The 60948-nt window shown below is 46.6% G+C and overlaps 3 protein-coding genes across 5 annotated transcripts; 2 read left to right on the top strand and 1 right to left on the bottom strand.

Moving 5' to 3' along the window:
- Window positions 1-4638: 4638 nt before the first annotated feature.
- Window positions 4639-13816, bottom strand: SFTPC (surfactant protein C). 2 transcript variants are annotated; one of them, XM_083629728.1, is made up of 5 exons: window positions 13303-13816; window positions 11318-11458; window positions 9945-10082; window positions 7963-8073; window positions 4639-6486 (listed from the first exon to the last, which is right to left on the bottom strand). In XM_083629728.1, exons 1-5 carry the CDS (start codon window positions 13354-13356, stop codon window positions 6361-6363), a joined length of 570 nt encoding a protein of 189 aa, XP_083485854.1. In that variant the 5' UTR covers window positions 13357-13816; the 3' UTR covers window positions 4639-6360. The 2 variants fall into 2 exon arrangements, with proteins under 2 accessions (XP_083485854.1, XP_083485853.1); XM_083629727.1 differs by having other exon boundaries at window positions 13261-13640.
- A 6108-nt stretch (window positions 13817-19924) lies between these two features.
- LGI3 (leucine rich repeat LGI family member 3) lies at window positions 19925-49914 on the top strand. The gene is made up of 9 exons (XM_083629490.1): window positions 19925-20455; window positions 30266-30337; window positions 33536-33607; window positions 34838-34909; window positions 37359-37430; window positions 38900-39069; window positions 39942-40106; window positions 45483-46737; window positions 46980-49914. Exons 1-8 carry the CDS (start codon window positions 20259-20261, stop codon window positions 46298-46300), a joined length of 1638 nt encoding a protein of 545 aa, XP_083485616.1. The 5' UTR covers window positions 19925-20258; the 3' UTR covers window positions 46301-46737; window positions 46980-49914.
- Window positions 49915-52420: 2506 nt separating this feature from the next.
- REEP4 (receptor accessory protein 4) lies at window positions 52421-60731 on the top strand. 2 transcript variants are annotated; one of them, XM_083629649.1, is made up of 8 exons: window positions 52421-52751; window positions 55547-55619; window positions 57004-57080; window positions 57219-57339; window positions 57607-57720; window positions 58877-59009; window positions 59585-59757; window positions 59923-60731. In XM_083629649.1, the coding sequence occupies exons 1-8, from the start codon at window positions 52720-52722 to the stop codon at window positions 59980-59982; spliced, it is 783 nt and encodes a 260-aa protein (XP_083485775.1). In that variant the 5' UTR covers window positions 52421-52719; the 3' UTR covers window positions 59983-60731. The 2 variants fall into 2 exon arrangements, with proteins under 2 accessions (XP_083485775.1, XP_083485774.1); XM_083629648.1 differs by lacking the exon at window positions 52421-52751 and having other exon boundaries at window positions 54439-55619.
- Window positions 60732-60948: the final 217 nt, after the last annotated feature.

Raw genomic sequence — 60948 nt, forward strand, 5'->3', positions numbered from 1 at the left:
GTAGAACCACTGCATAACAGTGCCCCCCAGCTCCCAGCCCCTCTAGATGGTCCAGAAGGAGGTCATGGTTGATGGATTGATGACCTTTGGTTCCCTTCCAATTCTGCAGTTCTTTCATTCTATTTGCAGAGCCCTGCCTTCTGGTGACGATGCACTCCTTTTAAAATGTTTTTATTTACACTTATCAAATTTATATATTTCATTAATTTTACAATCATCTTAACATTTCAAAGTTTGACTTCCTTCCCCGTCCTTCTGTGGTGCCTTAAATTTATTTTTTAATGTCTTGATTTCAGCAAGGCATTTGACAAGGTGCCCCATGATATTCTTGTAAAGAAGCTGGTAAAATGCGGTCTTGACTATGCTACCACTCAGTGGATTTGTAACTGGCTGACTGACCGAACCCAAAGGGTGCTCATCAATGGTTCCTCTTCATCCTGGAGAAGAGTGACTAGTGGGGTGCCACAGGGTTCGGTCTTGGGCCCGGTCTTATTCAACATCTTTATCAACGACTTGGATGATGGACTCAAGGGCATCCTGATCAAATTTGCAGATGACACCAAACTGGGAGGGGTGGCTAACACCCCAGAGGACAGGATCACACTTCAAAACGACCTTGACAGATTAGAGAACTGGGCCAAAACAAACAAGATGAATTTTAACAGGGAGAAATGTAAAGTATTGCACTTGGGAAAAAAAATGAGAGGCACAAATACAAGATGGGTGACACCTGGCTTGAGAGCAGTACATGTGAAAAGGATCTAGGAGTCTTGGTTGACCACAAACTTGACATGAGCCAACAGTGTGACGCGGCAGCTAAAAAAGCCAATGCAATTCTGGGCTGCATCAATAGGAGTATAGCATCTAGATCAAGGGAAGTAATAGTGCCACTGTATTCTGCTCTGGTCAGACCTCACCTGGAGTACTGTGTCCAGTTCTGGGCACCACAGTTCAAGAAGGACACTGACAAACTGGAACGTGTCCAGAGGAGGGCAACCAAAATGGTCAAAGGCCTGGAAACGATGCCTTATGAGGAACGGCTAAGGGAGCTGGGCATGTGCCCTCAATCTTTCCCAACATAAGGGTCTTTTCCAGGGAGTCTTCTCTTCTCAGGAGGTGGCCAAAGTATTGGAGTCTCAGCTTCAGGATCTGTCCTTCCAATGAGCACTCAGGGCTGATTTCCTTAAGAATGGATGCATTTGATCTTCTTGCAGTCCATGGGACTCTCCAGAGTCTCCTCCAGCACCAGAATTCAAAAGCATCAATTCTTTGGCGATCAGCCTTCTTTATGGTCCAGCTCTCACTTCCATACATCACTACTGGGAAAACCATAGCTTTAACTATACGGACCTTTGTTGGCAAGGTGATGTCTCTGCTTTTTAGAATGCTGTCTAGGTTTGTCATTGCTTTTCTCCCAAGAAGCAGGCGTCTTTTAATTTCGTGACTGCTGTCACCATCTTAAACCATAACATGCTGTAAATTTTATATCTGTATTCCACAATCGTTCCCATGCTTCCCTGTCTATATTATGACCGATATCTATTGCCTAGTGTGAATGACGATGCACTCCTAAGGCTTTTCCCCAACATCTTTGGATAACCCCACCCCCCATCAACCTCCCTCAGAAACAGGAGCTTTCACTTATTCATAGCAGAGAGTGCCTTCTCTGAGCCACCACTTTCAAAGGAAGCCTTGTGCTCAGCCGCCCGTCCCCAAACTGCTGTGGAAATGTATTATTCAGTCGCTCTGTCTGTTTGTCTGTGCAGAGGACTCCTCGCAAGCTTGTTCTGAAATATTCCTTCTTCAGACACCGTGTTTCAGCTTCCTGCAGTCATGGCGCTAGCACTGACAAAAGGAGCCATATTGTTTCATGCAGCCCAAACTCTCGAACAGTGAGATGCTTCGGGCTATACAGAGTGTGCTGGTCCTTTGGAATGAAGCTCACTGTGGGGATACAGTGGTACCTCGGGTTACATACGCTTCAGGTTACAGGGAAGATGGGTGGGGGTGGGGTGGCCAGACTATATTTTGCAAAAGAAAATGAACGAATTCCTATGCCCCACAAATAATCCAGAGATGCATTTTAAATAAAAGGACACATTCTACTCGTGTAAGAACACGCTCATTCCCGGACCGTCCGTGGGCCTGATTGAGAAGGCGATTGAGCCACATGTGGCCCACATGTGGCCTTAGGTTGCCTACCCATGCTCTTACGCATATTGATAGTGTCCTCAGCTTATCAGATACTTGCCAGACTGTATTTAAAGAGTGGTGTAAGCCCCTACAGTCCAAAGACAATTGGAAAGCTTTCCCCATTTCCTTCCTCCTTGCAGAGAAATATTTGAGGTCAATTTGGGAGAGACAAAATGGCTTCAGGATTGCTCTCCTGTACCGTTTCAGACACAATACTTATGCATGTGTGTTGCCTTGTACATTTATGAACATTTATTTATATATATTGTAAGGATATCAGGGGGTTACTCGAGAGCAATCAGGCAATTGCCTCCCTGGTCGGCTGTAAAAGCCTCGTTATTGGTGCCAAAAACCCTTCACCATGCAGAGCGCCACTATTCCGTGGCTCGCTCATTCACTGGCAGAATCTGTGAGTGGGCGGTCCTTAAACCTTCCCCAGCAGAGTAGTTTCTTGATGCCCAATCTGCGCCTCCCCTCTTGGCGCGGAAGCCTACTGCGCAGGGAGGGCGTGGGCAACGGAGTACCTCTCTCCTCCCCCTTTGCCCAGGCAAGGTAACCTGGCACCGCCTTGCCTCCTCCGAGCCCTGAAGCTCCTCTCCACTGGAGGTGTGGTTACTCTCCTCCGCTGAGGAGGTGCTGCTTCCCACGATCTTTGGGGGCTCTCTGTAATCCATCCGGCTTTTCCCCTCTCACCCCTGAGCCGATGGCAGTTCCCTGACATATACATATATAAGACCTTAGAATTCCTATAACAGTGGGATAGTCCTCTATTCCATCACCACTTTGTATGAGGTTAACTGTGGGTGAGCTGAAGCAAGAATAAGCATTCCGTGTCATCAATAATGCCTTTGCCCTACCTTTCTCCTTTGTCCGCAGCGCTAAGTGAACCTTCCCTGTGTATTGGCAGAGCTCTGCTGTTATGACAGCAGCAGAGATGCACTGCTAAACCATTTAGTATGTGTTCATAGGAAAGATCTCACGCGATCTTCCAAACGGCAGCTGTTCTGTTTTAGGCCAGAATTGTAGGTGGAACCTGGATGCTTTGAAAGACTGTTCCCTCTTATCTGAGCAGTTTCCTAAATCGTGGAGAGGAGAAGCCAATCTAGCGGCTGTGGGCCACAGGCTGTCCATGTTAGCAAGGGACTCTTGCGCTAAGATTGTTAATCTATGGAACTCGCTCCCACAGGAAGCAGCGATAGCCACAAACTTGGGTGGCTAGGAGCCACCAATAGCCCTTTCCTCCATGAATTTGTCCAGTCAAATTGATGGCTATCACTGCCCCCTGTCATAGTGTGATAATAATTTTAAGGTCTTAGATATGCAATAAATGTTCATAAATGTACCAAGCAAACACATACATAAAAATATCAACCACATGTCTGAAAACCCCACAGAAAACAAGTCCTTAACAAATTGACCTCAATTACAGTGGTACCTCTGGTTACGTATTTAATTCGTTCCGGAGGTCCGTTCTTAACCTGAAGCACCACTTTAGCTAATGGGGCCTCCCGCTGCCGCCAGCCACCGGAGCACGATTTCTATTCTTATCCTGAAGCAAAGTTCTTAACCTGAAGCACTAATTCTGGGTTAGCGGAGTCTGTAACCTGAAGCATATGTAACCTGAAGCATATGTAACCTGAGGTACCACTGCATTTCTCTGCAAGGTCAAAGTGGGAAACCTCCCCATTGTCTTTTTCCTTCACAAATCCTGTCTTAAGGGCACATTTAAGATATGAATAGGGTGTGAGCTTGTGACCTGGCCCAGGAACTAAGAATTTATCATTACAAAAGACTGTAATCTTTTATCAATCCAGTCAAGTGACCATTAAACAGGTAACCTGTCAGACATGATAAACAAGTCACTCAGATTTCTGTTGTAGACCACCTTTTCTGTGATGTAGGTATGATGTACCAGGGGGGTGGTCTTAGGTTACACCCCTTCTGTGATGTATGGATGATATACGGAGGGGTGGTCTTGAGCTCCAAGGCAGGGAATTTAAAATGTCTATATAAGACCTTGCACACCATTGTTCTGGGTTCCTCCTCCCTCCTGCGTGTGATGAGCGAGGACCCTGTTGCAACAGATCAATAAAGATCAGGCTTACTAGCTGCTTTGCTTCTCAATATTCTCTGGTTGGCCTCTGTTATTTTCTCCTACCAATAGGGAACCTACATAAGGACTCTGTATGGGCTCTTGGATACCCCATAAGGGGAAAAGGGCAGGTTTTTTGTCTACAACACTAGTAGCCACCAATAGCCCTTTCCTCCATGAATTTGTCCAGTCAAATTAGTGGCTATCACTTCCCCCTGCCATAGTTCAACTATATGCTGCATAAAGAAATACTTATTTTTATATGTACTGGATCTTCCAGCAAACTCACAGCAAACTCAAGGCCAGAACTTTTCTGGTATTATTAAGACATCCCCACTCCCAACCAGCTCAGATTTTGCCTTCCTGCACTTTATTGATGATTATAGATTTGACAAGCAGCGTTAAGAAAAAGGGAACATAACCAGCAGACGACCAGTACAAAGTATACAGTAAAAAGATGTGCATGGTTGATATCAGCAGCTAGAGATGTTCAAGCAGAATTATTCTTATAACAATAGATTTAAAAAAAAAAAACGGTTTAGTACATAAAATCTGTTTCCTTGTCTTGAATTCCCATCTGCTTAGGGCCAGGATACATGATGATAACATGGTTGGGCTAAGTGCCTTCCCTCAAATTGCAGCTGGTGGATTAAATGTCTGGATGTCCCGTCCCCCCCATCTGAAAGCAAACTCTCTCTTTCTGTACATGTTGGACTAACATCCTGCACATACTAAACTGGCATGGAGAGAGTTATTACCTGAAAGATTGCCTTGCCCACTGGACCTCTTTGATTGGCAGTACTGGCACTGCTACAAGTGCCACATAATACCTGTTCCATATTTGTATGAACTCAGTCTTTTAGTACTTTGGAACTCCCTGCCTATTGATACCAGGCGCACATATTCACTGTACTCTTTTCAGTACCTGCTAAAAATATTTAAGTTTTAGGCCAGCCTAACCCAGATATTTAGAGGGTTGATATGAGTTTTAATCTGCTTTTTAGCCTGTTGTTATTTTAACTTTTCGTGGGGTTGCCATATTTCCAAAAGTGAAAATCTGGACACAAAAGTTGTTGAGTTTTTTTTCTCCTTGGCAATGTTGTTGAGATGGCTTGTTTTGTTTTGGGGGTTTTTGCCCAAAGTTCTTGCCCAAAAGGACGTTTTCCAGCAATTTTTAAGGAAAATAGGCAAAAATGACACTGCTGATATGGTTGCCATACGTCCGGATTTTCGCAGACTTTTTTTTTGCCCAATTTCCACCCGGACACTGCTTCTGACTGTGGTATTCCATGTATGTCTGCGAAAGTCCGGATGTATGGCAACCCTACTTTTGTAGGTCTTAAATTATTGTTGTTAATGTGTCTAATTGGTAATTTTTTGGTTTTATCTTTTTTTGTAAACTGCTTTGAGGTTGTTGCTTTTTTTTTACGATCAAGCTGAGTACAAATTTTGTGAAATAAAATAATTATGAAATACCATGCCAGAAGTATGTGCAGTTAGGAGAACATGCACTCCAGCTTCTGTCTGTAGCCTGAGCCCAGATGGGTCCAGCTAGCTCAGCATGTTCTCTACCACCTGATTCCTCGACTCCAAGATTTCAGGCATGAGCCTTTCACCTTGAGATACCAAGGCTTGAACTTGGGACTTTCTGCATGCAAAGCATGGGCTGTGCCTTTGAGCAATGGCTCCCCTTCCCATGAAAGGGCTTAGTCTAGCAATGCTTCAATCCATGTGTTTGCTGCATGTGGCTCTCTATTCTGATGAAGTCGTGGCAATTGACTGGAGAATGGACTTTATCCCCTGAGGCCAAGACATTAGCAAAGGGGTGTTGTTTGCAGATCTATCTATCTATCTATCTGTTGTGATTCCTGCATTGCAGAGGGTTGGACTCCATGAAATTTGGGGTCCCTTCCAATTCTACAATTCTATGATGTCTACAAAAAGGCTGAGGGTTCCCACAGGGCCATTTCAGGGATCTCTCTTGCACAGCATCCCTGTTGCAGGAAGTTTGACTTTCGTTGCTGGTGTGCATGTTCTGTTGGGTCTTTGGTCTTCTCTCACCCATCTCTCCTCCTCTAAGCCCAGTAGATGGGGACGCTGCTACAAAGGATGTTGATGGTGGTACCCAGGATAGAACGGTCAGCCAGTGGCACGTCTGTTCCCTCCTCATTCTCTTTGAGGGATGACGCCGGAGGCCTGGGCTGCAAAAACAGATCTCTTTGTTAATGGTACGACCCTGAGGAACCCCATCCAATTCTATAATTGTATGTTTACAATACAGTGATCCATGTGACGGTCACCTCCAGGCTTGACTACTGTAATTTGCTCTACGCAGGGCTGCCCTTGAAGCTGTCCCAGAAACTCCAACGGGTGCAGAATGCTGCAGTGAGGCTCCTCACGGGGTCTCTGCCATGGGAGCATATTCACCCAGTGCTTTTCCAGCTGCACTGGCTCCTGGTGGAGTACAGGGTCAGATTGAAGGTGCTGGTTTTGACCTTTAAAGCCCTTCACGGCCTTGGACCCTTGTACCTACGGGACTGCCTCTCCCGGTATGTCCCATGGAGGACCTTAAGGTCCATAAATAGCAACACCCTAGAGGTCCCGGGCCCCAAGGAAGTTAGATTGGCTTCAACCAGAGCCAGGGCCTTTTCAACTCTGGCTCCAGCCTGGTGGAACGCTTTGTCTCATGAGACCAGGGCCCTGCAGGATCTGATTTCTTTCCGCAGGGCCTGTAAGACAGAGTTGTTCCGCCTGGCCTTTGGCTTGGAGCCAATTTGATTCCCTCCCTCTCTTTCTTTTTTCCTTTCCTTCTCCTCCTGCGATGAGGCTACTTTTTAATATTTTAATGTTGTATTTTAATGTTGTTTTTAAGTTGTAATCATTCAACTTGTTTTTTATTATTGCTTGTAAGCCGCCCTGAGCCCAGCCTTGGCTGGGGAGGGCGGGGTATAAATAAAAATTATTATTATTATTATTATTATTATTATTATTATGTTTCTCTGAAATATAAAATTGCCCTGCAAACTTTGACACAGCCTGACTGCTTCGCACAGTCCCTCCAAATCCCTCTGGGAAAGGTTCTGCATAGTTTTCTAAGCAGCTTTAAAGCTGTCCCGACAATCAGCAGGTGGGTGTGGATGGATTCCCTTCAGCTCTTGGGATTTGTTCACACATCCACTTGTCCTGTGTGCCTAGAAAGCACGGGTCCAAGTGGTTTTCCCCTTGCCCCACTCCTTTCCGAGGGAAAGCCTGCGATAGAGCAGAACAAATGGCAACCTATGGAAAAACGGAATTGCCATTTGCTCTGATTGAGCACTAAAGAGCAGTTTCCCCGAATGGAGAAATGGGACGTGAGAAATCTCTGGTCTGTTTTCATTCTGCCTTCATGTCCTGCCTGCAAACCAGTGGCAGCCAGCCTTAAGGACAAGGATCCCCGTCTAGCCACTCTCAAAAGACAACTGCTACCCCAAACAGCCCAAACAGCAAATCACAATGTTCTTGGATTACTGCAGGCCGGGGTGTTATGTGTCCCGGGACTGGGTTTGTGGTTGTTTTGGAAGATGGTGGGACATTCAGCCAGCTGCACTGTGTGAAGTGGTATAGTCCAGAAGCAATCTTCCCACATGATTTGCTCTTTTCATGCCTTGGAAACTCTGAGTTAGGGCAATTATTCTAACCTGGATGTTCTGGAACACCTTGACAGCGGCATCCAGGCTCTGGATGTTTTCCTTCTTCATTCTGGTGATGTAGCAGGACTGTCCCGGCCAAGATCTGTAGCCAATCAGGAGCTGTTCAAAGGCAAAGGCTGTCAATTTATTGCAGGGGGTATTTTATTATGGGTATACGGTATATATTTTGGATCTCAACAAGGTATATGTGCAATGGCAACACCACCTTTTCAGGGCTCTACCTCATATCCCAGACCCTGTCACTGCCTCCACACACGCCCCAAAGATTCTCTCCCTGTGTCTTCCTCTGTTGCATCTCCTGTTCACACACACTAGGTAAGCAAAGACTAGGGTTGACTCAAATGCCAAGGCTTTTGGTTTTCAGAGCAGAATGGGCCCTTTTGACAACACATTTTATTCTTCCCCCATCCACCAAATAAATAAGAACATATAAAAACATCAGAAGAGGCTGCTGGATCAGGCCAATGACCCATCTAGTCCAGCACCCTGTTCTCATGGCGGCCGACCAGATGTCCCTAATGGGAAAACCAGAAGCAGGATCTGAGCACAAGAACACTATTCAGAAGGATGCAGAGCATAGTCACCAAGACTAGTAGCCACCTCTCCTCCATGCATTTGTCTAATCCTCTTTTAAAAGTTCATCCAAGTTGGTGGCCCTCATTGCCTCTTGTGGCAGTGAGTTCCACAGTTTAACTATGTGCTGCGTGAAGCAGTGCTTTCTTTTCTCTGTCCTGATGCTTCAAATGCTGAGCTTCTGTCGATGCCCAGGAGTTTTAGCGTTAGGAGAGAGGGAGGGGAAATTTTCTCCATCTGCTTTTTCCATGCCAGGCAAAATTTTATAAATGTCTATCCTGTCCATAAGAAGCATGTGTGGCTTTGATACGATACTTCAGACTTTTTGAAGGGAGAGGGAGGGCTTTTCTCTTGGGATTAACCTGCCCTGTCCTGCTCTCAATTCTCTTCTGGTCCTAATCCACCTTTCCACTACTGGGCTCAGCTACACTTCCCCTTGTGCCATGCCTAGACAGCATGAATCTGAGCAGATTTCTGCTTGATTTGCACGTTCTAGGCATGTATCCCTAACCCTTGCCCTGCTCCTTTCCAAAGGAAAACCTGCGATCGATCAGAAGAAATGGCAATCCAGAGAAAATCTGAATTGCCATTTGCGCTGAAGAGCAGTTTTCCACAGGGGAAGCAGCGACACAAGAGGAAGCGTGGATAAGCCCCAAGGGCACGTCCAAACCAGAAGAAAATGTCCAGCCCATCCCAATGTTGTCCCAGACCTTTCCCACTTTAAACGCAGGGTTTTTCTTTCTGATTTGGACTTTTCAAGGATGAAAATCCCCGCAGTTAAGCAGGGGGAAGTTCGGGACATAAACTTTCATAGTCTCAAGTTAGCTTTTAAAAGATAAAGGGTAAAGGGACCCCTGACCATTAGGTCCAGTCGTGGCCGACTCTGGGGTTGCGGCGCTCATCTCGCTTTATTGGCCGAGGGAGCCAGCATACAGCTTCCGGGTCATGTGGCCAGCATGACTAAGCCACTTCTGGCAAACCAGAGCAGCGCACGGAAACACCGTTTACCTTCCCGCAGGAGTGGTACCTATTTATCTACTTGCACTTTGACGTGCTTTCAGACTGCTAGGTTAGGGACTGAGCAACGGGAGCTCACTCTGTCACAGGGATTCGAACCGCCGACCTTCTGATCGGCAAGCCCTAGGCTCTGTGGTTTAACCCACAGCGCCACCCGCGTCCCATCAAGTTAGCTTTTAAGGTGACACAATATTTGCTGTCCTTTGTGCTTAAAGAAACCAACAGATCTAGCCAGCCCCACCAGAACTCGCCACTGACTTGCTCCCTTGTCAGGATGGATGTTATGAGTTCTAAAAGGAGCCTGCTAGGTGGACAAGCAGGCCTTGGGCAAAGCTGCATGACTCCTTTGGAAACTAGGAACCAGTTTCAGCAAATCTTACGTTGCTGTAGTCATACACCACGGTGGCCGAAGAGTTGACCCTGCTGACGTGGAAGGTAGCCAGTCTCTCCTTCCTGCTCATGGAAAGATGCTGTGGGGAGCCCTCCCCATCCAGGCCTTGGATGGTCATTTGCAGGACCTAGACATTGAAAAGGAGACCATGTTGAGTGATGAAGAGCAAAGGGAACGAGACGTATGAACTGGAGCATTTAACTTGGGTGCATTCAGCTTTACATGCTTTGCAAATATAAATGAATATAATATAAATATAATATAACATAAATATAAATGAATAAATAAAGGAGGTGGAAAGGGGATGGGAGTCCAGGAAAAAAGACATGGGCAATTCCACCTGGTTTTGGCTTTATGCACTTTCCCTAGAACTGCTTCTTAGCACTTAGTCGGAGCAAACAGGAATTCCGTCTTTTCCCGGATTAACGTTTGGTCCAGTTTAGAGCTAAAGTGTGGGTTTTCCCTGGGAAAGGAGTGGAGCAAGGGGAGGACTGCTTGGACCCCTACCTAGAAAGTGTGGGTCAAGTGGGAAACCACTCAGACCCAAGCTTTCCAGGCACAATGCAAGTGGAAGAAGAGAAGAAGAGTTTGGATTTGATATCCCGCTTTATCACTACCCGAAGGAGTCTCAAAGTGGCTAACATTCTTCTTTCCCTTCCTCCTCCACAACAAACACTCTGTGAGGTGAGTGGGGCTGAGAGACTTCAGAGAAGTGTGACTAGCCCAAAGTCACCCAGAAGCTGCATGTGGAGGAGCGGGGACGCGAACCCGGTTCACCAGATTACGAGTCCACTGCTCTTAACCACGAGTCCACCGCTCTTAAGTGTGTACGGGCCTTGAGAGTCCCCAGTACTATGAAAACAAACAACTACCATCATTTTGGGAAGAAGACAGAGGAGTGGGAACCTTTTACCCTCCAGGTATGGTGGGACTGCTCACCCAGCAGGACTGGGAACAAGTAGCCAAGTATGGTGGAAGTGGGAGTCCAGCAAGATCTGGAGTGCTAAAGGTTAGCCTGCTGTTTAGCAGAGTTCCCCCCACCCCTTGGAATTTGCTTCTGCTTAGGGAAACTGCAGTACTCAACAAGGTTCAGTGCACAGGTGTTTAAGCCACTTGTCTTCAGTCTTCGCAGGTGAAGGACCCACCTTTAGCCCCAACAGGCATTTGAGGAATTACTAGCTGTGGCACTTCTTGAGGTGACCCACAGCAGACCTCATTCACTTGAGGTTTTTAAGCAGAAGTTGGGTGGCCATCTGTCTTGGATGCTGTAGCTGTGATTCCTGCATTGCAGGGGGTTGGACTAGATGACCCGTGAGGTCCCATCCAACTCTACAATTCTGTGATTCATCATGCTGTACTTACTGTCTCTGTGTGCTTCTCCGTGATACGCAGCCCCATCAGCCCAAAAGCCAGGACAACCAAAACGATCACCACTACCACCACCACCACGATCAAGAGCTTCTTGCAAGGTAGTCCAGGGAGCCGGGGGGAGGCCGTGTAACCCTGCAGAACCAGAAAAGATGCTCATGAGAACATTGTGGTGCATTTTGACCCAGACAGAATGATTGGACAGAGGCACATACAAGTTCTCATGGAAGGAGCAAACGTAAGCACATAAAAAGAACCAACTGGATCAGGCCAATGGTACATCTAATCCAGCAAACTCTTCTCACAGTGGACAATCAGATGCGCGTGGGAAAGCAGCAAGCAGGATTCCAGCAGAAGACCAACACTCTCCCTTCCTGTGGTTTCGAGTCACTGGTATTCAGAAGCACTGCTGCCTCTGACTGTGAAGGCAGAGCACAGCCATCATGGCAAGTAGCCATGGATAGCCTTTTCCTCTTCCATGAATTTGTCTCATCCTCTTTCAAAGCCATCCATGTTGTTTTCTGTGGTGATCACAAAGGGTCACACAGGACATTTCACCGTCTATTGATCCCTGTGCCACCACTTTATTTCTCGCTGCCACCACCCAGGCCCTACTGAGTCCAGTCAGGGTTAAATTGGAACATAAACTTCTGTTTATTTATTGCAGTTTAACAAGCGTGTGGTTTCATAAACGGTATCGGTCAATTACAAACATGGGGTGTCTATCCAGACCTATAACTTCCGCTACCTGCTCTCCCTCACTAAACCACCTCTCAGATATTTACTTGTCTTCCTAGCCCCTAACTTTTCCTGACTCCGCTTATTTCTCTACACTAACTCAACCTACCCCCAGACTCTATCCCAATTCACTCCCACTCCAACCAACTACCCAACGAACTCCTCCCTTTGCCCTTCCCAGAGCTGGTTTTATAGTCCCTCTGACTCCACCCCCTGGGTTCTGATTGAGTAACCTGTTTAACTAGTTCACCTCCAGCACTCTCATATGTTACATCACAGTCACCATCACTGCTTCCTGTGGGAGTGAGTTCCATAGTTTAATTCTGCACTGCCTCTGAACTGCACCACTTTAGACTACAGGTAGGGGCTCATATGACGGAGTATTACTCCATACAGCAAAAATCCCTGTGCATAAAAAACCCAGCCTGTTAGAGAAAAGGATAGACTTTGACCCTTGCAGGCTAGCTTTCTATGTGCAGGAGTTCCTGTATAGAGGAAGGTTCCTTCATGTGACACCCTGCACCATGCAGCTTAAAGTGGGGCATGCAATAAAAAAAGGTCAAATTATCTTCCAAATTTTAATTATTAATTTTACAGCTTCCCATAGTTTTTATATTTTTATTGGATTATGATTTGATATATTAATTGGATGTTTTATTGGAAAATTAATAAAAATGATCTAACATGAAAGTGGGGCACGCAGACACGGGTTTACCACCTTAGTAAGAACTGAGGCACTGAGGAAATAGGAACCAAAATGTATATACTGTATAGTTAGAGGGAAGCACAGAAGGACAAAGCCATTTGATGCAACCACAGCTTCTATTCCTCCATCCATCCATTCATAATCCACTGTGTGGGTTGTTTTAGTGTTAGGCCTGCCATCTCGTGGGGCAGATTTTGGGCACCATGAATGGCAGCAGAGTGGGAGACAGGCAGCCCAGTCTGGCCCACTGAATCATATAACTGTAGAGATGAAAAGGACCCCAAGTGCCTTTGAGTCCAACCCCCGGCAGAGCAGAATCTATAGGGCAGAGTCCAGTGGGACGTTCTCCATCACAAGCCCCTTGGAGTGGAGAGCAGGGAGGAGAACATCCCAGAGGACCACCTTGCCCCAGTTCCAAATGCTATGGCCATCCCTGGGCATCCCTCTCTCTCCAGTTCAGCCCTCCTTGCCCAGGCAGGACTCCACACCATACCTGCAGGAGCAGGAACTCAGTCCCAAGTGGAGAACGACTCACCGGGGGTGCCTCTATCATCAGGACATCCTTGCTACTTTTGCTGTTATTCTCCATCTCGAGTCTTCTGGCTAGCTTTCAGCTGTCCCCACTGATCCTGGTTGTTTCTAGGCACGAGAGAGGAGGGCTCCGTTTATATAGGGTTCCTGGCACCAAAGCTCTGAAGGTGATTTGCTGTGTGTCCTCTACCTGTTCCCACCAAGTTATTTCAAAAGAAATAAAGTACAGCTAAGTGGCCCTTGGCATCACTTGTCAGTCAAGAGACCCTCTCTGGAGATTTGTCCACAGGCACAGAGGCCTCTTAGCAGCCTCTTGTCCTTCAGAAAGCCAGCTTGTTCTGACGCCAGGAGCGTCAAAGTGTGGCTCATTAAGGACCCTCTTTGCCTCTCCAACAGTTGGGTCAGAAGGTTATTGGGACTTTCAAAGCAAGAAGGCGGCCACTTTCTTCATTCTTTGATGGTGCGACTGAATTTGGGAATATTGTGTACCATTCTGACCACCTCACCTCAAAGAGGGTATTGTAGAGCTGGGGAAGGTTCAGAAAAGGGCAACCAAAATGATTGAGTGGGGGCAGAGACTCCCAGTGGAGGACTTGGGGCTTTCAAATTTCAGTGGTGCCCTGTGCTAGGACGTAATTTCTCCATCCATCCCCTGCCCTCGCCTTCTGTTCTAAGTCATTCTTGTGGTGCTCCCTGTGGTGTCCTCTGCAACTACCCTAGGCAAAAAGATTGCAGCATTTGCAACTTTTCAGTCTTCACAGAATCATAGAGTTGGAAGGGATTGGACTCTATTCAGGACAGATGTAAGAAAGTCACCCATGCAGCATGTGCAGTAGTTCAGCTGTGGAACTTGCCCCACAGGAGGCAGTGATGTCCACCAACCAATATTGCTTTAGAAGAGGATTAAGCAAATCCATGCAGACATGGCTACTAGCCAGGATATAATAATAATAATAATAATAATAATAATAATAATAATAATAATTACAAAAAATTTATACCTGGCCCATCTGGCTGGGTTTCCCCAACCACTCTGGGCAGCTCCCAACAAAATATTTAAAACACGATAAAACATCAAACATTAAAAAACGTCTCTATACAGGGCTACCTTTAGATGTCTTCTAAAAGTCAGATAGTTGTTTATTTCCTTGACATCTGATGGGAGAGTGATCTACAGGGCGGGCGCCACCATCAAGAAGGCCTTCTACCTGGTTCCCTGTAACTTCACTTCTTGCATTGAGGGAACCGCCAGAAGGCCCTTGGAGCTGGACCTCAGTGTCCGGGCTGAATGATGGGGGTGGAGACGCTCCTCCAGGTATACAGGGCCAAGGGAGTTTAGGGCTTTAAAGGTCAGCACCAACACTGAATTCTGCTCAGAAACGTACTGGGAGCCAGTGTTATATGGTCTCTGCAGTTGGAGTCAACGATGCTTCTGAATGCCAGTTGCTGGAAACCACAGGAGGGAAAAGGACTATGGTCCTTGGTTTGATCCAGCAGGATCCTCTTATGTTCTTAATGCCTTAATGTATTGGAAGAAGCGGGGCTGCATGTGTTTTTGACTGTCTCTTCTTTGAGTGAAATGTGCTCAGCTCCTTCCACCTGTCTTCATAGGAATGCTTTGCCCATGCTTAGCTGTGCTGTCTCAGAGTGAGGATGGTGACATCTCCAGATAGCTACCGTATAATCCAGAATGCGGCAGCTAGACTGGTGACTGGGAGTGGCTCCCGAGACCACATAACACCGGTCTTGAAAGACCTACATTGGCTCCCAGTACGTTTCTGAGCACAATTCAAAGTGTTGGTGCAGACCTTTAAAGCCCTAAATGGCCTCGGTCCAGTATACCTGAAGGAGCGTCTCCACCCCCATCGTTCTGCCTAGACACTGAGGTCCAGCGCCGAGGGCCTTCTGGCGGTTCCTTCACTGCGAGAAGCAAAGTTACAGAGAACCAGGCAGAGAGCCTTCTCGGTAGTGGCACCCGCCCTGTGGAACGCCCTCCCACCAGATGTCAAAGAGAAGAACGGTTACCAGACTTTTAGAAGACATCTGAAGGCAGCCCTGCTTAGGGAAGCTTTTAATGTTTAACAGACTACTGTATTTTAATATTTTGTTGGAAGCCGCCCAGAGTGGCTGGGGAAACCCAGCCAGATGGGCAGGGTATAAATAATAAATTATTATTATTATTATTACTACTCCTGTTTGCAGGATGAGCACCTCTCCTTTCATCTGCTGGGTAGGAAGATCATAGTAGGCCTTCCCCTTCCCACATACTCAACAAAGCCCCCCTCCTCTGTTACATATATACCACACCAATGTTTTTGCTACTTGCAGGTCTCTCTGGCCAAAGGGCCTGTACATGCAGAGGCGATGACTGTGAAACTATTGTCTGGTCCGGACAGACTGGTGAGCTCCCTGCCCCATCCAACTTGAGGCCTGACGCGTGCTGAGCCTCTCTGCCAAAGAGGATGCTCCAGGCGGTCACTTTTCTTCTGTGTGGGCCTTGCACCCCCCCAGGTGGGGGGAGACCCGTGGATGTCTCGACCCTGCTCCCAGCTGCTCAGAAGGCCTCGCAAACATCAGGCCATCTTCTGCACTCACACTTTGCCCTTTGTTGTCTGGGGCAGAGCTGTGCCTGGAACAGGAGATGTTTGTGAACCTCCAGCTGCACACGGGCAGCTCGTGTGCCATCAATGAGCTGACAGCAACTTTAATGACCGGCAGGATGGAGGGGGGGATGAAAGAGATGAGGCAGCACTCAGGGTTGCTATGGCGAGGGAGGGGGCAGTTCAGAGAGATGCAGAGTGGACAAATATCCCTTGTGGTGTTGATGCCTGCCAAGGCTTTATTATTATTATTATTATTATTATTATTATTATTATTAATTATTATTATTATTATTATTATTATTATTATTATTATTTATTTGTCATTCAATGGTAATACAGTGGTACCTCTGGTTGCGAACGGGATCAGTTCCGGAGCCCGTTCGCAACCTGCGTCTGCGCGTGCGCGGGTTGCAATTTGCTACTTCTGCTCATGTGCGTGACGTCATTTTGAGCGTCTGCGCATGCATGAGCAGCGAAACCCAAAAGTAACCCTTTCCGGTACTTCTGGGTCGCCACAGGACGCAACCTGGAAAGATTTAACCCGAAGCGTCTTTAACCCGAGGTATGACTGTAATAGGGACGCGGGTGGCGCTGTGGGTTAAACGATAAAGCCTAGGACTTGCTGATCAGAAGGTCGGCAGTTCGAATCACCGCGACGGGGTTAGCTAGGTTGCTCCTGCCAACCTAGCAGTTCGAAAGCACGTCAAAGTGCAAGTAGATAAATAGGTACCGCTCCAGCGGGAAGGTAAATGGCGTTTCCGTGCGCTGCTCTGGTTCACCAGAAGTGGCTTAGTCATGCTGGCCACATGACCCGGAAGCTGTATGCTGGCTCCCTCGGCCAATAAAGCGAGATGAACACTGCAACCCCAGAGTCGGTCACGACTGGACCTAATGGTCAGGGGTCCCTTATGACTGTAATAAAAATGCCATCACCAAAAAGAGGACAGAACAGGCAACAAATTTGCATATCTTTTTATGTCGTAAAATTTGTACATCCTCAAAGCAGTCTACAGAAAAGGTAAAACATCATCGATTAGAAGAAAAAAAGATTTAAAAATCATCCATAAGAAGAACTGGCAGCAATAATTTAAGACTTTCGAACAGTTAAAATAGCAATAGACTAAAAACAGATTTAAACTCGCATCAACCTTCTAAATACCCGGGCAGGCTGGTCTAAACAAAAATGTTTTTAGCAGGTTCTGAAAAGAGTGCAGTGAAGGTGACTGCCTGATAGTGGCCACACTAAAAGATTGTGTTATTACAGGTTTTATGTGGCACCTGTAACTTAGATTGCATTGTAAATATAGTAAACATTAATAGCCAACATCTGTGAACCACCCTGAGACCCCCAGGTATAGGGCGGCATAATAATAATACTGTAATAATAATAGGTTAGTATGTTATTTTTGTATGTGTGCAATCGAAAGTATACACACACTACATGATACTCAGACTCTCATAAGCTCCAGCCTGCATGACCGATGGTCAGGGATGAGGACTGAGGGGTCCAGCAATACAAAGAGGGCCAGAGGTTTCCTTATCTCTTTGCCCTGAATGTTTTGAGCTCACTTGCAGCAGTAAGTACAGCCCAGACTGTTGGAAATGCAAATACGAAATAGGAGCCTTTTCATATATACGGCAGTGGACATGTCCAGTAGCAAGTGCATTCTGGTGTTCAGCTGAACTATGTAGACAAATTGTTTATCTCTTATTCTTAGACATAGTTTTACTAGAAGTGAAATCGTATGCATGTCAGCTTGGAAGTAAGTTCTACTGACTCTCAAGTAAATTTGTATTTATAGAAAAACCTACCCGTGACCCATTGTGAAATGACAACACATCTGCTGATTTCTATAGCGAGAGTTTTGTGTACTGAAGTAAAGAGGGCATCAAGTGTGAAAGAGTGAGAAAACAAGTTATGTGAATATGTAGTTCTTGCTCAATGAATGTGTTCTATTTGAGCTATCCAGAAAGACCAAATATCTCAATTTTTTTAAAAGTGGCTCAGTAGTACTCAGGCAACTGCCTTCTGTCTTGAGTTCAAATTCAGCATCAGTGATTGACAGGGTTGCACTAAACCACAATTCAAAGAGATGCAGCTCAGGCTCCCCTCCTTGCAATGGGACCCAAAATCCCACTGCTCAACTATAGGCAGTGTGGCATAGTGGTTAGAGCGTTGGACTAGGATCTGGGAACCCAGAGATCAAATCTCCCCAGCTGACCATGAAGACCATTGGGTGACCTTGGGGGTCAGGCACTGTCTCTCAGCCTTACCCACTTCACATGGTTGTTGTGGGGATTAAACGAGGAAGAAGGGAGGACCATACACACCATCTTGAGTTCTGGGAGAAAAAAGGGAGGATATAAATATAAACATCAGGAACAACTTTGACAGTAAGAGCTGTTCAGCAGTGGAATGGACTCCCTTTAGACTCTCCCCAGATGTTGGACTACAGCTCCCATCATCCCTGAGCTCTGGCCTTGCTAGCTAGGGGTGATGGGAGTTGTAGTTCAACAACATCTGGGGACCCACAGGTTGAGAAAGGTTGCTTTAGAGGATGTGGATTCTCTTCCATGGTGGTATTTAAGCAGAGGCGGGATGACTGTCTGTTAGCCAGGGATGCTTTAGTTGAGAATCCTGCATTCCAGGGGGTTGGACTAGAGAACCTTTGGGGTCCCTTCCAACTCTACGGTTCTATGATTCTATGCAGTGCTTTTTTTCTGGGGGGGACGCAGGGGTGCACATACCCCTAAACATTTTGTGAATCTAAGTTTGGCCTCATTGAGGGGCAGTATTTCAATATGTATGGAAATGAGAGCTGGACCATAAAGAAGGCTGATCGCCGAAGAATTGATGCTTTTGAATTATGGTGCTGGAGGAGACTCTTGAGAGGCCCATGGACTGCAAGAAGATCAGACCTATCCATTCTGAAGGAAATCTGCCCTGAATGCTCACTGGAAGGACAGATCCTGAAGCTGAGGCTCCAGTACTTTGGCCACCTCATGAGATAAGAAGACTCCCTGGAACAGACTCTGATGTTGGGAAAGATTGAGGGCACAAGGAGAAGGGGACGACAGAGGATGAGATGGTTGGACAGTGTTCTCGAAGTTACCAGCATGAGTTTGACCAAACTGTGGGAGGCAGTGGAAGACAGAAGTCCCTGGCGTGCTCTGGTCCAGGGGGTCACGAAGAGTCGGACACGACTAAACGACTAAACAACAACAAAATACTTAGTTGCTGAGCCAGGTCACAGGCTCACCCTATTCAAACACAGACAGACATACCCTTAAGACAGGATTTGTGAAGGAAAAGACAATGGGGAGGCTTTTCCATTTCCCTTTGACCTTGCAGAGAAAACATTTGGTCAGTTTGGGAATCAAAAACGGTTTCAGGTCGGACTTCCTGTGCTGATCTATGTACGTGCTTGGTTGGTACATTTATGAACATTTAACATTAAAATTCTTATCACGCTGCATTGCATGGGGTGGACTAGCGAACCTTTGGGGTCCCTTCCAACTCTACAGTTCTATAATTCTATGCAGTGCTTTTTTCTGGGGGGACGCAGGGGTGTGCATGCCCCTAAACATTTTGTGAATCTAAGTTTGGCCTCATTGAGGGGCAGTATTTCAATATGAGTAGGAAAACGAGAGTACCCCTAAACTTTTTTTTCCCCCAAGGAAAAAAAGCATTGATTCTATGAAATGCAATCAATAAAAACAAAGTTCCTGAGCTCTCTGCCAGCAACCCCAGAGGATCCTGAGGTCCGCACCTCCAACCCCACTCTGCTTCACCCCGAAAAGCACCCCAACCAAGTGCCGGCTTAACAGCTTGCACGGCCAGGCGTGCCGAGACGCTGGCCACCTTTCTTCAGCCTCTTTCTCCCTCTCTCTCCTGGACTGGGGAGGCTTCCTCGGCTGATGGACAGCTCCTTCCAGCAGCTGCTGCTGTTGCTGCTGCGCTCTATTCCCACGTGCAGCCGACCTTTTGTTCCACGACCCGCCCCCCGCGGGCGCCGCGACAACCCCCAGGCTGAGGCTGCATCCAGTCAGCGATGCGCTCATTCATCCACCCTCCCCATCAGTGATCAGTCCAGAACTTGGTGCTTTCGTGCTGCGCGCGTCTCTCCATCACGCCTGGCGGAGGAGCGCAGCTTTCTGCAGGGATGAGATAGCTCCCAGCAGCTTGCAGCAGCCTGCAAACACAGAGAAGAGGAACCAGAAGCTGTAGAGGGGGCGAGCGGAGAGTTCGGCTTGCTCCTGCATCATCGTCCTCAGCTGCTGCTGCTGCAAACGCCCGCTTCTCCCTGGGGAGACCTTCCCCAGCCTGGGAAGGCTGGTTCTCCCCCAGGAAAAGGCCATGGCAGAGCTGCAGAGGCTGGGGCAACTTCTCCTTCTCTTCCTCCTAGGCCTGGCCTGCCTCTGGCTGCCCGCCACCTGCCGGAAAGCCCCCAGGCCTCCCCCCTGCCCGCCCAGCTGCTCCTGCACCAGAGACACAGCCTTCTGCGTCGACTCCAAGGCCATCCCCAAGAGCCTGCCGCGGGATGTCATTTCGCTGTAAGTGGATGGGGACTGGGGAGGGCGCACATCTGTCTCTTGGTGGGTGGGTGACGGGCTGCTATGCAGTAGGGGTTCAGGAACATGTGGAGATGGTGTCCCCGGGTGGAACAGGGCCGGCTGGTGTCCAAGAGACAGATGACAGGGATGAGGTGTCAGAAGTGAGGGGTTAGATTGCCGGGGTGAGCACAGACAGCACTGGGAGCAAAGGTCTGCATCTTCAGACTGGTCTCCTGTGAAAGTCCATTTCCAGATGTTGCATCCCAGCTGGGGAATGGCTCCTTTGCTCCTCGAGAAAGAGGGGGGTTCTATAGATGATGATGATTAATTACATGCACGTCCCATTTCTGCTAAAGGAGCTGAAGGTGGCATACATAAATCTCATCGTCCTCATTTTATCCTCACAACTACCCTGTAAGGTAGGCTAGGCTGAGAGTGAGTGAGTGGCCCGAGGGCTTCGTGTCCAAGTAATTCAAATCCTGGTCTCCCAGGTCCTAGTCCAACACTCTAACCACTATGCCGCACTGCCTATAGATGGCTTCTTGCAGGTGACAAGACCAAAATGGTCCTTAACGGCAGCTCTACATGCAAATGCAAGGCAGTGGCTGCATTGGTTTAGAGAGACAAAACTCTTGGTTGCTTCTTGACACTTGCTTGGCTCGTCTGCCTTTAATGACGTGAAGCTGAACTGGTTATATCATAAACCTTGAGGTGATATAGAAGTTCTCTCTGTGGTGTGAGATCTGTGAAAGCTCAACCAGGCTTTTCATTGCAGTGATCGAGTGGGGATTATGAATAATTTTCTCCATCATAGCCATATTCCAGAGTGAGTGGTAAGTGTAAGATTTTAGGCTGTTTGCCCCTGAGTTGCAATTACTGTCTGAGCTGCCAAGATCATGCAAAAGACCAATTCTTTTGACAACATATTTACACTGGTATCGTCAAAAATATCCAGTAACATTCATTTTGGACAGCAAACAAGAGCTTCTTTAGTAATATTTATCATTTCTGTCAAAATTAAATTCTAAAAATCTTGCACTGGCTTACAATTCCACCACAAATTGTAATATGTACCAAGGTCTTCTCTCCCCCCCCCCCTATTTTATAATTTCTTAGCAATGTGCAATAACATAATTCATGTGCAGTGAAAAGTTGGAGCCATGTGAGCTTGCAACATGCTTATTAAGCACTGGTATAAATAAACGAAATTCAGCATCCCACAAATCTTGATTTTCCTTTCCTTTTTAAAATAAAGCAAGTTTCCAGCCAACATGATTGTGTATGTGGGAAGCTCGGGGGGGGGGGGGGACTGTGCACAGCCACTCCATGGTGCAATCTGAGCATGTGGGATGCTTGCATGCCATAAATACAACTGAATATCCATATTAAATGTCAGCTGGGTGGAACTGGTGCAGCGCTTGCTCTTACATCGCTCCTTTGTTGCACAGGGACAATTCAAGCATTAATGCGCATCACTGCATTGCTCCGTACCTTAAAGCAAAAATTCGGAAAACCAGATTGATTAGGGACATAGGAGGGGCATCTTCATCACCTTCCCATAGTTAAAACCTTGCTCCAGGCGGTTTACAACATCAAAATATTCCCATTATTACAAAAATCAAACCGAGGTAGTTGCAAGCAATAAATGAAAACATGCTAAAATGTATGCAACAGAATCGAACAATCCCCACATGTCATAGATACAAAAAAATAAAATAAAAATAAAAATTGCCAGCACCCCAGTAAAGCGGCATAGCTCCCCCCTTCCCCCAATGGCTCGGGGTACTTGGGAGTCGCAGGGGTGGGGGTGCAGAGGCGTAGGATGGGTGCAGACATTCGGCGCCCGCCCTTGACTCCCAAGCCTACCCCTAGCTGTTGATGTGGGGGGAGGGAGTGACAAAAAAATTCCCACACTGGGTACCACCTGGGCTTGCTATGCCTCTGCTTGTGGGGGGCCAGACTATATTTTGAAAAAAAATAATGAACGAATTCCTATGCCTCACAAATAACCTAGAGATGCATTTTAAATAAAAGGACACATTCTACTCATGTAAAAACACGCTGATTCCAGGACTGCCTGCAGGCCGGATTTAGAAGGCAATTGGGCTGGATCCGGCCCCCGGGCCTTAGTTTGCCTACCCATGTGATAGAATGTACCCTTTTTTTCCTTTACTTTTCCAGCATCTGTCTGACTTCGAATTATACATTTTCGCCAGTTTACTAGGGGTTAGAGATTGCTTTCTTGAACAAACGGGATTTAGAAAAGATCTCCTAGGTTCTGTGCAATATAACAAACAATGAAGTATGTGGTTGCCCACAAATACAGAGTCTACGTATGAAATCTTATAACGCCCTTCCAGCACAGCTGAGGGCATTGCTTAGAAACACAGCGCAATAAAGGCAGGTCTTAATGGACCAGGTAAGAGTTTTTTAGACAAATAACTGGCTCTAAAATGCCCTGATTTAAGAGTGGGAACCACAGAGAACATTTGGAAGATTTAATCTCTTGTAGGTCCCGTCCAGATTCTGTCCAGTAGAGCCTTAGTGGGCTCTTTCCCATATTCAAAAACTTGTTCAATTCATGGACACAATAGTAATCCAGGATACATTGAAGGTTTGATTTCCACCAGAGCTGTTCCCCATACAGCACAGGTCTGGAAAACCTTGCAGGGTCAGGAAGTAAATCTTTTCAGATAGTTGAATGGGATGCAGTCTTGCTCTGATCATTGTCCATCTGGCTTCCGTACGTAGAAGTGAGGCTGTTGTTCCGCTGGGAAAGGAGAATTATCTCCTAAGAAATTTATTTTGAACTGTTTCTAACCCTTTAATAGAGTTCACATCGTCGCCCCAAATTTCAGCTTCATACAGCATTTGTGGGATCACTTTGCTTACCAAAAAGTTTCAATGCTGGATGAAACGACTGTCCATACTCTGTAAAATAAAACTTCATCGGTGTCCCTATAGCTTTCTGTGCTTTATATATGCCACTTCAAAGACAATGATTCACTAAAAAGGACTCCGAGATATCTGAAGGAGCGAGTTTGCTGTAAATCATGTTGATCCAAACTCCATTTATATTGAGGGCTGCGTTTTCCAAAAATCATTATTTTAGTCTTGGAGTAGGGTGTTGAGAGAAGCTTTTCTGTTTACAGCATGAGCTAAAAGCCACCAATACATTTTTAAAACCCAGGTAAAAGAGTGAAAGGAACTCTATGTTGTCTTCATAGACAAAACACCTTCCTGGACACCATTTCAAAGCCCGTTAATTGCTTTAAATTAATCTTTTCATTAGTGCTAAAATTCTTTTCTGCCTATAGTACCACTGATATAGCACTATAAAACTACAGCGCTGATTTTAAACATTAAACTCTTTCCATCAGCACTGTTTTAGACATGATTTTCTGGTTTGATTTGGTTTTGTGCTAATTAAATACTTTTTAATCTGCATTGTGTTTTAACATTTCATGGGTAGCAATAGGCAACCACACTAGAATGCTTAGCGCTAAATAAATAATAGAGGTTTTGATTTACTTATTTATGTGAGGATCACTTAAAGCTCCCCACCCCCACCCTACTAACCCAGTTGCATCTTCCTCTCCTATCTACTGGTGTGGAAGTGCAAAATCCCCGAAGGTGTGGAAAGTCAATTGAAATTCCACTTACAGCTTGCAACAGGAGAGCAATAATTTATTACACTGGAAGCAGCCAGCTGTCTGGAAGAAACCTCAGAAGCACGATATAAACGTGCCGCCCTAGAGCCTGCCTGTTTCACGTGGTGAGCACACTCAGGTGTGTAAAACTGGTGGTGTGGATCTGTGCACATGTGTGGACCAAATGGGGCTTGTGGGGTTGAATGGAGAAGCCATTCAAGTATGTGAAAGTGTGCAAGGCTGCCTTCTTCAGCCTGGTTTCCCACCAGAAGTTTTGCACCACAACTCCCATCAGCCATGAGCCAGCTCCTATTGGTGTCAGCATCATGCAGCTGTGCTGGTTGAGGCTGATGTGTACTGTAGTCCAAAACATCTGGAAAGCACCAGGCAAGGGAAGGCTGATATAAGAGACAGAACCAGGACTCATAGGGCCCTCTACTCCAAGGCAGAAATCACAGCTAAAGAATCCCAGACAGGTAGCCATCCAACTTCTGTTTTATAAACCTCTCGTGAAGAAGTGTCCACCACCTTCAGAGGGAGTCTGTCCCACTGTCTAAGTGGCTTTTACCGTCAGAAAATTACCGTATTTTTTGCTCTGTAAGACTCACTTTTTTCCTCCTAAAAAGTAAGGGGAAATTTGTGTGCGTCTTATGGAGCGAATGCAGGCTGCACAGCTATCCCAGAAGCCAGAACAGCAAGAGGGATCACTGCTTTTGCTGCGCAGCGATCCCTCTTGCTGTTCTGGCTTCTGGGATTCAGAATATCTTTTTTCTTGTTTTCCTTCTCCAAAAACTAGGTGCATCTTATGGTCTGGTGCGTCTTATAGAGCGAAAAATATGGTATTCCTAATGTGGAGCCAGGATCTCTTTTATTGTCAAATGCCAGTGTGGTGTAGTGGTTAAGAGTGGTGGACTCGTAATCTGATGAACCGGGTTTGATTCCCTGCTCCTCCACCTGCAGCTGCTGGGTGACCTTGGGCTAGTCACACTTTTCTGAAGTCTCTCAGCCTCACTCACCTCACAGAGTGTTTGTTGTGGGGGAGAAAGGGAAAGGAGAATGTTTGCCGCTTTGAGACTCCTTAAAAGGTAAAGGTAAAGGGACCCCTGACCATTAGGTCCAGTCATGACCGACTCTGGGGTTGTGGCGCTCATCTCGCTTTACTGGCCAAGGGAGCCAGCGTACAGCATGTGGCCAGCATGACTAAGCCGCTTCTGGCGAACCATAACAGCACACGGAAACACTGTTTACCTTCCTGCCAGAGCAGTACCTATTTATCTACTTGCACTTTGACGTGCTTTCGAACTGCTAGCTTGGCAGGAGCTGGGACCGAACAACGGGAGCTCACCCCATCGTGGGGATTCGAACCCCCGACCTTCTGATAGGCAAGTCCTAGGCTCTGTGGTTTAACCCAGGTTGAGACTCCTTAGGGCTCCAAAGCGGCTAACATTCTCCTTTCCCTTCCTCCCCCACAACAAACACTCTGTGAGGTGAGTGGGGCTGAGAGACTTCAAAGAAGTGTGACTGGCCCAAGGTCACCCAGCAGCTGCATGTGGAGGAGCGGGGAAGCGAACCCGGTTCACCAGATTACGAGTCTACCCAGTGGCGTAGCGTGGGGGGTGCAGGGGGGGCCGGCCGCCCCGGGCGCAACATCTGGGGGTTAGGGTTAGGGGGCGCAAATCCACGGGTTAGGGGGCGCAGATTATGAGTCTACCACTCTTAACCACTACACCACACTGTATAGATTATTGTTAATTTTTCTTAATTCTTAATTGTTCTATCATTTTCGTAAACTTCGGTGAAGTTAAATATATAAATATCAGAGACTTTGGTGCACATCAGGCACAGTGAGGTGGCAGTATTTTGGGCCATAGGAGCCAACTCCTAGGGGCTGAGGGGTCTTCAGCCCCTCAGTAAAATATTTGAGGGGGCCAGCCCCCCATATCTTATTCAGGTTGGCACCCTTATTCTGGACTATGCCTCTTCAGACTGTGGACAGGTAGGGGGCATTTAATTGTTGCTTCCCCCATGTTAAAAAACAAACTTGCATGGGGCACATCAGAAGGAGAGAGAGAGCTTTGGCAAACTCCTCTTGTTGATAATGCCAGTTTCTTGCTTCTGGACAGGGCTTTCTGTGTGTGACTCTCTCACCATCACCTACAGCCTGAAGTGAGGGATTCAGACTGCATAATAAGATGAGATACTTCCAATTTATGCAGAATGAAGGTGTGATCAACTGAGATGGCAGAATTCCACTTCAAACTGCAAGCGTGTGTGTGTGAGAGAGAGATGGTTTTGAATCAACAGAAGTCCAGCGTCAAGATCAAGGGAAGCAATAGTGTGACTATTTTGGGCACCAAGGTCTCAGAAGGAACAGAGGAGGGTGACCAAGATGACCAAGGGTCTGGAAACCAAGCCTTAGGACTGCGTGTTGATTCAGCAGCCCCGCAACCCCATCCTATTCCCACTGGGAATTTCTGGCATTTCCTAACACTCTTCTCCCAGACTGCTGCGTCTGGCTCTGTCTTTGTGCCAAGGCTGATGCCCGCATTGATTTGTTTAAGTGTTTTTTCCAGCCTCTCTCCAACCACCCTTCATTAATCACAGCAAATGGAGAGATCTTTAAATGCATCCTCTCTGGCAAGGGACTATATTTCTTTGGCTGTGCTCAGTTTATGTATAAAAGAGATTGCAAGGGAAACTGCAAGAAGAGGAGGAGAAGGACACAGAGAGAAGAGATCAATCTGAGGGGTGAGTGTGGAATGGAGCAAGATTGGGGGCCCCAGGCTCTGCCTACTGAGAGCTAAAGTCAGGAGACAACCTTTTTTAAAAATAACAATAATTCAAAGATTTTCAAAATATGCAGATAACAACTACAGTAAAGGCTAAACAAGTCCGTACGGTCCAGTCACTTGCTATCAGGATTCTGATGGCTGGCGCCTACCAGCTAGAAAAATGTGCAGTTTAGCATTTGGCCTGTAGCCAGTGAGTGAGACGACGTGAAATCTGTGAATGTAGGACAGCCTGACAGTAAGTGAGGAGGATGACATCGGATGCCCAGCCATACACTGCAAGCAAATCAGTTTTATCTTAACGTTTGCTGTCCTAGCTTTCCACAAAGGATTCCTGCTGGTGAGGGGTCTCCTACCACAGATCTATGATTCCCAGAATTCCTAGGGTAAGAGAGTGGCATTAAAAGCAAATAAAGTCAGTAGCGCAGACAGACCCTTAGGATGCTTTTCAGGGTCTTAATTAGCTGTAATAAACGTAAGTCTGCCCTTATTCCCTTATGGGGGACACAAGAGCCCTTATAGAGTCCTTTGTAGGTTCTCCATTGGTCGGAGAAAATAACAGAGGCCAACCAGAGAATACTGAGAAGCAAAGCAGGTCATAAGACTGATCTTTATTGAACTGTTGCAACAGGGTGCTCCCCTCACATGCAGGAAAGGAGGAGGACCCAGAACAAAGGTGTGTCCGCCCTTATATAGACATTTTAAATTGCCCGCCTTGGAGTCCAAGACCACCCCCAGATACATCATACCTACATCACAGAAAGGGCGGTCTACAACAGAAATCTGAGTGCGTTGTTTACCTCCTCTCTGGCAGGTTACCTGTTAATGGTTACTTGATTGGATACCCTGGGGAGCCTGGCCAGTCTTTTGTAATGACAAATACTTAGTTCCTGAGCCAGGTCACAGGCTCACTCGATTCATACACAGACATACCCTTAAGACTGGATTTGTGAGCAAAAAGGCAATGGGGAGGCTCCTCCACCTCCTCCCTCCTTGCTGAGAATGTATGTGCTTGGTTGGTACATTTATGAACATTTATATATATTATATATATATATATTATATATATATATATATATATATATATATATATATATATATAATATTATATTTACACACACACACACACACACACACACACACACACAGGCCTTAATTTTTTTTATTTCATAGCAAACTTTAGGTTGTAGGCAGCAGTTAACAACAGCGGATTTTTATTTATTTTAAAATAATTTGTTAGATTTGCCCAGAAAGGATTATAAGCATCGGTGGGGTTTCACAGTTTGTTACCAGTATGGGGAAACAAAATGGGGTTGGGGATGGAGATAGGTTGGTGTTCTGGTGACAATGGCATTATCTGGGCACCTCAAATAAAAAAAGCTCACTGGGTGTGAACCGGGGACCACTCCCTGCCTCTCAGCCTGACCGACCTCACCGGGTTGTTGTGAGGATAAAATGGGGAGGAGGAGAACAATGGAAGCCCCCTTGAGATCCTCAGAGAAAAAGATAGAACATAAATGCAACAAATAAAAAGATAAACCGTACACACATCTGGAAGCAGGCGTGAGTGAGTTTGTGGGTGGGAGTGTGACTGGAAACAGCCAATTTGTAGGTCATGCTTTGAGCCACTGATGGAGAAGCCATCTACTTTGCAGATTGGAAACTGGTTTAGCCACAATTATTCGGCCTAGGACCCTCGTACCTACGGGACCGCCTCTCCTGGTATGTCCCACAGAGGACCTTACAGTCTTCAAATAAAAACGTCTTGGAGATCCCGGGCCACAGGGAGGTTAGGCTGGCCTCAACCAGAGCCAGGGCCTTTTCAGCCGTGGCCCCGATCTGGTGGAACGCTCTGTCACAAGAGACTAGAGCCCTGCGGGACTTGACATCTTTCCGCAGGGCCTGCAAGACAGAGCTGCTCCACCAGGCCTTTGGCCAAGGCACAGCCTGACCCCTTCCTTTGGTAATCCTCACAGAACTCTAGCCCAATGGTTGCCATTAATTTGATTCTGAATTGATTTTAAAATGAATTGATTTTAGAATGCTTTTCAATTAATTGATTGTGATTTTATGTAAACTGTGTTACTTTTATTGTTATTAGCCGCTCTGAGCCCGGCTACAGCTGGGAAGGGCGGGATATAAATAAAGTATTATTATTATTATTATTATTATTATTATTATTATTATTATTATTCCCTGTCTCAAGATTGTTCACTCTCTGGAACCACAGAATCCTGCACTCTCTCATCAAAGTACAGACCAATTACATAGGTGTGGAATCCACGTATGTTTCTAGTGCAATGGTACACAAACTCTCTGTGTATCATAAGAACATAAGAAGTTAAGAAGTGTCTGCTGGATCAGGCCAGAGGTCCATCAAGTCCAGCTTCTTGTTCTCACAGTGGCTGACCAGACGTCGCCATGCAGAGGGCATGCAGTCCATACCATACTGGTTTCCAGCAACTGGTATTCAGAAGCACTGCTGATTCCAACTGTAGTCGCAAAGGACTGCCATTATGGCTGGTAGCCATCAATAGCCCTCTCCTCCTTCTTGACTTTGTCTGGTCCTCTAAAGCCATCAGTGTTGCTGGTCATCACTACTTCCTACGGGAGTTCCATGCTTTCACTATGCACTGCACGAAGGACGTGGGTGGCGCTGTGGTCTAAACCACTGAGCCTCTTGGGCTTGCTGATCAGAAGGTTGGCAGTTCAAATCCCCGCAAGAGGGTGACCTCCCGTTGTTCTGTCCCAGCTCCTGCCAACCTAGCAGTTTAAAAGCACACCAGTGCAAGTAGATAAATAGGTGGCAGGAAAGTAAACAGTGTTTCTGTTGCACCAGAAGGGTTTTAGTCATGCTGGCCACATGACCCGGAAGCTGTCTGCAGACAAATGCCGGCTCCCTCGCCCAGAAAGTGAGATGAGCACCGCAGCCCCATAGTTGCCTTTGACTAGACTTAACTATCCAGGGATCCTTTACACAAAGGACTTCCTTTTATTTTTCCTGAGTCCTCCAACATTCAGCTTCATTGTGTGTCCACAAGTTCTAGTGCTGAGATAGAGAAAAACTTTTCTCTTATCCCAGTGTTTTGTGAGCTTCCCCAGGGGAAACTGCTCTTTAGTGCTCAATCAGAGCAAAGGGCAATTCTCCAGATTGACTTTCGCTCCCATTTAGAGTTAAAAGCATGGGTTTTCCTAGGGAAAGGAGTGGGGCAAGGGAAACGCCACTCACTCCTGTGCTTTCCAGGCCCAGGACAAGTGGAAGTGTGGACAAGCTACCTTTTTACTGCTGCTCAGATCCTTTTGTGAGATTCAGTTGCGTCCTTCTGTTTCAGCAGACATTTTAGCATTTCTCTCTCTTTCCTCTCCTGCAGGACCCTGATAAATGCAGACTTCAGCGAAATCAAAGAAGCCGCCTTCGCTCACCTCCCGTTCCTGCAGTTCCTGTATGTCTCTCTGCCTGTCTGTTTCCCCTGGTTTTGTCTTTGGGCAGGACGGTTCTTGTTACCCTGTCACAGCACTGCTTAGCCAGCCAAAGAACTTTACCATTAGAGTGACTGCCTAGGCTAGTACAGTGGTACCTTGGATTACGAATTTAACCCGAGTTAAATTCTTAATCCGAGGCACGCTTTCGCTAATGGGGCCTCCCGCAGCTGCCCCCGTGCTGCCACTGTGCGATTTCCATTCTCATCCTGGGGCAAAGTTCTCAACCTGAGGTACTACTTCCTGGTTAGCGGAGTTTGTAACCTGATGTGTTTGTAACCCGAGGTACCACTGTAATTGGGCAAAGGGCAGGAGTTTTCCATGGCAGCAGATGAGAGAGGACATCCTTTCTGCCTTGACACATTAACTTTTTCAGCTTAGAAACGGCAGTGGTTGGAATGTGGACTCTGCAATACAGTGGTACCTCGGGTTACATGCGCTTCAGGTTACATACGCTTCAGGTTACAGACTCCGCTAACCCAGAAATAGTACCTCGGGTTAAGAACTTTGCTTCAGGATGAGAACAGAAATCGTGCAGCGGCAGCGGGAAGCCCCATTAGCTAAAGTGGTGCTTCAGGTTAAGAAGAGTTTCAGGTTAAGAACGGACCTCCGGAACGAATTAAGTACTTAACCCGAGGTACCACTGTACAGTTAATGCCACAGGGCAAGGCACTAATAGAATTGTGCCCAACTGGAGTGGGAAACATCTGGTTTTCACGAGCCTTTGTTTTTCTTCTGTCCATTCCAACTAAACTGGCTGGAGTTCCTTTCACAGTCAAGATAACTTCCCATGAGATAAGTTTCCTAGGTCAAAGCAGAGCATAGCTCTTGTGGAACTGGAATTCCTTGCAAGTTCTTAGCTCCTTTACAAGTTGAGAGGAACTCTGCGTAACCCAAGGTGCCAGTTGGCACCTTTCTTCTCTAGAATAGAGCCTCATCCTCTACACGCCTTCTCGGCTGCTTCAGTTGACAGAATTGGCACCATCACACTTTGGAACTCCCTGCCTATTGAGACCATGCAGGTGCCGTTGCTGTACTTTTTGGCACCTGCTAAAACATTTTTTTCTTTAGATAAGCCTACCCAGATGTTTAGAAAGGTGGTGCAAGTTTAAATCTGTTTTTATTCTATTGTTATTTTCACTTTTTGAAAGTCTTAAAGTTGTTCATTTTTCTTACTGATAGTTTTATTGTTTTATCTTTTTTCCCTAAACCTCTTTGAGTGCGGGGGTTTTTTGTGATCAAGTAGTATATACATTTTATTAAATGAATAAATAAATAGTCTGCAATGTGCAGAGCAGGACATCAGTCCTGAAGGCACACCACCTGTGGGGTCACTGGAAAATCAGTTTAGAAAGAAAAATCCCCTCCTACCCTAACCTTAAATCTGTCAATCAGACCTTGAACGAGGTGGGGGGGGAAGCATTTACTGATTTTTTAAAAGTATTTTTACCCAGCTTTTCAGAAAAAGTAAGGAGAAAAACCCTCCCAGAGAGGCTTATAAATATCAATATTAAGAACACTCCTTACACCTTACATTCTAAAAGTCACAACACAAAAAGGAAAAGGATTGGGGGTGGGGGACAAACCCAGGCACTAGTTCCAATTTACAGAATTTATTTATTTTTTAGTTACACATTTATTTATTTTATTTAATTTTTATTCACTTTTATTAAACAAACATTACATACAAAAAACAAAACAAAGAAAAAAACACAACTTACATTGGATATTTCTAGCTTGAAGATAGTTATTACAGTATACATTATCAAATTATCAAACATCTAGAATAAATGTGTATTATATAAAAGAAATAAAGAGAGAGAGAGAAAAAAAGAAAAAGAAACATGAACGGCAATGAAACCGAAAAATTTACAAGACTAAAAATACCTATCAAACAAAAGCATTATTTTGTTAATTCAAACCAGTACCAGGGTATACTGTTCACAAAGTCCCTCCTACTAGATTGAATCCCATTTTTTAATTTGTTGGTTTGTTGACTTCTGTCTGCTCTCTGGTTTCAATTCAGCCATTCCAATCTTTGATCTGTATTTAATTATTGGTCTTCATCTTGGGATACCTCTGTCTAAATACAGCCAAGTGTTATTGTTGAAACCATGTTTGTTCAAGTAATTTTTAAAACATTCCCATTCTTTCTTAACCTTATCTATCGATTGATTTCTTATTAACTCTGTCGTTTTAGCAAGTTCTAAATACTCGCAGAATTCATGTGATGAATTTGCAGAATTCATGTGATGAGCAACTGGGATGGAATAAAGGAGGAGGAGGGATGCTGGTGGCGCTGTGGGTTAAACCACAGAGCCTAGGACTTGCTGATCAGAAGGTTGGCGGTTCAAATCCCCGTGACGGGGTGAGCTCCCGTTGCTTGTTCCCTGCTCCTGCCAACCTAGCAGTTCAAAAGCACGTCAAAGTGCAAGTAGATAAATAGGTACCGCTCCGGCGGGAAGGTAAACGGTGTTTCCATGCGCTGCTCTGGTTCTCCAGAAGCGGCTTAGTCATGCTGGCCACATGACCCAGAAGCTGTCTGCAGACAAACGCCGGCTCCCTCCGCCTATAGAGCGAGATGAGCGCCGCAACCCCAGAGTCGTCCGCGACTGGACCTAATGGTCAGGGGTCCCTTTACCTTTACCTTTTAAAGGAGGAGGAAAGCTTAAAGCTGCTGGTCTCTCAACTAAGAGGCGCTGAGCTCCCATCTCCCCCTCTTCTGAAGCCATCTCCTTGTGATACTCAAAGCAAAATCCTAGAATTGTAGAGTTGGAAGGGGCCCAAGGGTCATCTAGTCCAACCCCCGAAATGCAACATGAAATGTTGAATGAATGAATTTTATTATTACGGTCACAGACCAGTTCCGGCTCACTTACAATATCAGAAAAATCATAAAACACAACAGGGATACATTGAATTGCAACTGGGTTAAACAGAGACAATTCAGATATAACAGCAGTTAAAAATATACATCAAATCTTGATCACTAAAATATAACCTAAAATTGTCATTTAAAACATTAATCATTTTGGTAGTACAGCTTGTTCCCTAAGTTTTATGGCAATCACACAGAATTTGACATGAAATGTTAAGCCAAGCATTGCTAGGGTTTACTGTCCCATCTCACCGCCTTAACACCGTGTCTTTTCTCTTTGCAGCTTACTGAATTCCAACAAGTTTTCCTTGATTGGGGACAATGCGTTCACCGGACTCTCCCACCTGCAGTACCTGTACGGGCCACTTTTCTCTACCCTCTACAAGGGGACACACTGGGACAACACTTGTAGTACGAAGAAGTGCCAGGAACAGGGGGAAAGGGGAGAGATGATGTTTATAAGCCCTAGGAACAACAAAATACACGACAAAGGTCACACATCTTATTCCAGTTCCAGCCATGCCCATCCTCACACAGTCAGTGGAGGGCTGGCAGGGGATGGGGAGGGGGTGTCAGTGACCATCAGACTTTCAAAAGCTGGTGTAAATCTGCCCTTGTTCCCTTATGGGAGACACAAGAGCCCTTATAGAGTCCTTTGTAGGTTCTCCATAGATCGGAGTAAATAACAGAGGCCAACCAGAGAATACTGAGAAGCAAAGCAGCTTGTAAGCCTGATCTTTATTGAACTGTTGCAACAGGGTGCTCCCCTCTCATGCAGGAAAGGAGGAGGACCCAGAACAAAGGTGTGTCCGCCCTTATATAGACATTTTAAAGTCCAAGACCACCCCCAGAAACATAATACATACATCACAGAAAGGGTGGTCTACAACAGAAATCTGAGTGCGTTGTTTACCTCCTGTCTGGCAAATTACCTGTTAATGCTTACTTGATTGGATACCCTGGGGAGCCTGGCCAGTCTTCTGTAATGACAAATACTTAGTTCCTGAGCCAGGTCACAGGCTCACCCTATTCATACACAGATATACCCTTAAGACAGGATTTGTGAGCAAAAAGGCAATGGGGAGGCTCCCCCACCTCCTCCCTCCTTGCAGAGAAAACATTTGGGGAGAGAAAACAGTCTGGGAGTGAAAATGGTTTCAGGGTGGTCCTCCTGTGCTACTCCAGACATGTGGTCCACACATCTATGTATGCGCTTGGTTGGTACATTTATGAACATTATATATATATATATATATATATATATATATATATATGACCTTAATTTTTTTATTTCACTGGTGTCAGTCAAGCTCATAGTTTTTGGTTTTTGTTGAATTCATTAAACTAAATCTACAATTAATGGGGGGTTTGAATAAATGTGCAATTAACTGCTAATGGTTTGAATTTTATTCAAGATTTTATTATCTTCCTTGGTAGGTTGTGCAAATTGCTGTTCTGAATGATGTTTTTTTTAAGGATAGGGTAGTGGGTATTAGGGATGAGTTTATGGAACCAAGGCAGGGCTGTGGCCTACAAAAAGCACTGGAGTCCCTGGGTGAGAATATGTCTTTCTCTTTGCCTTCAGGTTCATCGAGAACAACGACATCCAGGCTCTGTCGAAAAACGCCTTTCGTGGGCTCAAGTCCTTGACACACCTGTGAGTTGCCACTTGGGCAGAAGCATCTGCAGACTTGGCCTTGCATGCTGCTGACAACCTAAGAGTAACTGGTTCACTCCTGGCAGTGTGGGGCATGCCTGCTAGAATAATAATGAAGCTTAGGGGTTTTTTTTGTTGGGGTCAGGATATAATTTTGGAGATGTTAATTTTGATGTTATAGAATCATAGACATGTAGAGCTAGAAATCCCCCAAGAGGCATTTAGTCCAACCCTCTGTAATGCAGGAATCACATTATTATTGATGTTAATTTTTTGTATCTCTATTTGTGGATCTTATTGTGACTTTCTGGGGGGTTGTTAAATTATGTTCCTTGTGTTTTGATATTTATTTATTTTTATTGCCTACGACTACTTTTGTGGCGCTGTGGTCTAAACCACAGGGCCTAGGAATTGCCGATCAGAAGGTCGGCGGTTCGAATCCCCGCAACGGGGTGAGCTTCCGTTGCTCGGACCCTGCTCCTGCCAACCTAGCAGTTCGAAAGCACGTCAAAGTGCAAGTAGATAAATAGGTACCGCTCCGGTGGGAAGGTAAATGGCGTTTCCATGCGCTGCTCTGGTTCACCAGAAGCGGCTTAGTCATGCTGGCCACATGACCCGGAAGCTGTACGCCGGCTCCCTCGGCCAATAAAGCAAGGTGAGGGCCGCAACCCCAGAGTAGGTCACGACTGGACCTAATGGTCAGGGGTCCCTTTACCTTTTTACTTTTGTTGTATTTTTGTAATTATGCAATTCTGTTCACACTGTGCGCGCCTTGAGCATGGTTTTTAACTATGGGGAGGCAGCATACTAATGAATTATGATGATCATGAAGACATGGATCAAATGGTCAGGGATAATAATAATAATAATAATAATTTTATTATTTATACCCCTCCCATCTGGCTGGGTTTCCCCAGCCACTCTGGGTGGCTTACAGCACATAAAAAATGGTAAAGCATAAGACATTAAAAACTTCCCGATACAGGGTTGCCTTCAGATGTCTTCTAAAAGTCAGGTAGTTGTTTATTTCCTTTACATCTGATGGGAGGGTGTTCCACAGGGCAGTTGCTACTACCAAGAAGGACCTCTGCCTGGTTGGTTCCCTGTATCTTCGCTTCTCGCAGGGAGGGAACCGCCAGAAGGCCCTTGGAGCTGGACCTCAGTGTCCAGGCTGAACAATGGGAGTGGAGACGCTCCTTCAGGTATACTAGATCTGTCCAGGGGGTGGGGGAGAGCTTCTGCATTGCAAAGGGCAAGATGCATTATGTCCACAGAGATATTGCAATGCCTTCCTGCAGGATTCTTGTCCATGAGGGTTGGCTGGGTCACATGGTGTCCATAGGGGCGACAGAGTTTGCCTTTGCATACCCTCCAACATTTCTCCAGTGGAAATAGGGACATCCAAAAGCAGTAGCTTCTGGGATCAAATCAGAAACCGGGATGGTTTCTGACATTCCAGGACCTTGCCTGGAAAATTAGGACACTGGGAGGGTCTGCCTTTGCCACAGCAGCAGTAGCAGCCACCAACCTGGATGGTTTTAAAAAGGATTAGACAAATTCCTGAAAGAAAAGGCTATCAATTGCTCCTAGCCACAATGGCTATGCTTCTGAATACCAGTTGCTGGAAATGGCAGGAGGGGAGAGTGTGGGAATGTTCAGGGATGCAGGAGAGGATATATTGTTTGATTATATCCTTTCCAACTTGTGTTAACAAGTTCCACAATTTAGCAGAGTAACATCCCTCTTTTTAAACTTGCACAGCGGATGCGTTTGCTCAGGCTCACTAAAGCCTCTAAAATGTTACCTGGTAATTTCCCCTTTAGTCCCTCATAAAAGAAATAGACACGACACAGTCTTCTATAAAAGTATAAAAGAGTTTACTCACTCACATTCTGTTCACAGATGGATCCCAGAAGGCAGACTTAAGTTACAAAAGTAATATACACCTGGAAACTATCCCATAAGGAGACAGCTCCTTTGTCGTCTCTTGGTTGGAAGCCAAGAGAGCATCTTAGGCTAAGCAGATGTTGCTTCTTCAATGAATGTAGTCAGAGAGAAAGAGATGGCGGCCTCCGCTGAGGTATTATATTACCTGCATAGGTGAGGTCACGCCCACCTCTCGTCACATGTAGAGGAAGTCTGTCCCAGCCTAGGAGGAAACAGGAAGTTCCGACTGGCTTGTCCAGACATCCCCTTTCTATGTCCACTCTAGGGATGTTGTACTTGACTGCTCTGTGTTTCACATCCCACAGATAGGGCTCTTGTGCTCAGGTCCTACTTGTGGGCTCCTCACTGGGGCATCTGGTTGGCCACTGTGGGAATGGGAATCTGGACCAGATGGACCTCTGGCCTGATTCTGCAGGCTCTTCTTACATCCTTATGTTCCTCAAGAGCAGCAAAGAGGGGAACCCCTGGAACAACCCAACATTCACGTCTTCCTTTTTTCCAGGTCTTTGGCCTACAACAATCTGCAGACGCTGCCCAGAGGCCTCCTGAAACCGCTAGACATCTTGAGCGACCTGTAAGGTTCCTTCTCACTTCGGTGCAAGTAATTCTGCTCCCTGTACCTTTTGCAATTGCAAATATTGCAATGTCCTCCCATATTTGTGGCCCACAAGTTCATGGCAAGCTGCAAGAATTTCACCATATATGAAAGACCCACCATTGTAATTAAATTAACCACAGCCCAAGCAATGACTGGGAAGGTATTGCTGAAAATGGGTGAGCCAAGCAGAATGGGCCAATTTAAACTGGAGCAGCAAGATGCACCCGGTTAAATGACTTTATTTCATTTGTGGGGAATAGGAGAGCATTAAGCATATGTACAATTCTCCTTTTCAAGATCAGTGAGACTTAAAAGCACCAACTTCACTTTAAAGCAACATGTTCTTTACACAATAGTAGCGGATTTGGGCTACCATAATATTGCTGTCCAGAGAGACCACAGCGCAGTAAAAGTGGAAAAAACCCCAGAACATTTGTGGTTATCAAATTTCAGCAGGGTGGGCATTGACTGGAAATGAAGCAGACATTCTTTGCACTGTGCATTTATTATTATTATTTGTGTCTATGATGCTGTTGGGGTGATCAAACGCTATCGTACTGTCAACACTAATTTCAATATATGAAAAAGTTTTGGGGCAGTCACACTGCTTCATTTCCAATCAGGGCATAACCTGTAACCTCCAGCTGAAATCCTGTAATTTTCATAAAGCAAATATTCTAGCATTGTTGTTTTTTCCCTCTTGCTTTTCTTGCACTTAGAGCCATTCCAGACATCAATAATAATTATTTGTTTATTATGTGGTAGCATTAGAGAAGACCACAGAAAAAACTAGTTAAGCAGGATGACAAGCAAATGAATTATAAGATCAGCATTATCATTGGTGAAGATGGACAGCAAACAAATGTTATTCAGATTTTCAAAGCACAGGGAATCTCTGTACTTAGGGAGGGGGGGGGGACAGCGGTAGTTGGAGAATGCTGGATCAGATTTACAATCTTGCCTTTGGATTGGGTGAGTGCTATTAAATTACCGTATTTTTCGCTCTATAGGACACACCGGACAATAGGAGGGGGAGAACGGGGGGAAAAAATTCTCCCCCTCTCTGCTCAGCGCCCCTTCAGCGAAGCGGCAGGAGAAACGGAGCCCCTTCCATTTCTCCTCCCGCTTCACTGAAGGGGCGCTGCGCAGCTCTCCGTCTCTGCTGAAGCCAGGAGAGTCTTGCTCTCCCGGCTTCAGCAAAAGGAACTCGCTGCACTCTGGAGGCTTTGCGTTGCTTTCGCTGAAGCCTCCGGAGCTCGGAGGGAGCGCTCTCTCCACGTTTCAGAGGCTTCGCGTTGCTATTGCTGAAGCCAAGGAGCCTGCATTCGCACACACATTTCCCCTTAATTTTTGGAGGGGGAAAAGTGCGTCCTATAGAGCGAAAAATACGGCAGCCAATTTGTGGGTGGAGGTGATTGCTCCTGAATTGCCTCTCTCTTTGACAGAGACCTCCGGGGCAACTCGTTGACCTGTGACTGCAACATCAAGTGGCTAGTAGAGTGGATGGAGAGCACCAACACAAGCATCCCCGCTGTTTTCTGTGGGAGCCCCGCTCAATACCAAGGCCAGAAGATCCGGGACCTGCCCCTCAAGGACTTTGACTGCGTCACCACAGGTAGGAACAGGTGGTGTTTGCATGGCCTTCTGGGAAATAGAATGGCACCAATCAGACTGCTGCATTCTGAATCCTATTGTTCTAGGACCAATCAGACTGCTGCAATTTGGATCCTATTGTTCTAGGACCAATCAGACTGCTGCATTCTGGATCCTATTGTTCTAGGACCAATCAGACTGCTGCATTCTGGATCCTATTGTTCTAGGACCAATCAGACTGCTGCAATTTAGATCCTATTCAACTCAGTACATAACAGAAACGTTTTTCTCCCTCTTTCCTAACACTGGAACTCATGCACATCCAGTGAAGCTGAATGTCAGAAGATTCGGGACAGGTCAAAGAAAGTCCTTCCTCATGCAGTGCATAGTTCAACTGTGACACTTGCTCCCACATGAGGCAGTGGTGGTCACCAAGTTAGATGGCTTTTAAAGATTAGACAGATTCATGGAGGAGGAGAGGGCTGTCGATGGCTACTAGCCAGGATAGCTCTGGGCCATTGGCCTGACCCAGCAGGTTCTTCTTACATTCTTATGTCCACACTACAGAACAATGAAATCTAACAGAACGGATGAAACCATGGCTATAAACGACCTACACTTCATGTGGCAAAATATGGGTGGGTAGGGAAGGTAACCCTGGCACTGGAGGTGAGGATGCTATGTAAATAGGACATCCTAATCAATAAGGTTTTTCCTGACCAGTGTCTAATGTCATGTGGGAATGAGAACCCATGGAGTTCAGGCAGGCTGGTGTGGTAGAATGTGGCTCTTCAGGAATCCAGGGTCCCAAGCCATTTAATGGCTTTTTTTAAGGCAATCAGCAGGAATTGTTTGGGATACAGACAAGGTCTCTTTGTTTCTTTCCTCCATCAGATTTCGTGGTGCACCAGGTCCTGCCTTTCCAGTCTGTGTCCGCAGAGCCATTCCTGTACTCCAGCGACCTCTACGTGGCCCTGGCCCAGCCCAGTTCCAGCAGCTGCAGCATCCTCAAGTGGGACTATGTTGAACGGAAGCTGCGGGACTTTGACCGCATCCCTGGTAAGCAGTGGATGGAGCCACAGAATTTGTAGAGTTGTGTTATACGAATTTTAAGGTCATAATATAAATGTTCATAGCTGTATATATAAACCACATGTCTGAAACCCCACAGAAAAGGTCCTGAACAAATTGACCTCAAATATTTCTCTGCAAGGTCCAAGTGGGAAACCTCCCCGTTGTCTCTTTCCTCACAACTCCTGTCCTCACAAATCCTGTCTTAAGGGCACATTCAAGATATGAACAGGGTGTGAGCCTTTGACCTGTGACCTAGATTCAGGAATTAAGTAGTTATAGTAACAAAAGAGTGGCCAGATTGCTTAGAGTGGAAATACATATTAGCAGTACTAACTAACATGAAATTTGGCCCCAACTTCCTACAAATCCTCAAACAAATATACTCCCAAGCCTCAGCAAAATGCAGAACTAACAATATGGATTCTAATACTATAGCTATCCAAAGAGGCACGAAACAAGGATGCCCACTGTCTCCCTTCTTATTTATCCTGGCTCTGGAACCCTTAGCAATCCGCATCCGAGCAGCCACAGACATCAAGGGAGTGGAAATAAAAGGCAGAACCTATAAATTAGGGCTCTTTGCAGATGACCTAATGGTCACAACACCAGACCCCATAAGCACAGCAACCTCCCTAATCAGAGAACTCAACACATTTGCAATGGTGTCGGGCCTACAGGTAAATTTTACAAAGTCAGAAGCTATGTGCTTCAACACCCCTCCTCACACCCAAAAAGAACTCACGAAGGTCACCAAAATAAAACTCTGCCACACCAAGTTCAGATACCTAGGGGTACAAATAACCAGAAACCTCAATAAATTGTACCTCCACAACTACAAGCCCCTGTGGCGACAAATTAACAAAGACCTAAAGAGATGGAAAAACATGAATTTCACTCTCTCAGACAAAATAGCCATGATCAAAATGATCACACTCCCAAAACTAACCTACCTATTCCAAACCCTCCCAATCTGGATCCCCTCAACCCAACTCCGCAGTTGGCAGAGAAAACTACACTCTTTCATCTTCTCACATAAAAAACCAAGAATAAGCCCCAAATACCTGCACCTCCCCACCTCAGAAGGAGGGTGGGGAATCCCCAACATAGAAGCATATTACATTGCCAACCAAATACGCCATATAATCCCATATATACTAGAAGATGAGACAAAACAATGGGTACACCTAGAGAGGGACACAATTGAAAATACCTGCACCACAACATACCCACTCCTCCCAAACAAACTAAAGAAAATTCCCACAACACTTAACAGGTACACACAGACCATGCTCAAAGCATGGAAAACACAAATAGGCAAACTATCCCCAACCCCATCCCCACTAATCCCCCTGGCGTACCACCCATTATTCCACCATGCAGCACAAAACCTCCAGATAAAAACCTGGCGAACCAAAGGCTTATATCGCCTAATAGACTTTTATAAAAATAACAAACCCTTGTCAACACAAGAAATACAAGACAAACTAGAAGACACCCAAATGCCCTGGTTAACACAACACCAACTACATGCCCTCTTAAACAACCCAACAGTAAAATCAGCAGCAACTAGGCCCCTGACAACCTTTGAAAACCTCCTCCTAACAACAAAGGGAAACGGTAAAGGGGCGGTATCCGCAATATACAAAATACTACTCCAAACCCCCGCAAATCCCCTAGACGCAATCAAAAAACAATGGGAGAATGACATAGGCTATGAGATTAACCCCACTCAATGGACCAGAATGTGGTCTAAACCCCCCTTTAAATCCATATCAATGAAAAGAAAAGAACTCACACTGAAACTCACCTACAGGTGGTACCTAAGACCAAGGAAACTAGCGCTAATACACCCAGGAACCTCACCAAAATGCTGGAGAGGGTGCACCTCCACAGGCACATACCTCCACATGTGGTGGGAGTGTCCCAAAATCCAACTATTCTGGACAACAGCCATACAAGAAATATGTAAAACAACTAAGCAAGTATTAGAGTTCACCCCAGAATTGGCCCTACTAAACATCTTCCAAGACAACAATGCCCATTTACACCACAAAGAACTCATAACCCACCTACTTTCAGAAGCCAGAAACACCATAACCAGACACTGGAGAGACCTGTCAGGAGTAAGCATGGACCAATGGTACCAAATAGTATGGGAAACAGCCCTACTAGAAAAATTAACTAATAAACTGAAACTGACACGGGGACAAACAGAAGAAGACACCTTCACCCCGGTATGGCTCCCCTTTATCACATACACAGCCCAACAGGACAACGACAATAATCCACCAACAGCATACAAATCAATATGGCTAACCTGATCCAAAACACCCACCCACCCCACTCACACACGAAAACAAAGATCACCACAGCCAATCACAAACAAACAACCACACCCTAGGCCAACCCCAACCTCTCTCACCACCAAAGGAACACAAGTGAACAACACAAGCACGCTGACACCAAACTCTACGTACATTAAGCATAATAGAAACACCGCTACCCGACCCCACCCCCATCCATCTCCCCTCCCTCCACCCCCTTTCTTTTTTTTCTTTTTTTTTCTTCTCCCCCTAATGCCTCAACAAATGAAACGGATTTGTAAAAATGTTACATGGAAGAAAAAAATACGAGGCATTACACTTACACTGTAAAACAAGAAAACCCTTAATAAAATATTTTTTTTAAAAAAAAAAAAAGAGTGGCCAAAACCCAGATAATGCAATCAGGTAACTTGCCAGACAGGAGATAAACAACGCACTCAGATTTCTGTTGTAGACCACCTTTTCTGTGATGTATGTATGCTGTACCTGGGGGTGGCCTTTGCAGAATGTCCACCTAAAACTGTCATGCACGTGTGCAACAGATGCATGTCTTTTGTCATGCGTTTTAAAATGCCAGAGAGCAGGGGTGACTAAGGTGCATGCCCCATTCCTCATCACAACCTGTTTGAAGGGGCTGTCGCTGCATTTCCCAGTCCTCTCTCTATGGTGCCTCCCTCCTTGTAGTCTGTTGCCTGCAACAATTAGCTGTGATTCCTGCACTGCAGGGCAGGGATCGAAAGAGATTACCCTTTGGGTCTCCTTCCAACTGATATAAGTAATAAAAAAAAACTGCTCCTTTTCCCCTTATGGGGTACCCAAGAGCCCATATAGAGTCCTTATGAAGTTCTCTATTGGTAGGAGAAAATAACAGAGGCCAACCAGAGAATACTGAGAAGCAAAGCGGCTAGTAAGCCTGATATTTAATAAACTGTTGCAACAGGGTCCCCCGCTTACCCCACGCAGGGAGGGAGGAGAGGAACCCAGAAAACTGGTGTGCAAGCTCTTATATAGACTTTTTAAATTGCCCACCCTGTAGCTCAAGACCACCCCCCAAAACATCATACATGTTGTTGTTTAGTTGTTTAGTCGTGTCCGACTCTTCGTGACCCCATGGACCAGAGCACGCCAGGCACTCCTATCTTCGACTGCCTCCCGCAGTTTGGTCAGACTCGTGTTTGTAGCTTCGAGAACGCTGTCTAACCATCTTGTCCTCTGTCTTCCCCTTCTTCTTGTGCCCTCAATCTTTCCCAACATCAGGGTCTTTTCCAGGGAGTCTTCTCTTCTCATGAGGTGGCCAAAGTATTGGAGCCTCAGCTTCACGATCTGTCCTTCCAGTGAGCACTCAGGGCTGATTTCCTTAAGAATGGATACGTTTGATCTTCTTGCAGTCCATGGGACTCTCAAGAGTCTCCTCCAGCACCACAGTTCAAAAGCATCAATTCTTCAGCGATCAGCCTTCTTTATGGTCCAGCTCTCACTTCCATACATCACTACTGGGAAAACCATGGCTTTTACTATATGGACCTTTGTTGGCAAGGTGATGTCTCTGCTTTTTAAGATGTTGTCTAGGTTTGCCATCGCCTTTCTCCCAAGGAGCAGGCGTCTTTTAATTTCGTGACTGCTGTCACCATCTGCAGTGATCATGGAGCCCAAGAAAGTAAAATCTCTCACTGCCTCCATTTCTTCCCCTTCTATTTGCCAGGAGGTGATGGGCCCAGTGGCCATGATCTTCATTTTTTTGATGTTGAGCTTCAGACCATATTTTGCGCTCTCCTCTTTCACCCTCATTAAAAGGTTCTTTAATTCCTCCTCACTTTCTGCCATCAAGGTTGTGTCATCTAAATATCTGAGGTTGTTGATGTTTCTTCCGGCGATCTTAATTCCGGCTTCGGATTCATCCAGTCCAGCTTTTGCATGATGAATTCTGCATATAAGTTAAATAACCAGGGAGACAATATACAGCCTTGCCATACACCTTTCCCAATTTTGAACCAATCAGTTGTTCCATATCCAGTTCTAACTGTAGCTTCTTGTCCCACATAGAGATTTCTCAGGAGACAGATGAGGTGAACAGGCACTCCCATTTCTTTAAGAACTTGCCATAGTTTGCTGTGGTCGACACAGTCAAAGGCTTTTGTATAGTCAATGAAGCAGAAGTAGATGTCTTTCTGGAACTCTGCTTCTGCTTCATTGACTGAACATCATACATACATCACAGAAAGAGGTGGTCCTCAGCAGAAATTTGAGTGTGCTGCTTCTCTCCTGTCTGCCAGGATTGCGTTTTCTGGGTAGCCTGGCCATTCCTTTGAGATGGTAAATACTTAGTTCCTGAATCTCTTATGCATATTGATAATGTGCTCAGCTTAACAGATACTTGCCAGACAGGGAGGTATAAGCCCCTACAGTCCAAAGACAGTTTGAAAGCTTTCCGCATTTCCTTCCTCCTTGCAGAGAAATATTTGAGGTCAATTTGGGAGAGTCAAAATGGCTTCAGGATTGTTCTCCTGTACTATTTCAGACACATGGTTTATATACTTATGTATGTGTTTGCCTTGTACATTTATGAACATTTATTTTATATATATACAGCATAAGACCTTTCTTGTTGTTTAGTTGTTGAGTCGTGTCCGACTCTTCGTGACCCCATGGACCAGAGCACGCCAGGCACTCCTGTCTTCCACTGCCTCCCGCAGTTTGGTCAAACTCATGCTGGTAGCTTTGAGAACACTGTCCAACCATCTCGTCCTCTGTCGTCCCCTTCTCCTTGTGCCCTCCATCTTTGCCAACATCAGGGTCTTTTCCAGGGAGTCATCTCTTCTCATGAGGTGGCCAAAGTATTGGAGCCTCAGCTTCAGGATCTGTCCTTCCAGTGAGCACTCAGGGCTGATTTCCTTCAGAATGGATAGGTTTGATCTTCTTGCAGTCCATGGGACTCTCAAGAGTCTCCTCCAGCACCATAATTCAAAAGCATATATGACCTTAGAATTCCTATAACAGACCTATTCCTGTGTTGATGCCTCATAATGTTCTCCTGCAGCTCACTCGGCTGTTTACTGCAAGCCCATCGTGGCCGAGTCGCAGCTGTATGTCGTGGTGGCCCAGCTCTTCGGCGGCTCCTACATCTACCGCTGGGACACCAACATCGACAAGTTCATCAAGATCCAGGACATCGACAGCCAGAAGATCCGCAAGCCCAACGATATTGAGGCCTTCCAGATCGAGGGCGAGTGGTTCTTTGTCATTGCCGACAGCTCCAAAGCTGGCTCCACCAGCCTCTACCGCTGGAACCAGAACGGCTTCTACTCCCACCAGGACCTTCACTCGTGGCACCGTGACACCGACGTGGAGTACCTGGAGATTGATGGCAAGCCCCGGCTGATCATCTCCAGCAGCTCCCAGGCCCCCATCATCTACCAGTGGAACCGCTCGCAGAAGCAGTTCCTCCACCTGGGCGATGTGGCAGACGTGATGGACGTCCAGATGGTCAAGCACTTCCGGGTCAAGAGGGACAACTTCCTGTGCCTGAGCCGCTACATTGGCGACTCCAAGGTGGTCAAGTGGGAGGGCCTGCGGTTCACGGAGCTGCAGACCTTGCCCTCCCGAGGCTCCATGGTGATGGAGCCGTTCCGTGTGTCCCAGCATCAATATATGGCCCTGGGGAGTGACTTCTCCTTCACCCACATCTACCTGTGGGATGAAGAGAAGCAGAAGTTTGCAAAGTTCCAGGAACTCTCTGTGCAGGCTCCCCGCGCCTTCCGCCCCATCCCTTTGGAGGACATGGATATCCTTCTGGCGCCCAGCTTCAAGGGGAACACACTGGTTTACAAGCATATCGTGGTAGATCTCAGCTTGTAGGGCAGAGGTAGGTCACCGCCATCCCCTACCTGCACACACACACACACACACACACACACACACACACACTTCTGCTGGAGGTGGGCACCTGAGCACTGTAGTCACTTGGAGCAAGGCTGATTACTCATCCCCCACCCTTCTTCTTTCCACGGTAAGGATATAAGCTCAGGGCCTCCTCAATGCAGAGGCTCCTCCAGAACACAAATGGGACCTAACATACGCTCACACACTCCTACGTCGACCTGGATGTATATGCAATAATAATAACATACCCCTAGACCTCACGTCATTAACTCCATGCAACGCTGGCCAAGCATGCCGGTTGAAACGCAAATCTTGTTGCCAAATTTCAGCACCGAACTCTCTCCACACATACACACACAACAGACACATGAAGCTCCCTGGAATAATGACCACACTTGGAAATGACACTTGAGGTTATATAAGCCCCAGCTCTGCCGTCCCGTCTCCACTTCGGAACTGACAAGGCCATCCATTAAGCGTCACGTACTGATAAAGGAGAGGGCTTTGTTTATACAGCTGGGTCCTTGCCACACACTGGCTCAAGTGCTCAAGTTAATGGATTTTAGCTAATGGAGAAGGAAAATGGGGATTTTGGGGCCCGTTTCAGACTGACTGCACAGTCAGGTTTTAGATTTGGGAAACCCATTCCTTCAAGGTGATCCCTTGAGCGTGTAAGTGTTGAAATGCTATGGTTCCACACTTGGGGTTTCCTCTGGGGTTGCCACTTTTGGTTTTTTAAAGTATACCCACACGACAACATCATCATGATCAAATCGCTGTTCTCCTGCCTTTCCTCCCGGGTTTCTTTCATTTCTTTTGAGATCTCCCAAAAGCTTAATTTTGTTTCGTTTTTTAAAGGAATGGAATAGCATCCTGATTGCAAACCATGATGAAAGTGCAGTAGAAATGATGTCTCAGCTGGCCCCTGCCAATCCATACCAATCCATTAAACAGGGAGCTCAACACAAACCAACATCATTTGCTCCATACTTCCTGCTTTGCAACAAATAAACCCTGATTCTGCACACACACACACACACTTTTTATGGCTCTGCACCAGCAGCTCCCAGCTGACTTCCAGCTGTGCCTCTAACATCCCAGTTTTTTCTGACTGGTCCATTAGCTCTTATTAACCTCTAAACCTACAGCAACTCTCACCCTATGAAAGCCTCTTTCTAGCTGTTGTGGACAGAGAGCTAGAAAACATAATGGTGATTGGATTGGGAATCAGGTAGCAAGTGAAGAGACATAAATATTAATTACACAACCCCTACCAGAAATCCCATGATTTCTAAGCTCCTTTGCAGATTTCTGAGGGTCCATAAAACATTATTCCACATATTAAGAGGAATATGCTGGAAGATATCACAGGATCGAGACCAGACATCCATCTGGATAGTGCAACTGATACATACGGTTTATGATTATATGAAGACAGGTACTATATGCAGCTATTTTATTATGCAACTAAAATATGTGACTTTGGCAGCAGACGTCTCTCTATATTTTTACATATTCCCCAAAGAGTACTCAGTCCTGCTTATTGCTTCTCGTTAGGCAAAAAGTGTATTAAGAAAAGAGCAAAGCCTGCTTTCAATGTGGGCCAGAGGTGGCAGATGGGTCTCTGTGACTCCAGGTGGTGCATGGGGCAAACTCTTGCCCAGTTGGGTGGGTCAGCAGTGCATGTAGCTCGCTTTGCCAGGTCAGGGTGGCTGCAACTTGACATAGCTCCCTCTTCCAAATCAAGGCTAGCTTTGAACCTCTTGGGACTGGCTCAGGAGAAATGAGGAGCAGCAGAAGGCGGGACTTGCTGTTGTCCAGTCCCAGAATAAAGTGAATGGGATTTTGATCTACTGGTGACATCTCTTGCTAGCATCATTCAACGGGCCAGATCCTCAGAACCATTTGAAGCATGGAGAAACCTCAATCAGACTCTTGGCCTCCCAGAGCCAGGCCAAGGGCTTCTGGAAAGGGTGGTAGAAGGAGGCTATGGAATCCATAGGGCAAGCAGAACATCCAAGGGTGCAAACAGAAGGAGAACAGCAAAACAAGCTAAACTTGGGGCAAGAACAGGAGCCAGGGCAGGGAGAAGCCTGGTAATCTATGGCTCAGGCTTAGGAATGTGGGGTTATATAAAACAGAAAGTGGTGCACCATGGATATCTGGGTTCAAGAGGGTCATGTGATTCTTGCATTGCTGGTGGTTGGCCCTTTGGGTCCCTTCCAACTCTACAGTTCTATAGGTGGAAATCCATGCACTGCCTTCCTTTAGTGGAAGGAGCAGGGTACCCAAACATGGTCTCCTCTTTTAATTTGCAGTATTTATGAAAGCCTTCGGTGCAATTGAGACCCTTTACACCTAACGCTTGTAAAGGCAGAGTGTAGTCAATGCTATTTTTCTAGAAAAAGAGGTGCTGGAACTCACCATGAACGCCACCCTTGTTCTCTTATAAGGCATGCAGAACGTCCTACATCCAACCCCTAGCATCCATTGGTAGGGCTGGGAAAGACTCCAGGCTGAAACTCAACTGACTCTCCCTGCCTTCTCTCCAGTTTTCCTTCATCACGTCGTGTTCTGGCCCTGCTTGTGCGTTTCCCAGAGGCATCTGGTTGGCCACTGAATGCCAAACTTGATGGGCCATTGGCCTGATCCACCAGGATTCTTCTTCTGTCCTTATACCTTTCCTCTCTAGACCTCGCCCTCACTCTCCACAGCCACTTTTTCCCAAGGCGATGGAGAAAAGCGTCTCAAGCCATGGAGAATAGCCATGCACAGCAACAGCAGCAGCAGGGTGGGGAAAAGGACAATTCAACTCCCCTCGGCTCTGCATTTCTTGTGGTGTAAAATGTAGCATGCACACACACACACACACACACACACACACACACCATCCTGTCTGGGTTCAGGAATGTAAGGCCGAGGGATATGAAGGACACAAGTGTGATGGCCTCAGCCCTGTGGTGTGAGCTATGTTGCAATCCTAACCCTCTAACTTTGAAGTAAGCCCTATCGAATTAAGTGGGGCTTACCTCTGAGTGGTTATGGTGAAGACTGCAGCCTTTCTTCTTTTTGGATGGAGAGCAGGGTGCCTCTGGGCCTACACAGAGAATCTGTGTCTCACCATTCTGGAACTTGAGTTTCTCTTGTCTTCACCCAAGATAGCCTTTGGCAGGTAGTTGGGGAGGCTGCTCAAAATTAGGAAATAACAACAGCATTTTGAATTTGCAGGGAGGATGGCCTTCAACATCTCTGCTGGGAAGAACTTGAGGAAAAATATTGGGGGGATAATTTCCGGGGGGGGGGCTGTTGACTTTTCCTTCGCCTCACCTGCCCAGTGCTATCCATTAAATAAGTTAAAAAGTGAAGTGAAGCTTCTATCAGGACGCTTGGACCTTTCTAGGGAAGGCATGATATTAAGCAGGTAGGGGAGACTCTATATGGACAGGACACTTCTCACGACAGACACTTTTGCTTAACCACATACGAAATGCACTTGGGAATGTGCACTGTGAAAAATAGTGGCACCTCTACACCTTTTAATTTGACTTGGGAAATTTAATTCATTGTAATAAAGTTATTTATTCCCTATTTCTTCATGCTTTCTTCATTAACTGTCTGGAAGCTGGTATTGATTTTGCCTTGAACTGTCATGTCAAGTAATGTTGCGTTCACATGGGAGAAAAACACCTCTCCCCCCTCCCCCCTGCCTTCTTTTGGGGGTCAGCATTAGGTAAAAGGTGTTGCCATTTCTATTTGGGAGGCCTCTCCATTAGATATTCTTTTGCTGTGATTCCTGTACTGCAGGGTGTTATGGAAAATGGGGTTTGCTTTTACAACCTAACCCCCTCTCGAGGGATGTGGGATCTCCCAAGGTCCACTCTTGGTCAGAGAAACAAAACAGAGATGACAATCAGGTAAAAGAAAGCAAGGCAGGCTCTTTAAACCTGGTCTTTATTGATCTCTTGCAGCAGTGTCTCTCTTCTCCAACAAAAGGAAGAAGAAGAGCCCTAAACAAAGTGGGGAGCAACTTTTAAAACTTCATAAAGTGTCCAGCAAAAACTGGACTGGAGCATGCATAGGTTACATGTTTTTCCAACTTGTCCATCATGATATGTTGTAAATAGCCCATCCAGGTCTGCCATTCATATTCCTGACATATTGTATCCACTTCTTTAGATATTGTATTTATCTGGGTTCGTTTTTCTCACACTCCTAAAGGTAAAGGGACCCCTGACCACTAGGTCAAGTCGTGACCAACTCTGGGGTTGCGGCGCTCATCTCACTTTATTGGCCAAGGGAGCCAGCGTACAGCTTCCGGGTCATGTGGCCAGCATGACTAAGCTGCTTCTGGCGAACCAGAGCAGCGCACGGAAACGCCGTTTAGCTTCCCGCCGGAGCAGTACCTATTTATCTACTTACACTTTGACGTGCTTTCGAACTGCTAGGTTGGCAGGGACCGAGCAACGGGAGCTCACCCCGTCACGGGGATTCAAACCGCTGGCCTTCTGATCGGCAAGTCCTAGGCTCTGTGGTTTAACCCACAGCGCCACCCGCGTTGTGGGTTATACAGTTCTACTGATGCACAAAAGACCTCAGTTTGACAGGTCTCACTCACCATTTTGTTGACAAGTATCCAACCTACCAATTAATGACCAATCTGCAGCCCATTTAGGAGTTCCTGACTGCAGAGGTGACTGCCAGGGTCAGATGTGAACCAAACATGGCGCCCCTCTTCCCCTTTTATGCTCATTGTGATGTTTTGGCTGATTAGCCAGCTAAACCAGGTGGGGGTAGCCGATAGGTCTCAAACCCTTAATGATTTAGAGACTTCCCCTGCATGCAAAAACAGGCTCTGGCAGATTGAGTGGACAAGACCAATAGTGGGCTCAACGGTCAAGAAGGTGGTTTCTGCACATGCTCTACAGGGAGGTGAGGGGCAGGTGGGACTTTTCAGCCTGGGAAGGTTGCCATCTAGGAGAAGCTGCCTTGTGGGATATCTCCAGGAGAAGAAAAGGCAGGAGTATCATTCATAAAATACGTTATTCATTCATAAAATATCTTATTTACAAATATGAGAGTTATAAATTGATTCTTTCCAGGCAGCAAAACACTCCAGCAGGGGGAACTGTTGTGCATGTGAAAACACTGACAGTAAAGTTCTGGTTTAAAGGGGAAATGTGGTCCTTTTAAACAAGGAATAATGTCTTAGAGATTATGTAGGGTGGAGCCCTATTTTCTGTAACATGATCCACGAGATCCCTTCCAACTCTACAACTCTATGACTTATTGACATTCTGATCCTATCTGTTGCCAAATGAGAGAGATGGAATTACGGAAACATAAACCCTCCTTTCTTAATATTGGCCTATTGAACTCTCAGAGTTCGAGATCTCCTATTATTAAGAGAAAAATAACTACCAAACTTTTAGAAGACATCTGAAGGCAGCCCTGTTTAGGGAAGCTTTTAATGTTTAATAGGTTATTGTATTTTAGTGTTTTGTTGGAAGCCGCCCAGAGTGGCTGGGGAAACCCAGCCAGATGGGCGGGGTATAAATAAATTATTATTATTATTATTATTATTATTATTATTATTATTATTATTATTATTATCTGAGTGATGACAGCCTTGACCTACAACACGGATCCCCAGATTTCCCTCCCTCAACAACATAGGAACCAACCTTCCAATATTTTATTCAAGTTGGCAGTCCCTGCTGAACACGGATCCCTTGAAAATTGCTGGTGGTTCTGGCTGATCAATTAATGATTTTTCTATCTTTTGTACCAATTGTAATGTACTTTGCTAGATGCTGCATTTTTTGGTATGCGTTCTTATATGTGAATTCTCAGAACTCCATAGAATTCAAACTGTAGTACAAACGCTAACACAAGAAAATAAAAGAAGCAGGGATGTTTTGGACTACCACTCCCATCAGCCTCTTCGGCGGTTAGGCAACACATAGACCGGAAGGATCGCCTCCTGGGGCTGACGGGAGTGGTAGTTCCCAAAACGCCTAGAGAGGGCACCAAGCTGGCGGAAGAGGCCGGAAGCGACTCTCCCTCCTGCTACTTAGATCTCCTCAAGCCAGTCAGAGAGGGCGGAAGGGGAACAGCCGCCAGCACCGCTAAGGGGCGGCAACCGCCGTCTTCTCTCTGCCTCCTCATTCGCCCACCCGCAAGGAGCGGGGCCCAAGGCAGCCTATCGCTGAGGCAGGCAGAGCCGTTGGTGCGCGAGGGAGGCCGCGCGTGCGCTCTGGCACCAACATTCAAACGGCTGGCGAGGGGAGGTCTCCGCACCTGTTGCTGCCGCTGCGGGGTCGGGGCTTCGGCAGCGGAGCGTCTTTGGCTGAGGCGGCCCAGGCGGAGGAAGCAGAGGCGCCTCCGGGGCCCCGGCCATGATCTCCTGGGTCCTGTACCGCGTCGTGGTGTGAGTTGGGCTGCATTCGGGAGCTGTGGTGGGTCGACTGGATGGCCTCTGGGGGACCCGCGGCGCTCCCAGGGTTCAGCCCAGGGCGAAGGAGTCTCGGTGGGGAGGGGGGGGTCCTTTCGTCTGACAGCAGAAGGAGCCAGTCCAGTGTAGGAGCCTGAGGTGGGTGGGTGGGATGGCAGCTAAGGGGACCCGCCCTCCGAGCCTTTGGCTGGAATTGCGCCTCCTTTTTAGATATCTTCATGCCCATCCAGAGGACTAGAAACTTGGGCTGGTAAATGGAGGCGCCTCGCCCCGTTGTTCTCTCCAGCTTGGCGGGTGGGGTTCGTCTCCAGAGAGAAAACGATGAGCCCTTTGAGTGGCACCCTGGCTCCCAGACGCCATGGAGCACCCCCCAAAACACACACTTCTTATAATAGTATATTATTATTATTATTATTATTATTATTATTATTATTATTATTATTATTATCTATTTCAGTTTATTGCCTGCCCTTCCTCCTAAGGTCCCAGGGCAGGTAACAACGCTGTAAAAGACAGTAAAACGCATTGCAAAAAAACCCATAAGATTAATAAAAAATAAGAAAAGTTCGTGCACTTCCACTTGTGGAAGACTGCTGTTTTAGATGCATTCTGGTTCCATGATGGAGTGTAACTTGGATGCTTGTGGGATGCCTTTAGCGCCAGGCCAAGTGTATGTGCAACAAGGGTGCCCATTGAGGAAGTGTGTTCTGGAGGCTTGGCATGAATAACTCTCATGGAATTGAGTCAGGGTTGTAGGAGTCGGGTGCTGTGCCAGGGGCATGGATGCCATTCAGTTGCAGATCTGTGGAAAGAACAGAGACAATGGAGCATTTTCCCTTTCTTTAGCAATAGAGACCTTTTTCCCTTTAATTTTTATTTCCTTTATAATCCTCCGGTTTGACAGAGTGGTTGGGGGCCCTCTGGGCACCTAAAACTTGAAACTTGCAATGTTCCTTCAGCTCCACCGATAAACTTGGTCTTTTTTCAAAGGAGCCAAAGGTTCTATTATGCTCTTTGAGTCCTGAATGCAAGACACAACAAGCCATATTATGCTCTTTGAGTCCTGAATGCAAGACATGACAAGCCACATTATGCTCTTCGAGTCCTGAATGCAAGGCATGACAAGACATGCCCTCTCCTCCCTGGTTGCACAACTGGCAAAATGCTAAGGGCCGTTTTGCACTTGACTCCTGTGGTAGTCGGGTTTTCTTCTGGTGTCTCACAAGCAGCACATAGTGGTTCTGAATTGAGTCAGCACCAGGAGGCTGAATTAGATGACTATTGGCTGGATTAGATGACCCAATTCCTGTAAGTCTATGATTCCCAGCTTTGCATTCTTAAGAGAGGAGTCATGCTAATGTGGAAGGAGCCACATAATGCTGGGCTTCTCTGATGCAGAGAAACTCAGACGCACCATAAACACTACAGCTTAAATCTTGCAAGTTCTAAATCCTGGTAGGTAGCTGTGTTGGTCTGGCGCAGTAGAAATGTTGTATAATAATAATAATAATAATAATAATAATAATAATAATAATTGTTGGCATGCACACAAAAGCTCATACCAAGACCAAACTTAGTTGGTCTCTAAGGTGCTACTGGACATTTTTTTTTTTAAATAGAGTTATAAATCTTCACCCTTGTAGTTTCAAGATATTGCTTGCTCATCTTTCTCAGTAAACAATTGTTGAGCCTCCCTGCCGCTGTTTTTCTTAAATATAACCTGCCTCAGTTTTGCTTAACTGCAGACTAATGGGCCTCTGTTTCTTTCAGTCTTTGCTATTGTATGCTTCTTGAACCTGGTGCCTTCCAGGTGTCTTTTCATCAGATTCAGCCAGCGTGGCCCATAGAGTGGGAGCACAGCAGGGGGAGCCGATGAGAGCTGTGATCCAGAACATTTCAAGGACCCCAGATTGGGGAACTGAATCGTTTCAGGCATACCATCAATAGTTCCAGAAGCATCCCATCGATTCAGAATCATAGTATTGTAGAGTTGGAAGGGACCGACAGGGTCATCTAACCCAACCCTCTACAATGGTTGATTGGTTGTATAGAGCTCCTTCCTCAGAAATGCTGTTGCCTTATACTGAGTTGGACCATTGGTCCATCTTGTTCAGAATTGACTGGCAGGGGATTTCAGCATCTTAGAGAAAGATCTTTCCCAAACTTCCCTGCAAATGCTGGAGAATGAACCTAGGCCCTTCTGTGCACAACCAGGTACATTTCCACTGTGCTATGGTAACCCTGATCAAATATTCTCTGTTTCCATATATGTTATGGTGCCAACAAGATGGTGGAATGCTCTACACAACATTCCTGCAGTTTTGAGTGAGGGGCTGGGGAGATTCTTAGATTTCATGGGGGACTGAGCTGGACTTCCGGTTTTGGAGGCTCCTGGAGGGGCTTGAGTCTTATGTCTCCAGCTGCCCTTTTGTTTACACCCAGCAGCCAAGGAAGGCCTGGCTGAGGAGCTTGTTGAGCCGGTCCCACCTCTCATTGAGCAACCCAAGGCATGTGTGTAGGAGGGAGAAGGCCCCAGAAATAATCCTTGAGAGTTCCTGAGCTGCTCAGTGCAGTCAGCTGCCTGCCTGGTGCTTGGAGGCCTCTTGCACCCTTCTTGCCATGCCCCAGGGTCAGAATAGCATATTCTCTGGGGCGGCCATGGAGGCCGCGAAGGCCAAGGTGCAGCGCTATGCGAAGCAGTGGTGCCTGTGGATCCTAGCTGGATTGTACCGGTGCTGGCCCGCCTTCTTGACGCCCCCTTTCCGTTACAGGCTGGTGCTTGGGATGCTCTACCCTGCCTATGCTTCCTACAAGGCTGTGAAAACGAAAAATATCCGGGAATATGTAAGTGGTGTCGGGCAGGGGGGAGGAAGAATGAAGTAACCCTCAGATTCTGAATACAGTACAATGGACTCTCCAGATACGCATTAAATTCATTCTGGGGGTCCATACTTAACCTGAAAAGTCCGTAATTGGAGGCACCGCTTCTGCGCACACACGTGGCACGATAGAGCGCTTCTGCGTATGCGTGTGGTGCGCAGAGTGCTTCTGCACATGCGTGCATGGTGAAACCCGGAAGTATACACTTCCGGGTTTGCCGCCTTCGCAACCTGAAAGTTACGTATCCAGAGCGGTACGTAACTCAAGGGTGCACTGTAGTTGAGTCAAGCTGTGGGTTGATTCCATCTCAGTACTGTGAGTGGCTTCAAGAGTGGGCAGATTCTTCTGTAGCCACAGTGCCCAGGGCTAAAATAAAACAAATGTATTTCCCACAGTGCCTAGCTAAAGCAGCCAGGTGCTCTGCTTTCCAGAGCCAGGGGCATTTGTGCTCAGCTGTGGCATTGAGCACCATGCACTTTTTGTGGGGCTGCCTTGAGGACTACATTTGGACATTTGGGAACTACAAGTGGCACTGAATGGCTTCCCTTTGGGTTGTCTTCTCCCACATGATGCTGCTCGTCAGGGGTCCTGCTGTCTGTCCCTCTTCTTGCCTGAGGGTGCAGTGGGTGTCTGGGGCAGGGCCTTCTAGAATTGGTGGACATCCAATGAAGCTGAATGTTGAAAGATTCAGGACAGACAAAAGGAAGGACTTCTTAATGCAAGCACAAAGTTAGACTATGGAACTCCCTCCCACAGGAGGCAATGATGGCCACCAACCTAGATGTCTTCAAAACTGGATTAGACAAATTCATTGAGAAGTGGGCTATTAATGGCTACTAGCCATGATGGCTACGCTCTGCCTCTGCAGTTGGAGGCCACAGTGCTTCTGAATACCAGTTGCTGGAAACTGCAGGAGGGGAAAGGGCTCTTGCACTCGAATCCTGCTTGGGGGTTTTCCACTGGGACATCTGGTCAGCCACTGGACTAGATGGGCCATTGGCCTGATCCAGCAGGCTCTTCTTATATGCTCCTATGTTCTTCTCAGCCCAGGGACCAGGATTGTGGCTCGCCATTTCCAGGCTGTGTTGCAAATTAAAGACACTTGTGGCTTGGAGGACACACTTGGCATGATGATTAATAAACCAAAGTTAGATGGGGGACAGTCATATTGTGACTGGTGTCTCTTTACCTTTGTTGACGTACTGTGTCTCCATGGTGCAATTCCACATCGAGAGCTGAAGATTTGAGTGCCACCTGAGACCAGTTTCTTCGTAGCAGGGCAGGGTTTCCCCAGGCATTTGCATCTCATTGACTAGGAGGGACCTAATGCTTCCTGGTGACTTGGCAGGTCCGCTGGATGATGTACTGGATCGTGTTTGCCCTCTTCATGGCCACAGAAATCCTCGCAGATACTTTCATTTCCTGGTGAGTTGCCGTTCTCCCTCTCCCTCTCTCCCCACCCCCTTGTTTCAGTGAACTACATAGACATGTCAGCTGTTGAACAGAAAAGATCCCAAAGCCCACCCGCTCCCTGGTCTCACAACTGTGTTTTCTTCTGAACAGGTTCCCCTTCTACTATGAGATCAAAATGGGATTTGTCATATGGCTGTTGTCTCCATACACAAGGGGTGCTAGCTGGCTGTACCGCAAATTTGTACATCCCACATTATCCCACAAAGAAAAGGTGAGAGTAATCCTGGAACAGACCGTCCGCTTCAGGGAAGGGGGGAGGCATTCAGGGGTCTGGCACCAGGTGAGCCACTCCTTAATTTTTCCGTCCAGTTCTGGATGAGCAAAGGATTTCTGGAAGCTTCTGTGTGGGAGTTACTACATACATGGAGGTTTTGGTCACCAAAAGTTCCAGCCTTCAATGTGCTTTGCCTACTGCTTATTTAGTTCTGCCAGAGGCATGTGCATTTCATACAATCTTTCTCTTCCTCTTTCCCTGCAGGAAATTGATCAGCTCATCCTTCAGGCCCAGGAGCGTGGCTACGAGACACTGCTGAGCTTTGGGAAGAAGAGCCTCAATGTCGCAGCCACAGCTGCTGCCCAAGCTGCAGCAAAAGTAACCACGTTTCCTCTGCATATGGGCTAAGAAGGGGATGGGGTGGTGGGCTAGCTTGGGCAACAAGCAGCAGCCCTGGAGGCTTTGGGGAAGGAAGAGAAGGGCTGCTGTCCCATTCCTAGGCGGTGTAATGTAGTAGCCTTGTCTGTTGCACTAAAGCCCCCTGTGGCCTTGACAGTTCCCAGCTCAGCATTGCCAGGCCATGGAGGGTGGTTGAAGCATGCTATGCAAACCTCTCACCCCAGCTGACTGAGATGTAACCAGCCAGAATCTGGGTAGTTCTCTGGACTCAGTTGCCCTTCCCAGTTGACCAGATACTGCCTGCAATAAGCTTTGCCACCTGTGGGAAGGAGCTGGTAGGGTGACCTCATTTTAATAATCCACATGAATGTAGAACAACATTGGGCTTACTCCCAGCTCTTACTGGGAGTGTGGCCCCGAGGCAGATGCTTAGGCCTTTGAGCAGGAGTACGCTTCCCACCTTGGGCTGGTTCCTTCTCTGGATGCCTCTGAAACAGACCTCTGCTTGTGAAGGTGGCGATGTTTAGAATTATCCCTGTATGGCTGCAGCTCTGGATTGCCTTGCATTCTGCACACTCTTTAAGAAGGTCCTACCAAAGGGGATTTGTGGGATTTCTGCTTTTGGGATTCATTTATCAGTTGTGTCCCCCTCCCTTGGCACAGGATACCCCTCTTTGTCTCATTCCTCCTTATTTATTAAATTTATTTCATAAAATGTATATACTGCTTAATTTCAGAAAACCTCAAAGCGGTTTACAAAAAGAATAAAACAGTAAAAGCAATTAAAACATCCAAAAATTAAAACCAGCAATAAACTAGAAACACATCAGCATTCTAAATATCTGGGTTAGCTTGTCTCATGTGACATCACTAACAGTGGCAGTTCTCCCTGCTCAGTCCTCTCCTGTCAGCTCTGTTTAACCCTATGTATTCCTTTCATCATCCCAAAACACAATTGGGAGTAGTGTCCGTATCATGCTGGTTTCTTCTCCATAGTGGGGAAAAAATTACCTCCAGGAAATATTTTTGGAAGCAAAGCTTTTCTTGTCATTGGGGAATGAGCTGCCCTTGAAGGTTGTCTTTTGTTTGCATACAGCTCTCTGCTTCATTCCTCCCTTTGTCTCCCTTTGTTCAGAGTCAGGGGGCCCTGGCCGGGCATTTGCGTAGCTTCAGCATGCAGGACCTGCGTTCCATCCCAGACACGGCTCCTGTGCATTACTCTGATCCCCTGTACCTGGAGGAACAGGAGCTCCGCCGGAGGCCAATAGGTGAGCAAGCCCAGAAAATGCTTGGAACTGCTGGCATCCACAATGATCCAGGGGGTGGAGGAGCAACTCCCCTCTAAGGAAAGCTTGCCATGTTTGTGACTTTTTAGTTTGGAGAAAAGGCGAGCAAAAAGTGACATGGAAGACGTGCATAGAATTATGCATGACAGGGAGGTGAGTGGACAGAGAGCTTGCCAGTGTTTCTGTCTCATGAACAACACATGGGAAGGGTGTTTGACCACTGGCTGTGTTGACTGGGGCAGATGACAATCCAACAATAACTGGCGTACCAGTTTGCTCCTTTCCCTCCCATAGCTTGCAACTTTTCCCTTTTTTTAAGGGAAATTCCCTTATTCCAAATAGGATTCCAAGCAAGAAAAGGGAAAAGTTGACAGCTATGTTCCCTCCCCCTGCATCATCAGCAATTGCAAGGGGGAAAGAAGACCACACCCGCCCTCTAACTTCCTGGGCTCCTGTTGCAGCTGTATCTACATTTAAAAGTGCATGTTGTTTGGTGTTAAGACAGGCATGAGTAAAACTCCAGCCTTCCTTGCCTACCACTCTTGGTTGTTTCATAGGACACAGGGCATCTCCTCAAGAGCTGGGCTCTGACAGCAACGAAGAGGACTGCTGGTCAGACTCTGAGCTCTCTGCTGGCGTAAGGGGCCACAGCAGAAAACCTTTGCTTTCCAAGCCGCTGGCCAGGACCCAGAGCCTCCGCATGGTGAAGAAGAAGTCGCCTGTCAAAGAGGTGAGACCCTTGGGTGGTGGGCACAGCCTGGGAAGTGCCCTGGCTTGGGCTGGCAAAGGGAGAGGGTGCAACCCCAGCCCCCACCCTTTCCTCCAGAACTTCAGCTCTTGTATCCGAGGCTGGGGTCTGCATGCCAGAACACTCACACTTTGTCCTCCTCTGCAGGGCTCGGCTCGGGTCCCGCGAAGTCGCCCCAGGAAGAAGGTGGCTGATCCGATCTGTTAGGCTTGTCTGCAGGGAAGCCTTGGTTGCGAATGCTGGCACTTGGAACAGCTTGGGACAGCGATGACTGCAGTGCTTCACAGCTTGGTTGTGGAGGGAGATGGGTTTGAAACATACCACGTCCTGGCAATGTGAAGCCTTGTGTACCCCACGGCTACCACCCACACTGCAAGCTGGCTCTCAGGGCACCCTCCCCTCCTTGTCTCAAAGTCGTGCCTTGATTGTGACTGGTGGCCACCTTCCTCTCTGTACTTGCTGCCTGTCAAATATCCTGCCCACATGATGTGCCTACAGGAAGGGGAGGTATCTCTGTCTTTCCCTTTCACTACACATGCCTTTTTTGACACAAGAATACTGTGCCATAAGCAGACTTGCCTTTTTAAATGCCAGGGGTGGAAGAGCTGTTTGTTGGGGGAGTATTAGACTCCAAGAATCTGGGTACCATTTTTCTTGTCCGGACGCTTGGCTGCTTTGAAGATGGGTGCCCCAGAGTGAGCTTAGTGCACTTCTACAGCACTTGCACTTCGGATTGGGGTGCTGTGGTGAGATACCAAAGACGAAAGCAGCCTCTCTCCCCCCACTTTCCTTGTAGCTGCTTACATCTCAGGTTTCTTCATCCGCTGAAGTTCCCCCTCTCCACCACCGGTGAAAACACTGGCATGTCTACTTGAACACTATCACTAGCTAGGACCTTGACCTAAGTGCATTTGTAAGTTTTGTATATTAAATAAATGCATTTTTATTAGACCTTATATTGCTCATCTTAAAAAGCAGAATGTGTGTGTTAAGGGGAACATTAGCTTAAGAGCTAATGAAAGAAGCATTCCATGCCAGTATTGACCTTTTAAATAGGGGTGGAGGGTGGGGAGGCTGCTAATGTGCTAGTTCAGCTCCCTACCTGCCCGTCTTGATGGACTAGGAGTAGTGAAATGTTGAAGGGAGGAGTGTGCTCACATCAGTGGCTCCTGT

The sequence above is a fragment of the Podarcis filfolensis genome (genome assembly GCF_964270895.1).
Source record: "Podarcis filfolensis genome assembly, chromosome: 8".
In the NCBI taxonomy this organism is placed as follows: domain Eukaryota; kingdom Metazoa; phylum Chordata; class Lepidosauria; order Squamata; family Lacertidae; genus Podarcis; species Podarcis filfolensis.

Bases quoted from the DNA above. Each gene is read 5' to 3' on its own strand.
- SFTPC (XM_083629727.1), bottom strand. From the start codon at position 13,356: ATGGAGAATAACAGCAAAAGTAGCAAGGATGTCCTGATGATAGAGGCA. The intron at 10,083-11,317 runs GTAAGTACAGCA...TTCAATGTCTAG, and splicing joins CGGAGAAGCACACAGAGACA to GTCCTGCAAATGACCATCCA. The intron at 8,074-9,944 runs GTAAGATTTGCT...GCCTTTGAACAG, and splicing joins TGGTGTATGACTACAGCAAC to CTCCTGATTGGCTACAGATC.
- LGI3 (XM_083629490.1), top strand. From the start codon at position 20,259: ATGGCAGAGCTGCAGAGGCTGGGGCAACTTCTCCTTCTCTTCCTCCTA. The intron at 33,608-34,837 runs GTACGGGCCACT...CTTTGCCTTCAG, and splicing joins CTCTCCCACCTGCAGTACCT to GTTCATCGAGAACAACGACA. The intron at 34,910-37,358 runs GTGAGTTGCCAC...CCTTTTTTCCAG, and splicing joins CTCAAGTCCTTGACACACCT to GTCTTTGGCCTACAACAATC.
- REEP4 (XM_083629648.1), top strand. From the start codon at position 55,395: ATGCCCCAGGGTCAGAATAGCATATTCTCTGGGGCGGCCATGGAGGCC. The intron at 57,081-57,218 runs GTGAGTTGCCGT...TCTTCTGAACAG, and splicing joins GCAGATACTTTCATTTCCTG to GTTCCCCTTCTACTATGAGA. The intron at 59,758-59,922 runs GTGAGACCCTTG...CCTCCTCTGCAG, and splicing joins AGAAGTCGCCTGTCAAAGAG to GGCTCGGCTCGGGTCCCGCG.